This window comes from Phalangium opilio, unplaced genomic scaffold, assembly GCF_054372755.1.
Source record: "Phalangium opilio isolate 3A_F unplaced genomic scaffold, DU_Popi_V2 ptg000041l_1, whole genome shotgun sequence".
NCBI classification, from domain to species: Eukaryota; Metazoa; Arthropoda; class Arachnida; order Opiliones; family Phalangiidae; genus Phalangium; species Phalangium opilio.
The window spans coordinates 2,211,310-2,283,398 of record NW_028324165.1 but is presented as its reverse complement, the minus strand read 5'-3'; the positions used below and the strand labels follow the sequence as shown (position 1 = coordinate 2,283,398).

The following is a 72,089-nucleotide window of genomic DNA, read 5'->3' as shown; positions in this document are numbered from 1 at the left end:
TTTCATACTAAAAACGTTCTCCTCTCTCTCGGAAGGGAAATTTGAGAACTCTTCGTTCTGTCTCGACACCAGACTCCCGTAATATACCAGGGAAAGCACCGATGATTAGGCAAATAATTTACATACAATTGTTTCGGTCTCTCCCCCCCACCGTACTCAGAAATGTTGTAAGAATTCAATCCCCTCGTCGATTTGTGTACGGACCCTCCGTACTACCTTTGTCGGCCTGTACCGTACTATGAGGTTCACAACTTATTCATTTACCAATAAAGAATTGACATAATCTTGATGTTTATAAATCCACGTGGAGAATAGGATACATTTTTGAAGAGCACAAAAGTATTTCTTATTATTTAAACCGTTTCTATGCTTGGCTAAACAAGAAATTATTTGAAAACTGTACCTTAATAATACTATAATCCATATAATATGTATATACATGTATATACCTATGGTAATATTCCATAGGGTATATCCCTCATCCATGCCTCATGTTTCTTCTATCACCCTGTACGTATACCCAACTTTCCCCATCTCTTATATCCAACCGTACGCGATTTGTTCAAAGACCGTCAAAATTTAGCTTAATTTTCTTCTCTCCTATAATCCGATTTATCTAATTAAAAAAAAAACACCACCGCCGCAGACAACTGTCTCGCATGGGTGAAATGCACGCATAAACAATTTATGAAATTCCAAACCTCGAGTTCTCTCATCGTATAACGAAACTAGAGCTCGCTCTCTCCTTGCCTTCCAAGAGAGACGATTCAGACAAATCGAGACGAGATTATACACCCAACGTTATTATTAACCCGTCCCGCTCTGTTCTCATTTTACCGTAAAACTTACGTACTCTCCATGCCGTCCAAGGTGCACAAAAAAGCCGCTTCGGAAAAATTCGAGACCGTCGAATTTTCATACCCAATGTTAATTTTCCCATAGGGTATCATACCCCATGTTATCTCTATGGCAAATTCATACCCATCCCGTTCTCTTATTTATATACTACTGGCAATGAATGAAATATATCACAATGCACGGGCCTTGATAGATATAGGAGGCAATGAATGAAATATATCACAATGCACGGGCCTTGATAGATATAGGAGGCAATGAAGGAAATATATCGCATGCACGGGCCTTGGTAGATATAGGAGGCAATGATAATCTCTCTCTATGCACGAGAGGTTTATCTTTAATATTTAAATAAATATAATTATTTTTAATTATTTTAATCTTCAATAATTAACATTAATAATAGTTAAATCGTTTAAAATAAAGTTATACCTATTATCTTCTCAAACTTTGCTAATATTGACGTTTAAAGTGAAGGGTACCCTTCTTGCCCGCTTTCTTCAAATTTTGGGGTATATATACGATTCGTTTCCATTATAATAGTAAGGAAAAAGCGCAATTGCGAAAACCTTTGGTGGCGATCCCACCTTAGGGAGGCTAGACGTTTCTCGTAACCCTAGCTGATCGCCGCGTATATCCTAAAACCAAACGATGATAATGGAGTAGAAGCCAATGATACAGATTGGTGTCTATGTGGAATAGACGGAAGACCAGTGGATGGTGGTGTTAGAAGACAGTGTAAGTGCAGACTGGTGTCAATGTGGGATTGACAAAGAACAGAAGATGGTGGTGATTGGAAGCCAGTAGGTACAGACTGGTGTCCAAGTCGAATGGACGAAGACCAGAAGATGGTGGTGATTAGAAGCCAGTAAGAACAAACTGGTGTCCGTGTGGGATGGACAAAGACCACAAGATGGTGGTGTGAGAACTCAAGTAGAGGAGCCATTTCCGTGACTGTGAAAGCAGTTCGGAAATGGCGAACACGTTTGCTCCGATACGCAAACTGCGAACGCGGTCACGTGGGTGTAACAACGGACAGACAGACAGACACGGCCGTTACAGAACCTCTCCTGGACTACGTCACACGGAGAGGTAAAAAGCGCAATTGCGAAAACCTTCGGTGGTCGATCCCACCTTAGAGAGGCTAGACGTTTCTCGTAACCCTAGCTGATCGCCGCATATATCCTAAAACCAAACGATGATAATGGAGTAGAAGCCAATGATACAGATTGGTGTCTATGTGGAATAGACGGAAGACAAGTGGATGGTGGTGTTAGAAGCCAGTATGTACAGACTGGTGTCCATGTGGGATGGACGAAGATCAAAAGATGGTGGTGACTAGAAGCCAGTAAGTACAGACTGGTGTCCGTGTGGGACGGACAAAGACCAGAAGATGGTGGTGTGAGAACTCAAGTAGAGGAGCTATTTCCGTGACTGTGAAAGCAGTTCGGAAATGGCGAACACATTTGCTCCGATTTGGAAACTGCGAACGCGGTCACGTGGGTGTAACAACAGACACACAGACAGACAGACACAAACGATCGTTACAACACCTCTCCGTGACATACGTCACTCGGAGAGGTAAAAATAGCAAAATATAGGTTGCAAATGCTTTGAAAGTAATAAGACAAGATTTACAAAGGAGCTTTGGTTTAATTATAACCATATGTTCGTAAGATATGTTACATAAATTTGTCACTGGAAACTGAGAGCTGGTCTCGAAGTGACGTAAATGAAACGTCATAGATTCTCGTAAAGCGACACCTGATGAGGTCCTGTCAAAGGCTTAGTACAGACTAAATAGGAAGATGGAGTAGAAAATCGCGTGTAGTCAATTCTCGCGTCGTTCTCGAACTAGCATTTCGAAATATAGGAAGTGTCATACTTATGGAACGTAATCTTAGAAACATATGCTATAACTTTAAAACATCACAGACTTCCCTGACAAATATTTTTAGAGGCTTCCATAGCTTTGGTGATATATAACAAAACCAAAAGTGAGAGCGCACAAAATATCTACAATTTCAAAAAATAGAAAAATATAGGAAAATTATCGAAATTATAGGAACCATAAGTAACATAATAACCATAAGTATGACAATTAGTCAAAACTATCTATAAACCTATTTTCGGACCTTTTACGTCATCATAAGTTCGCGCCCAGCACAGAGACCCCTAGCGGTGGAAAAAGAAGCGACTTCCGCCCCATATGGGAAATCCGGTTCAGAGGTTTAAAGAGACGCCTTTGAGGTTTGAGTCAACGGTCCTAAGCCTTGGTTATATAGTTGATTTGTATTGACTTTTACCGACTTTAGCGCGACCACATTTCGAAATTGAAAATTACACTGGATAGATTAGTTACCGAATATTTAGACTTCAAAAGGCTTATCATTTTTGGTACTGAAATATCCGACTTATGGCAATCTCAAAGTCAAACATACAAACACCGCGAGCTCGTACAATAAATAGCAGACGAGCTATTTCCGACACAAATACGTTCAAGGAAATGGTTTATTGTGATTGGCTAAAATTGTAGAACTATGTCATTCGCCAAAGACTAGCATGAAATACTCGACGGGGTTGCAAGTCCTGGCCTGATGTAAGTGAGAGTGTCAGTGTTGATTATAGGTTTCATTTTGAAATTTGCATTATTACAATAGGAAGAGTCATACTTATGTTTATTATGTTACTTATGTAGGAACTAATAGGAAGACATCCGAAAATAGGAAAAATTATAAAATTTAGGAAATGTGGTCACCCAGCGCAGGTCTATGGAATATGTTTGTGCACAGGTGTATAGATTGTTTTTGTACACAGGTCTACGTAATAATTTTTTAGCCTAAGTCTAGGGAATCTATTTGTATTATTGCATCCACTGTGCTTTGCACGTGAAAACGACGGGAAGGCAATTTGAGTTGGACTGGGCGTTGAAGCAATCAAGATTAATACTTCTATAATAGATGGTTAGGGCCTTGTTAGTTCAAACGTGGAACTAATATACGCGCAACACCACAAGACTTAAATGGAGCGCCTGCTTTTCAGTATACGTTTTAAAATACTATTTCTAAACAGTTTTAATTCATATTAAGACTGAAGTGACAGATATTAATCAAAACTGTCTTTGTACGCAAAGACGCGAAAAAGTAAAAGATAAGTGTAGAAAATTAATTGTTTGAAGTAACAGATATTCAAATTTTCATTTTTGAAGACGTGATTATAAAACATCAATTGTTTGAAAAAATTTCTTATCTTAGTTTTTTTCACAAAAATTTCAGAGAAACTACCTTGATACTACTGTTTATTTTCGAGAAACATTTGCTTCGAGGAAGTTCAAATACTCGGATATCTGAAAAATAGAGCTAGAAGTATTTATTTTTATATTTCAAAATTGAAAATATTGCGAACCGAAAATTACATTCGCCCTTTGACTGTGATGTAGTTATTAGAGTGAAAAGGATCTGTAGCTTTGAGAGATATACAACACGTCAATTTTTGCAACCTTGAAAACTTTAAAATAAACGAACACGTTTTGTTTTCATGCTTGTTTTATTTTGTCTGCTATCAACAATTTTCTGCCCATTTTATTCTCCTTATAGGCCCGAATACTCAAACTAACTCTAAATTTTAAAAAGAAAATAAAATGCATACGTTTTCTATTTTTAAATGATGCACATGTTTAAGGATAAAATATTTTACTTAAGGAATTTTGGTGAAAAAAACTAAGATAAGAAATTTTTTCAAATAATTGATGTTTTATAATCACGTCTTCAAAAATGAAAATTTGAATATCTGTTACTTCAAACAATTAATTTTCTACACTTATCTTTTACTTTTTCGCGTCTTTGTGTACAAAGACAGTTTTGATTAATATATAACCTGTTCTCTTAGTTTCACGATGGTTAAAAAACAAGGCGAGTATTCTTTGTGTTGGAATAGGGAAAATTATTTTAAACCAAGGCCTAATAGTGCTCATGTAAGGTATTTTCCATTCCCGAGACCAAAAACTGATTTTGAGAGATGTTTAAAATGGATTTCTGCTTGCGGACGTTTTGATAATCGGATTACAATTGAAAAAATTAAAAAATCAACATTTTTTGAAGGTACATCTCGATTAAGTTTAATTTGAAGGTACATCTCGATTAAGTTTAATTTGAAGGTACATCTCGATTAAGTTTAATTTGAAGGTACATCTCGATTAAGTTTAATTTGAAGGTACATCTCGATTAAGTTTAATTTGAAGGTACATCTCGATTAAGTTTAATTTGAAGGTATATCTCGATAAAATTTACTTTCGTTTGTGTGCTTCAATTTATGGTTTTATGAAACTTATTGGCCGTTGCTCATTTATTTCTACTTTTACTTTAAAACAAATATTAGAAGTACCTATATAATTTCTAGCTTCCAGCAGTGACAGGGCTCGTACAAAATTTTCGGAAAACAATTCCCTGACTTTTCCAGGTTTTCCCTGACTAACGAGCTCACTAAATTCCACAAATTTCCCTGACCATTTGCAATAACGTACAGGGCGAACATATATGAAAATCACTCGAATCATTTTAGCACGAGTTCTTATTGTTATTAAAATAAGCCAAATAATTCGTTTAAATTTAACTTTAACTAAGTAAATCATAAATAACGGGAGCGAGTTTGGGGCTCTGGTAAAATCTCAGACAACACATTTTCTGGTCACCCTGACACTGTTATCCAGACTTTCCCTCTAATATTTTTTCCTGGCTTTTCCCTGACCTTTCAAGTCCATTTTCAATTTCCCTGACTTTTCCCTGACCTTTCAAGTCCATTTTCAATTTCCCTGACTTTTCCCTGACCTTTTAGACCCATTTCCAATTTCCCTGACTTTTCCAGGATTTCCAGGTCGTGTACGAACCCTGAGTGACACATTAACATCCTCGGGGGCACCTACCGTCCTTATTCGTGAACAGTATGACTATAAGAAGTTAGGAAATGATACAAATGATCTAAGTTGTTCTCAAAATTTCAAATATTTACTTTATAGGGTTGTGCGGGTATAGTGATTATTGGATTTTGAATCGGGTACGAGTAAACAAATATTGTTTGGCGGGTATCCGGGGGTAGGGGTGTGTCCAAACTGTTTCCGGGTATCCCGGTAAACGAACTTAGGCAAAAAATGGTTGTCGGGTACCAGTAGAGTATTATAAGTTAGAAACATCAGCTATCGGGTAAAATGATTATAATGGACATCTGTCAAGTATAGAGAAAGTTACACAAGGGCAAGTAAATAGTATTCACTGGATGTTTTTCGAATACTTTAAAGTTGTGCATGGTTTTTCCCGGTTTTTCTTGCTTTTTTAAAGTTTTGGCTTCTGTTTATTTTAGAAAGGTCCATCCTGCATCCACGGGAAAATACTTTGAGCGGGTACTATTGTTTAATCACGTTGGATTGAAGATTATGATTTCAACATTAAATTTGGTGTTGCAGGATGAAATAAGTGCGCAGACGGGTTCTGCAAAAACCGGCGATCAAAGGTTTGATCAAATAAAATTAACATTGACGCATGGAATCACAAGTATTATGTGTCTTAAGGGAAAATTTGTACTGGGAGGAGCAGGATCATGCCACGCCCACTTTGTCCTCCCTCCTTAACTGATTAAGCCAAGGAAATCACAAAATTTCGAGTTTTTAAATATTCAAGAAGAAATAATTTCGTCTTGGTGTTTATAGCTTAATATGAACTTAAAATTTCTTAATAATATGAATTTCAATTCCTAAATTGTTTCTTATTTTTCACACTTGGTGCTTAATTGTGGGAGAGCTATTTTGGTACGTTTCGTTAATATCAGTGTTCAGGACTGATAAAAAAAAATACTTTGATGACTTGAACGAACGACCTTAATTGAGTTTAATTCTGTTAATTTGGCTTTAACTTACACTGAGCCTTCATGATAACTGGAATAATTGAGTCAAATTTTAGTTTAAACTTAAAAGCAAAGTAACATAATTTAACAAAAACTCGCAGATAAGTATTGAGCTTTATTGAATATTGATTACATTGGTGGAGAAAATTGGAGATTGTGTTTTCAAAATTGAAAAAGTGACCTTTTATATTGAATTCAAGAGGGCGGGCACGCTCGATTTTTTTGTTAATTTCGGCCAATCATCGATGGACTTTCTTGGGTATTTGTGAAAGCATGGCGCTAGTCTCGGGCCTGCCTCTCCGTATTATTGCCTGAGAACTTAATAGAAGCATATGTTATTATGGTATTATCCCATTGGACCGAATCCCATTCGACCGAAACCGCTTTTTGGTTTTTTTATGGAGAATATATTTAAATTTCCAGCCCAATGGCGGGTTTCTGCTGAATGGGAATTTATTTGAAAGAATTAGTTAATTAAATGTCTGTGAGGATTTCGAATCACCGTAGCAGCATGGTAGAATATCAGGCTTTTAATTCAGAGGCTCGGGTTCAAACCTAGAGAAGGAAATCGTAAGTTAGGTTAGGCTAATATTTTATAAATCATTTAACTATTCTACGCCTTTTCTAAAATATTTATGTTTAGCTTCATTGACTTCTCAAATAATATGCCTTTTCCAAAACATTACTGTTATGTTTGGTTTGGTTAAGTTAGGTTAGTAATATTTTATAAATCATTTAACAATGTTACGCCTTTTCCAAAATATTGATGTTTTATACCTTCATTGACTTCGCAAATAATATGCCTTTTCAAAACTTTACTGTTATGTTAGGTTAGTAATATTTTACAAATCATTTTACTATGGTACGCCTTTTCCGAAATGTTCATGTTTAGCTTCATTGACTTCTCAAATAATATGCCTTTTCCAAAACATTACTGTTATGTTAGGTTTGGTTAGGTTAGGTTTAGGTTGGTTTGGTTTGGTTAGGTTATGTTAGGTTAGGTTAGGTTAGGGTAGGTTAGGTTAGGTTAGGTTAGGTTTGGTTTGGTTTGGTTAGGTTTGGTTTGGTCAGGTTAGGTTAGGTTAGGTTAGGTTTAGGTTTGGTTTGGTCAGGTTTGGTTAGGTTAGGTTAGGTTTGGTCAGGTTTGGTTAGGTTAGGTTAGGTTAAGTTTAGATTAGGTTAGGTTAGGTTTGGTTAGGTTAGGTTAGGTTTAGGTTAGGTTTGGTTTGGTCAGGTTTGGTTATGTTAGGTTAGGATAGGTTAGGTTAGGTTAGGTTAGGTTAGGTTAGGTTTGGTTTGGTTTGGTTTGGTTTGGTTTGGTTTGGTTAGGTTTAGGTTTGGTTTGGTCAAGTTAGGTTATGTTAGGTTAGGTTTGGTTTGGTCAGGTTTGGTTAGGTTAGGTTAGGTTTGGTTAGGTCAGGTTTGGTTAGGTTAGGTTAGGGTTAGGTTTAGGTTAGGTTTGGTTTGGTTTGGTTAGGTTAGGTTAGGTTAGGCTACTTCTATTATTCGAACCTTACAGGAGGGATTTCTACAATTATAGTAACTAGTTTTATCCTTTTTCTTATTCAATTGAAACAAGTAGCCATTATTAATGTAAAGAAAGCCGCCTTTATTAGCAATTCTCTCAGTTATCAATCACTCTTAAAGTTAAATTTTACATTTCAAACATCAATATATATATTCACGAAAACTGTAGGGAAAAAAAGCCTTAAAAAAGTGAAAACGTTTGCTTTTTAAATTTTGATATATATTTTCTCCAAACCGCACATTTGGGCTGTTTTCGGTTGAATGGGAAACGCGTTCGGTCGATTGGGATTCGGTCGAATGGGACACAAGCGTTATTATAGTATATATTTTTCTTTTCTTAATCATTATTTGGTTAAAGTTTAATTGTGTGTTTTTACGAACAATATGTTTTTTTCCAATTTTATACTTATATTCAAGGCCTATTTTTAACTAGAATTTTAAGGTAAGGTACTTTTAATTTTACTAGAAATATTAGAGTAATTCTAGTTATATTTTAGAATTTAAAGAACGCTTTGTGAACATATTTAAAAGTGGATTTACAATTTTGTTGTATTACACTATGTTCATTAAAGAGTTAGTGTCAAAAGATTTATAGTTCATAAGAAATATTTATGTTCCATAAAGGGGTAGTGTCAAAATAGTTATTGTGAAACGGTCGTAAGCTAATCATCATAAGTCTTCTAGCAGCATAGTGGTGGCCGGTTTTTTTCGTACAGAAAAACACGTGATCTAAATGCAGAAAGGTTTCCCTCCGAAACCTTGCACAATAGTGGGTTTATAGTCGAATCAATGGGGGAAATTTCTTGGTGTTGTATTGTTCTCTTCGTAAAAGTAACTTTTCATACAAATATATCACTCATACAAAATTAATAAAAGTTGCACTTTTATGCCAAAGCTTTGTGAAACTCGAATGAACAAGCCCTCATCAATTACTTTGAGTTTTGAAGCAATCTCCCACTGAAATTTTTACATTGTTTTTGTAATAACTTATAAAGCCTATAAATCAAACTTTATGCTTGAAGAGATATACCAGTTCATAAGTGAACCTAACCTATCGATTCAAATCGGAACTACATTTTCGCACACTTAGTACGGCTTGATTCTTCAAAATTATTCCAAGGGTTAATTAAACTATTCTGTTGGTTTTCTATATATTTATTATATTTATCTTCTGTAATGATTAAAAAGGTTTTAATTTCTAATTACCATCTGTTTAACGTTACAGACTTATGAAACAATCAACAGGTAAATTCATTTCAACTTAAGTCCAAACACAGACGCAATGTGCATTGTTTCCCACGATTTATTTTTTACAACGTGAAATTCATAAACCGGCACATTTGGATAGGAATGAGACTTGGACGTCAGTGCCGCCCAGTTGCCGCCTACCGCCAGGGTGCCAGATTCAAACTTGACGCCCAGTTGCCGCATATTCTGGTGGAAATTGGCGGGTAATTTCAAGATAACGCCACTGAATTCCCGTTGGCGTGCCTTATCATATTTTTCGAGTAAAATGTTAAATCTAGACTTCCACTGATAATAGATCCATTGATAATGATGTTTTCTTACTATTATAATATGAAATATGGCTATTGAAAGCCTCGCCACGTGTTTGAGAGATACATGTTAGGCTTAACACTAGGTGCCATATTGACTTTCGATGATGTGTTTCCGTCGTATAAAAGATGTGGTACCTATTATTATGATTATTATTACAAGGTAAGCTGGAAATATGAAAGTAGACGGTAAGAAGAGAGTAAGTTTTCGGTTACGACAATGTACCTGATTCCTCACGAGGACAGGTGAAACCATGAATTTCGGATAGAGTAAAAGTATCCAAGGCAGTGACGCCACGTTGATTTTGAAAACGCGGTCGGTAGAGAAAAATCCAGGGGAGTTCATCGACCCTTTGGCGCCATTTTGACTTTGTGACTGGCGGAGAGAAACTGTCCCTAAAATCTCATGATGGCGGGTGTGACGTGTTCTGGTGGAAATTGGCGTGTAATCTCATGATGGCGGGCAATTTCAAGATAACGCCACTGAATTCCAGTTGGCGTGCCTTATCAGATTTTCGAAGAAAATGTTAAATCTATAATTTCAATGATAAGAGATCCCCTGATAGGGATGCTATCTTGCTATTTTTACGCCAATTAATTTGGTTTAGAATGCAAATATGTGCTAGTATGAATTAGGAACTTGTTTGCTTTTTCATGGAGTAGGTGGGAAAATACGTCACAGGGTTAACATAAACCAAAACTAGGACTTCTACGCAGGCATAAGATAAGGGCGCCATGTCGACTTTGTCAACCTGGGGAAATATGGTTAAAAAAACCCACCTGTCAGATTAAAATTATCCTTCCATTTGATTAATAGGGCACTTCCGTTGTTGCGGGAATGATAAAATTTGGCATACAAGTAGGACTTAGCATACAAAGAAAGGAAAAAGTCCCGAATAGGGAGCTTTCCATTTTTAGCCCCTGAAATGGGGGTTTAGAATTAGAGTCATCATCTAAACCTCTAGGGCACTTCCGGTGTTGCGGGAATGATAAAATTTGGCATACAAGTACGACTTAGCATACAAAGAACGGAAAAAGTCCCAAAAGCGGGAATTTTCCCCTCTTAGCCCCTGAAATGGGGGTTTTATAATTTAGATCCCCTCGTAATAGGACATTATAATTTAATTTTTTCGTCTGTTAATATTAATATTTTTTACTAATATGATTCTTTCTTATCGTAAAATTTATGTTTTTTACTTAATGTTTTAGTAAATAAATTTTTTACTCATTTCCTTTTCATTTCGTCTGAAATGGTTCTAAGCGTGTTTTGATTCGTACAAATGTTTATTTCACTTCATAATCCTACTTCTATAAATCTACAAAAACATGCACGTACAAAAAGGAGTGAAATCCCAACAAAAACATCTCTGTAAAAATATGCCAAGTTGTTTGGCCGTAAAAAGAAGTGAGATCTAAAATACGGCCAAGTTATTATCTCCAGGTGAACCAACATTTTATTCGACTTAAAACTTCTCAAGAATGTTTTTCTGACTTGGCCATTAGCATTCCAAACTTGCATCCTTCTTCTTTGCACCCGTGAAGGTGAAGAACGGAAGTTACAAGTTTAACCACAAAGGCTATTCAAGAATATTTAACCAATTTGATTTAATATTTTAATTTCGATCCATATCTGGAATTAAACGAATCTTTGAAATGCTAATGGCCAAGACAGAAAAACATTCTTGAGAAGTTTTAAGTCGAATAAAATGTTGGTTCACCTGGAGATAATAACTTGGCCGTATTTTAGATCTCACTTTTTTTTACGGCCAAACAACTTGGCATATTTTTACAGAGATGTTTTGTTGGGATTAATTTCTCCTTCATCAGCTAAATTTTCAATTCATCCAGTTAATTTCTCGCTTATCTGCGAATGTTTTATTTCATATAGTTAATTTTTCCATCATATGCTAAATCTGTAATTCGTCTACTTAATTTTTCCTTCATCGGCTAAATTTTTCCATCATCTGCTTTGTTTTTGTTATTATTCTTAAACTTTTCTTATTAAGGTTCAAACTGTTGTAATTAGTGCTCAAAATTTTCTTATTTTTGTTCCGACTATTCTTATTATTCTTCAAAATTTTCTTATTTTTGTTCCGACTATTCTTATTATTCTTCAAAATTTTCTCATTTCCGTTCATACGTTCCTTATTTCTTATGTTCAAACGTTTCTTATTCCTGTTCCAACTTTTATATTATTATTCAAACATCTCTTATTTCTTTTTAACTTCTCTTATTAACGTTCAAATTTTCCTTATTTCCGATCAAGAATTTCTTATTTCCCTTCAAAATTTTCTTATTGCTATTGAAACTTTTGTTATTTCTGCCGAAACTTTTACTGTCTCTTCAAAATTTTCATATTACTGTTCCAACTTTTCTAGTTTTTGTTCCAAGTCTATTTATTTTTGTCCAAGCTTTTCATATTTCCGTTCAAACTCTTCTTGTTCCGGTTCAAACTTTTACTAATTCTGTTCAAGCATTTCTTACTTCTGTTCAAACATTTCTGATTTCTGTTCAAATATTTCTTATTTCTGTTCAAACATTTCTTATTTCAGATCAAACTTTTCCTATTTCTTTTCAAACTTTTCTTATTTCTGTTCAAATTTTTCTTATTTCTGTTCAAACGTTTCTTATTTCAGTTCAAACTTTTCTTATTTCTGTTCAAACGTTTCTTAATTCAGTTCAAACTTTTCTTATTTCTAACACGCGTGACCCTTACGAGGTGACCTCGGTTTTTAAAAAATCATATCACGCCCTCTCTTGAACAAAATGCTTGTCGTCTATGACTCCCCAATATTTTGCTTCAGCACAACCTTGGTTTAAATTTTATTTTCCTGATTTTGTAATAAATATACCCTCAATAAATTTTCTTTTTCGCCAATTTTTCTCCCGATACAAAATTTTCGGATATTTAAAATCCATTACGTGACCTTTCGACTCCCAAACATGCACCGCAATGCCGTTTTCTTTATAATAGTCTTTAATGCATTGCTTATGCCCTGAGAACCTATTTTTTAACGTTTGTTGTGTTTCACCAACATACGTTTCGCCGCATGTTTCACATTTTACTTGGTAAACGACACAGCGATTATCCAATAGGTTAATATCTCTTTTAGGCCTATTTTTAACTAAGTGATTGTTTAAATTTTGTCCACCTATATTTAATAATTTAACGTTAAATTTATTTTTTAATTGTCTACCTAATTTTTCACTAATTCCCCTAATGTACGGGAGCGCTAAGCATGGTTGAGAGTCTCTAGGTCTATTGTAATCGTTATTAACAATGTTATTTTTTTTTAAAAATCGAATCAATTAAACCATTTGGGTAATTACTATTAATTAACTGATTTTTAACGATGGCTTTATCAGTCTCAGGTTCGTCGGAAATATTTTCTATACGGTGTTTTAAGCTTTTTACTATACCTAATTTTACAATTTGGCTGTGGCAGGAATTATAATCTAGGAAATTTTTACAGTGAGTGGGTTTTTGAAAAAGAGTACATTTTAAACTATTGTCATTATCTAATCTTTTGGTCATTATGTCTAGATCAATTTTTTGTACAAACAAAGGGTTTAGCGATGGGTAATCCACTTTCGAGTGTCTTAGCTAATTTATATATGGAGTTTATTGAAGAAAAACTATTTAGTCACAAAAGAATGGCAAGAAATATAAAATTTTGGGTAAGGTTCGTCGATGACATTTTTGTCATTTTAAAAAATGTAAGAAACAATACAAATTTGTTATTGGATTTAGTGAATAGTTTAGATAATTCTATTAAATTTACAATTGAATTAGAAAATAATGGCAGTTTACCCTTTCTAGACATAATGACCAAAAGATTAGATAATGACAATAGTTTAAAATGTACACTTTTTCAAAAACCCACTCACTGTAAAAAATTCCTAGATTATAATTCCTGCCACAGCCAAATTGTAAAGTTAGGTATAGTAAAAAGCTTAAAACACCGTATAGAAAATATTTCCGACGATCCTGAGACTGATAAAGCCATCGTTAAAAATCAGTTAATTATTAGTAATTACCCAAATGGTTTAATTGATTCGATTTTTTTTAAAAAAAATAACATTGTTAATAACGATTACAATAGACCTAGAGACTCTCAACCATGCTTAGCGCTCCCGTACATTAGGGGAATTAGTGAAAAATTAGGTAGACAATTAAAAAATAAATTTAACGTTAAATTATTAAATATAGGTGGACAAAATTTAAACAATCACTTAGTTAAAAATAGGCCTAAAAGAGATATTAACCTATTGGATAATCGCTGTGTCGTTTACCAAGTAAAATGTGAAACATGCGACGAAACGTATGTTGGTGAAACACAACAAACGATAACAAATAGGTTCTCAGGGCATAAGCAATGCATTAAAAACTATAATAAAGAAAACGGCATTGCGGTGCATGTTTGGGAGTCGAAAGGTCACGTAATGGATTTTAAATATCCGAAAATTTTGTATCGGGAGAAAAATTGGCGAAATGGAAAATTTATTGAGGGTATATTTATTAAAAAATCAGGAAAATAAAATTTAAACCAAGGTTGTGCTGAAGCAAAATATTGGGGAGTCATAGACGACAAGCATTTTGTTCAAGAGAGGGCGTGATATGATTTTTTATAAACCGAGGTCACCTCGTAAGGGTCACGCGCGTTAGATTTTAGTATGACTGATGAAGGCTCGCGAGCCGAAAGCTCTTTTCTTATTTCTGTTCAAACTTTTCTTATTTCTGTTAAACTTTTATTATTTCTTTTCAAACTTTTCTTAATTCTGTTCAAACATTTCTTTCTTCTGTTCAAACGTTTCTTATTTCAGTTCAAACTTTTCTTACTTCAGTTCAAACTTTTCTTATTTCTGTTCAAACTTTTCTTATTTCTGTTCAAACTTTTCTTATTTCTGTTCAAACTTTTCTTATTTCTGTTAAACTTTTCTTATTTCTTTTCAAACTTTTCTTAATTAATTACTATAGCTGTAAAAATTGTATCCATAGTACAATTTTTAGCTGAGAAGTGATGGATAGTAAAAGTAAAGATGAAAAAATAGAACGGGCTATATTGATGAAATAGATCTCGACCGTCTATAGGAACAATTCTTTTGTTGGAATGGCATACTGTTTGAGCTAGCGTTATATCTATCATGAGTAACGTATCTCAACAAGAAGTAAATGAGATACGTTCTTTTTATGAGTACAACATCATTCCCGTCAAAGCGATGGTTTTTTGTTAAATATTGTCGAAGAAGCGACCAATGGTAAGGCAAAGGCAGTTGGTATAACACCAAGGAGTAATATGCTTCTAGAACCACCAGTAACTTCAACTTCCCGTTTCCACGTAGTTCCTCTTGAGAGAAACCTTACTCGGACATATAGCATTACGATAACGGCCATATTTATTCCGATTATGTTACTTATGATCTACGAAACTTTTCCTAACTCATGATCGTTGGATCAAAAGCGAACACATCAGAGGCTGAAAAAAAGGGTAGCAAAACCCAGTCTAGGCAATGAAGAATAGAAAATACTTTCGATATCCCTAATCCGACCGCTAGCCGAAACAAAAACATATACTAATATAGATTGGTAACAATGAGGACGAGATTGGTACGGCAGAATAAGCGGTTGATCGTCATCTTGAACATAACGGTGACAATAATAAGAATCAAATTGAAAAGCTACGATTACAGGGTTGAGACGGTGACCCTAGGTATTGTGAAACGTTTTTCGCACGTATATCTGATAGCTATGAACTGTGTAATAAATAGAGATGGGCCGATACCAGTTTAAACCGATACCGATATGATCCGATACTTGGGAAACCGATACGTACCGATACCGATATTTTACCCGATCCTTCGATTAAACCGATATCAAACCGATACCGATATGGTATCGGTATCGGCCCATCTCTATTGATGATTCTCGATCCAATTTCGGTACTTGAAACTATAAAACTGGCTTATCATACGAAAAACCCATTTTAGACACTAGTTACATTATCCAAAAATAGATGAAAAACTGTGCTGTCTCAGAGTTTAGGTCTTATGGCGCCATCTACTCTCAACATAAGTATTAATTTTCTTCAAAAAATATCGGGTAGAAATATCGGTTCATTTTTAACCGATACCGATATATCGGTTAAGGCCAAATATCGGTACCGATACCGATATGGCATCGGTATCGGCCCATCTCTAGTAATTAAATAAAGAACATGAGTTTGTCATACTTGATTGCCGAATTTCGAATGCGAATGTTATATTAATGTATGAATGAGGAATTCTTCATATATTTATGGATTTATCACCAGCGCTTTTCTATGCATATACCGAAACATTTGAAACAGAATTTCCGTGTTTTGCTACTGATAAATTTACTAACATATTTAAATGATAGATAATCACATTAAAAAAATGCAAAATTATCCACTATATGTTGGCGAGTGAATTTAAAATAACACGGTATGATGTCGTTTGTGTAATATAGTTCGAAGCAAAAATAAATTTGTGCCTCGTCGTGTAATTCCATTTCGTGATCTGAACTATTTAACATTCACCGTTTAACGGAGTTAGTTGAAAATTATTTCAGTAATGACAACGGCTACTGTTCCTGACAGCAGCATGAGAAGAAAGTAGAAAGGAACGCTGACGTTACTCAGGTCCAAGGCTACCTGGCTTTTTGATGGTCTCTTCCAAGTCAATTGTACAATAGTGTAATCTCTCGCTTGTTCCTGATACTTGAAAACTTGCTTCTCGAACATCGGTTCCACCCTGTAATAAAAAATGCTTTAGGACTGTTAATTAATTGTTTTACGATAAAATTGGTACTGACATTAGTTGGGCGTTCAATTGCGGTGTGCTTCTGGTCCAAGAGGTGTTGAAAATTAAGTGTTTGTATTCGAGTCTAAAAACTTGTTGCGAAAAGTATAAACCTCCTTTTCTCACGATGAACTCTTTTATCGTGGGAATATCCATGAATAATCCCAAGAATCCATTCATCATGTCTGCGTTTATGACAAGAGCTCTTTCCCCCGATAAAACACTATTAAGCGCATCAATTGGGGAACCATAATAGTGCTTTTGCAGTTTCTCCTCATCAAATGCGTCTAGCCATTCCTTAACAACTGGGTCTCGGGCCGCCTGATACAAACCAATGATATCAGAAGAATACAGGACTTAACACGAAGATGAATATTCACCAAATATTTAATATATTCGAAATCGTCTGGGTCTAAAAATGCAGGCGCAATTTCCGATTTCATCAAATCCGAGAGAGTGTCGATGCAGTTGTAGCTTTCCGTCGAGAAGTCCGTTCGCAAGTAATAACCCAAGAAGAACAGAGCGAAAGTCACTCCGATAAGCCACGATGAAGCGAGCAGACGACAAGTAATGTGAGGCAGAATGGCGGGAATCGCTACAAAACATAATTATTCTAATTTCTTTTATGTGTAACTAGCTCTTATCCGCGGCGTCGCTCGCGTGTAATAAGAACTTCCATCAAAATGACATATACAATGGGTAGATTTTACTGATGACTAATATTTTTGTAGTACCCTAGGAGCGAAGGCACTCGGAGTTGCCCGTCAGTCCGTCGGGACATTTTTTTATTACTTTTCACGTGGACATTATTCCATAAAGAAGGGTTTTTAAATTTCTGGCCGCCATTTAAAAAGATGGCAACAAATCGAACCCAAAAGACCATTCAGTCCGTCTATAGGTTAAAGGAAACCAGTGTACTAAATATTTGTGAAATCGGTTAAAACGCGCGGACTTGTTGCATAGAGAACAGTTTTTACATTTCTGGGCGCCATTTATTAAGATGGCGGCGGTTTGGAAAAATCTTTCTTAGTAATGCACGCTTACTGCGTACAAGTAACGTTCCTGCTAATTTTCAGCCTTCTATAGACAAGCGGTTTGGGCTGGGCGTTGCTTATCAGTCAGTCAATTAGTAGGAGATATAGATAGAATAATTTCTTACGTTCGGCGCACAAGAGCGACGCGTTCTCCCACACATTTTCCAGGGTTTCTCGGGCCATTTTCTTAGCAACTTTCTTGGCGGGCACCGATTTGTATTTGTTAGTCACGATAGAGTGAATGACGAGTAAAAGTGACAGCAGGACCAAGGTTAACACTAATAAAATCACCACCTGAATTAACCAACAATAAAACTGAATGAATTGGGTATGAAGTAGATTTTTATTGAGCAAAATTTACTTCGTTGTCCATATTTAAGAAGGACCAGGAAGTGGACGTGACTGTCACTTGGGGGCTGGACACAATAATCAGTTTGCTTGGTTGGACGGGCGGAGACGGATTGAAATGATCCAATCGAGCACGGAAAAATGAGCTTTTCACTTTGGCCGCGATAATCTGAGATTTCTAAAGCCAGCAAAAGGGTGAAGTACATTGTACTTTGGTTCTAAATCAGATTGTTCCAATAGTAGTGGTAAAATCGAATACCTCGAAAAAATTTGGCTTGTTAACAAAGTCATATGGATTAAAATGGTTATCTTCGAAATCCAGTCTAAAAGTCATGGTCGAAATTTAATGTTAATATTGGTTTATAACACTCCATGAGGTGAGATTCGACTGTGAGAGTTCATTAGCGTTGCTGTAGTGAACAGTCGAATACGCTATCCTGAACTTTTGTTCTAAGACAATTAGTTAGGCGAGGGTGGGCGAATTGTTAATTTTGACTTTTGTAGCATATTTCCGTTAGAAACAAAACTCAAATACTCGCTTCTATAAATCGATTTAAAATTTACTTTAACTTTACAACAATCAATAAAATTGAAAGGCAAGGACAAGAAATTACCAAAAAGTTTGTTTTGCTATGTTCCCGAGTTACTTTTTGTTCTTGAATATCATATATATCAAACCAACACCTTCCTTCACTATATACCATGATTGGGGGTTTTCCACAAAGGAAGGTATTGGTCTGATCTTTTCCACACTGTATACTAAATATAAACGAATTTTGCTTCGCAGTCTTCAATAAGGTGCATTTATTCACTATTGTGAGACAGGGTTTGAAATAGTTAATAATTGTAATAATTTTACTGAAAATAATTTAGTTTAATCTTTACGCAAGTTATTGCGCGACTATCTTCGACGGCTAGTGTACCCGAACTGCCTCTTTCTTGTTGTTTTTCTCTCTCTTCGTTCTTTCGGGGTCTTACCCTAGTAGTTTTCGAAGAGGACGACTGTGAAATGGGTACCTAGCCCATGATTCCTTTCATAAAGACATCGTTCCTAACATACTTTTAAAGGGGTGAATGTAAGAGAGGTGAATTGAGGGTGATACAGTATTGGTGAAACAAGGATTCTCTTTCGAACACAGCAATTGCCATCAATTATAATTTAATTAAAGTTATAGCCCATTCCATTAAATACTTGCGGAGAAACCAACGCGCTGGGGAAGGGCCGATATTAAGGAGAGTTCCCTAGAGCCAAAAGGCAACGACAGATGGAGCTCGTCTTCGCTACATGCGGGAGGCTAGTAGACGCACACTGCCGCTTGCGGTGCTTCTTGGCGCGAGGGAACTAACCTAATGTGGTGTCCCCGCCTCTTTTCTGTCTACTTTATATATTGCATTACAGAAATGGTCTATTGCAATTTGAAATTACATTTAATCGATATGAACAGATCAGAAGAACACTTATTTCGATTAAAATGTGGCTTCATTACTCTTGAAATGAGATCCGTCATTCTGATTACTAGCTTTAAAAGTAGTGTCATACGTCTCACATATATCATACATTCTTCTCTGTTTGTTGTTACACCCTCTATGATATTTTTACTTCAGTTTGAGCTCATAATTGCACTTGATTTAAATTTCATGTTTTTTCAAAATAGCGTATTTATAATATTTTTTTTGTAAAAATTCGAATCGTAACTAATTTTTAACTACGCAATTAAAACAAAATTTCTCATATCGATTAAACTTAATCTCTGGCTCTTTCTGGGTTTGAAAGAGAGCCCTTGTTTCACCAAATGAAATTTTTTAAGGACTGTGAAACAAAACTGGTTTTTGTATTGCATAAATATTAATCCCTTTTATCCAGGGAAAAAATGGTTTTGAGTTACCAAACTAAATCGTCCCCTTTTTTGTGAATATGGTATTTCACAAAATCATTACTTACAGTTGGAATGGTCTTGAAATAGAATGAATTGTATAAAGACACACTATGTTAGATATCTTTGAAACCGCGTGAAAGTAACTGATAATTACTAGATAATTATATAAACTCTCCAGGTATTTCAATGTGATCATTTAACCTTAGGATTAGCAAGAAAAAAGTAGGCCCAACTGGTTTTATAAAAAATCACGAGTCCTTAATTTGAGAACAAAAATGGTGAAATGGAGCCCGAAATTGATACTTTTAATGAAATTTAGCGCGTGGTTTAAACAAAGAGTTTTTTTAGACCTATACTAATTAGTCAAATTAACTTGGCACTTAAGGAATTGAAAAGTAAGGTTGCAAAAAAGTGTACCCCCTTGGTAGGAAGATTTTGGGTCTATGTCGCAAAACATTATTAGTTCATAAAGATTTTGATGGAATATGGGATTCTAAAATCAATAATGGCATTCATTTTTATTAATCTTTATAAAAAACTCGGATTATCGTCGGCACGATTATAATCGACTATATTTCGAGTTGATCTAATTTCGCACACCAATTGGCTCGAAGGAGACAGCGAGGGTTAGAACAATTCTGTCTCGTTCGGTCCAATAGTCGAATCGAATTCCAAGTGTGAAATTTACTTTATAAATATTATTATATATTATTATATTTACTTTTTAAATATTCTGCCATGAACTTGACCTTTTCCATTTCTTTGTCCCTAAAAATAAAGATCTGACAAGAAATGAAAGTTTAATTGTCATCAAGAAAGTAATCTTAATTCGGAGAAACGCCAGCGAATTTTGAAAAACTCACCTCGGGTATCGAACAAATAATTGTTTTCTCTTGGGTGTACCTTTAATAATAAATTAATTTTCAAATCCACGAAACATATAGGACTTGAAAATTCTAAAGTTCTACCTATATTTAAAATACCGATCATTTCCCACAAATTCAATTTCGTTCACTGCCATCTTTGGACAAGTAAAGAGTTGATGAGAGAAAATGGTTCTTCAGAAACAGAGTGAAACTAGACGATAGAGTTTGATTTGAAGCAAGATCAAATCTCTGACGTGAAACAAGACTTTCTAAACTGAAACATAATTAAAGCAAAAGTGTGTATTATGCATTCCTTTTATTCTTGGTAAGCTGTAAGTATTTTAAAAACATGGGTTTAAGCTAGTTTACCATAACTGGTAGCAATCGAAGCTTTTGATTTGATAGGTTGCACATAAATATTTGAAAGTTTCAGGGTTAATTCAATAAGATTAAATAAATTAACAGAAATATGAAAAACTTTGGTACTTGTCTTTTATTACAAATTTTTGATCGAGTATTTCTTAATCATTATTAACGCGCAATTACAAAGTACGGACATTGGGTAACGCGTCTCTACGCACCCCGTGATCTGCGCTTTCTTAATCTGCTTTCTAAAACTGCAGTGGATTGGGTCAATTTAAAGAAATCATCAAGCTTGGCGCAATAACGGAAGTTAAATGGAGTTCTTTACTTATTCTTTAGCGGCGACTTAAACCCGGAGAATCTGATCAATAATTTTGCTAAGCAACATTAGAAGAGTTGGACATGCGATAAATTAACACAGGAAAAAGTCGGTTTTCTACGAGAATATTTACCCTTTCTGAGGTTGCATTCCACTATAGTTAGCTTCGTATACCGTTTAAAAACCATTACGCCGTCGGTGTTTCAGTAAAACTTAATGCAATTATAGTTCATGGAAAATAATAATAATAATAATAATAATAATAATAATAATAGCTTTTATTTGAGATATTCTTTTCAGAGAGTTTCTGATTTACAAAAGAGTCTCATTAATTTAAAAAATTTAAATATTACATTAGTGTAGTTAAATACTGTGTTGTAAGTTTCTTGAATAGAGTGCTACTACTACATGTTTTAATATGACGAGGTAGGTCATTCCACAGTTTCGTAGCTCTCTGTTCCAGACTGGCATTGGTAAGTTTTCGGGTCTTTGATCGTGGTGCAGAACAGAAGTTAATGTCGCAGGTACGAGTGTTGTAGCTGTGAACATCTTTTGGCTTAACAAAAAGCGATATTATATAATCTGGTGCGTTTGAAGTATTGACGTTATACATGAGTACTGCCAGTGATCGGAGGTAAGTTTTTTCCAGCGTGGTCCAGTTCAGCTGTTCTCGTACCGCAGTGGCAGAAGAGCGCTTTGATACCTTGCTTACAAATCGAGCTCCATGGTTGTGCATGACTTGTAGCTTATCCAGCGTTTTTCTGTTGGCCGTGCTGTATAACATTATGCCGTAGGTTAAGATTGGGAAAATGAGAGCTTTATATAGCGTGTCCAGGGTTTTTATCGGAAGATGTTTTTGAAGTGGTCTTAGTAACCACATTCTCTGGCGAGCTTTCCTTATCCTGAGATCGACATGGTCATTCCAGGATAGGGTGTTTGTGATGAGGAATCCCAGGTATAGAAATGATGAGACCAGTTCAATATTGAGGGTGCCAAGTGTCGATATTGCGTAGTCCATAGTCTTTAGGCTGGGATTTAGAATCATCAATTTGGTCTTCTTTTCATTTAAGGTTAGGTTCCGCATGAGGAGCTTCGTCTTAATATTATTGACATCAGTCTCGAGTTTGTTTAGAAGACAGGCTAGGTTCGGTGACGAGTCGAGTAATGCGTTATCATCCGCATATTCGTGTGCCCTACTCGTTACGAGGCAGGTGTGTATATCCGAGGTGTATATATTAAAAAGTAGCGGCCCTAGCACACTACCCTGAGGAACGCCTCTCTTAACAGGAAGCATTGTCGAAGTATTACTTCCAATAGACACACATTGTTGTCTAGTGGAGAGGTAAGAGTGAAACCAATCTAGGCTATGACCTACAACGCCATAGGTTTTGAGTAATTTGAGTAAGAAGCCATGATCAACCTTGTCGAACGCCTTTGAGAGGTCTACAAACACTATGCCAACATAGTGTCCTTTGCGCAGTCTCTCAATAGTTGTCTCAATTAAGTCAATTGCACAGGTAGTTGTAGAGTAGCCAGTCCGGAAGCCAGATTGTCTTTCATAAATCAGGTTGTTCGTCTGGAGGTAAGTATAGAGTTGGTCATGAACAATTCGTTCTAGGATTTTTGAGAGACACGCCAGTATTGTAACTGGACGTAGATCATTTGCTTCCGAAGCTCCATTCACTTTGGGAATAGGCGTGACTTTTCCCAGCTTCCATTGTTGGGGAAATATTCCCGTGGTCAGTGAGCAATTTATGATTTTGGTAAGGAAAGGGCATATGATATGAGATAGAGTTTTGGCGAGAGCTGGTGAAAGATTATCTAGACCAGTAGCTTTATTTGAATCAAGATTTGTGAGAAGTTTAAGTACCGCCCCTTCGGTTACAATCTTAAATTGAAACGTTTCCTTGTGAGCATTAGATTTAGCATGTGGCTCTGTCGTGACAGGCACGCTGTCATGAATAGTGGTATAAAATTTGTTCAGTTCTTCTAGGATCTCAATTTCATTTGTGAAAGTTTCGCTGCTTATTGTAAGATGGCTAATTTTTGATTTGGACGGCTTCAGGTGTGGCTTCAATGCCTTCCACATATTTGTCGAATCAGAATTTGAGGATGAAATGTACGTTGTTAAGTATATCTTTTTGGACTTATTGAGTTTGGCTGTTACAAGATTCCTTAAACGTTGGTATTCATTGCGAAGTATTGGGTTTTTTCGACTTTTCCTGAGCAGCGAGTTCCGTAGGTGCATATGATGTTTTATGTCTTGAGTTAGCCACCTAGGCGTGTGTAAAGCAGTACGCTTTTCTCTCATTGGTGCTTGAGTGTCCAAATTATCCAGAATTGTACGGTAAAGAATGGCAAGTCCCGTATCCGCGGTTATAGTAGTATTCATTCTGCAGGCAAGACTACTTTGAACTGTTCGCACAAAAGTGTCTGAATTGAAATTTTTAAAGTCTCTTGATTTCCTAATAATCTTCGGTATAGCCGGTGACTTTTTACGTCTGATACTCAGAATTATATCGTGGTCCGAAAGTCCATACGGTATTACTATAGATTTTACCAGCCTCAGTGGATAGTTTGCGTAGATGTGGTCGATTAGGGTTCTAGAAGTAGTAGTTATTCTTGTGGGTTCACATATTTGCTGGGAAAACTTCAGCATTGTTTTTATTAACATTTTTGTTTTTGTTGATTTTTTATCGGCCAGCAGATCACAGTTGAAGTCTCCGATTACCATAACTTCTGCATTTATGTCCTCAGTTAGTCCCTCAATTTGGGATTTTAGGTCGTCGAAAGTAGCGTCCATGTTTGGTACATTCGGTGGTATGTAACAGGTACCAATGTGAAGAGGTTTTGTGTTTACTTCATGTAGTGAAATCCATAAGCTCTCAAGGGACGAGTTATTGCATTGACGTATGGTTGTCATAGGTGTTATGTGTAAGTGTTCCCGATAGTAGAAACCTACACCGCCATCTTTGTTATGTTCACGATCTTTCCGAAGAAATTTATATCCCAGAATATTTAGTGGGGCATCGGGAATATCATTGGATAACCAGGTCTCACAGATACCCAGTATGTCAATACCAAGTGTTTGTAGGAGGACTTCCACCTCCATAACTGACTGGAAGTGTCCTTTTTTCATACTTCTCACGTTTAGATTCGCAATTTTTAATCCTCTTGGAATCGAGCTAGGAATATTTGAGAGTTGGGGTTTACTTTTTGGGAAGAAGGGTGCAGCGGCGGCGTTGAGAGGTACTGTTAATTTGTCAGTTGGAAGTCAGCATTGACTTTGCTCCGGTTCTGTGTTTATGTGGCGTCGCCGCACTATGCGCAGTGTGCTGGGCCAGTTTTCCAGATTGGTAATAATTTTATCAAATTTCCCGCTGCATTTGATAGAAAATGAATTCTTCCAGTTTCTTCCTTGATTTGCTAGGGTTACTTCCACTTGGTCGACACCCAATTCTTCCAGATGAGTTTTGACATCTTCAGCCATGACTTCCATGTTGCAATTACTTAGCCAGTATTTTGACTCCGGTGCATTTGATAAGATTAGTACATTGCCTTCTTCGTTTGAACCCCATGTCTTTATTCCATCTACCTGCCCTAGTTGATGGCAGCTCACACCAACTGGCCAAATGGACGGGTCCAGCACATGTGAAGAATCGGAGGGAGTTCGAAGAATGAAACACTTATTCGGGCATTCCGGTTCTTGTGATTTAAACGTGGTGCGAATTCCACTTACTATGATATTTTGACTTTTTAGATGTTCTTTGATATCGTCCACTGTACATTTTCTGGAACAGTTCCCAATAAAGTATTCCCTATGGGTTGTATATGTCTTGATCTTGCATGACGACAGTTTCTCAGCAGGCATTGATCCATGATGTTTTAGAAGCGAGGTACTTTTGCTGGCCATTTTGTTGCGCGTATTAGATGTTGCTATCGTTCTTGGGATGTTGTTTATAATTTTTGTAAGACTGTTGCTTGGAAGAATAGGAAAATTTGTTGGGATTCCGTTCCTTGCCACAGGAAACCGTTTTCCCGGTACAGAAAGATGGCTCGGTACATTTGCAAACATAGAGCAACCTTCCGTAGGTAAGCCAGTTGTCTCCTTTATTTCTGATGGTATTACCACACTATTCCTAGTCTGTGTTGCCCACCTTTTTTGTTCACTAATCCCATCTCGGGATGTGTCGATGGTTCGGAGTTGCTCTGTTATATTTTTTAAGCTCTCCGTATACAGGTTTCCTTGCCGCGATGCTGACTCGGACAGCGAGTGTATGGTTTTTTCATGATCTTGGTTTGATTGATTTATTTGTAACAGTTCACGTTTTAATTCTTCTATGCCAAGGCTTAATGCCTCATTGCTTTTTTTAATGTTGTCTTGGAGATTTTCAATGGTTTTTTTTATCAAGTCAATTTCTTTCGCGAGTTTCTGTCCTGCGCGACCATTCTTTTTTACCGATAACACTGTAAGCCTACAGTCATTACAGAGGTAGAGGCGTTTTGCGTCCGCTGATTTTAGTCCAATGCAAGTAAGATGGTAGTATTGAAGGCATATGCCACAGCTTACCATGGTGACCTGACTACTCTGTGCATCCTTGCGTTTATATTTACATCCAGTTTCAAGACAGTACAACGGATCTTGTGAGCTGTCGCTATCGTCGGTGTCTCCCATCTTTTGCACTCAAATATTTGAGAATTGTTGAATTTGTCGTTGAATTGAATGTTTTTATGAACCATGTTAATGTTTTTCTAAATTTGGTTCTGAATTTTTTTAGGCAAATTTCCTTGAATTTTAGACTTTAGAATATTCAAGGCCTATTTTTAACTAGAACTATAAGGTAAGGTTACTTATAATTTTACTAGAAACATTAGAGTAATTCTAGTTAAATTTTAGATTTTTAAAAGTGGATTTACAATTTTGTTGTATTACATTATAAATATTTAGGTTCATTAAAAGTTTAGTGTCAAAATAGTTATAGTTCACTGTAAATATTTAAGTTCAACAAAGGGGTAGTGTCAAAGTAGTTATATTACAATATAAATATATATGTTCAACAAAGGGGTAGTGTCAAAATAGTTACAGTACACAATATATATGTTTCTTTTTGAACAATAAAGGGGTAGTGTCAATATAGTTATAGTACACAACGAATATTATGTTCATTAAAGGGACAACTTACGTTTAGAAACTGTTTTTACACTTAATCAAATTGAAAATACACATAGTACAATCTTCTTGAGCCGGGAAAATGCTACGTAAACTACAATTGTAACAATTTTATCCATAGTACAATTTTTAGTCCACATGAACATGCCAGAAATAACCGATAATTAACCATAAGTAAGATTTTGCAACAAAAAGTATGTCACTAAATGAGAAAGGTTAACGAAGGTCTGTTTCTGAGTACAACATGATTTCCGCCAAAGCGACGTGTTTTCTTGTCAAACACTGTCGTAGAAGTGATAACTGGTAAGGCAACACCAGTTGGAATAAACACCAAGGAGTATAATAAGGTTTTAGAGACACCTGGAACTTTCTTAAATTCTGTTTCCATGTAAATCCCCTTGGGATTAAGCATTGCAGTTATTTGAAGTGTTATATTTATTGTGATTATGTTACTTATTTTTTACGAAACTTCTCCTAACTTATGATCGTTGGATCAAACGCAACAGAGACTGAAGAAGGAAAGATAGCAAAAACCAAGTCTGGGCAATGAAAAATAGAAAATGCTGTGGATAACCCGACCTCAAGCCAAAACAAAAATGTGTGAATATAGAATTGTAACAATGATGACGAGATTGTAACAACAGAATGAGCGGTTCATCGTCACCATGAATATAACGTGGACAATAATAAGAAAGAAATTGAAAAGCTAAGATTACAGGGTTGAGACGGTGACCCTAGAAATTGTAACGTTCGTTCTTCGCACGTGTTACTGATAGCATTCATGGACTGTAAAATACACTAATCTCCATGTGTTTGTAACACTCGATTTATCACCACTGTTTTATCTATGCATATTCCTAAACATTCTACCTGAATATCCATGTTTTGTGACTGATAATTTTACCAAAATATTAATATGACTGTTTAGTGATAGTTAATCAAATTCATATCTTAATAGTTTAATTATCACGAATATCACCTATATGTTAAAATGTGGTTTCTAAATGACGTCCAACTCGGTGATTTCGATTGTTAAGTACAGTTCGAAGAAAAATAAATGTGTTTCTTGTTTAGGGAATTCCATTTCACGTTCCAATCTAATATATCAGCCCTTTAGGGAGTTAGTAGAAGAATATTTCAGTAAAGACAATAGTCCAGGGAATCTAGACATTAACCTTGAATAAATTAGGAGAAAGCTGAATTTTGGCACAATGCTAGTATATGATGACCTCATCAAAATACCAAAAGTCCCCAGTAATCCGAGTGGTGCTTCCCCCGTTTCATCCCCCCTTATGTGAAATTTGTCTTGTCAGGCTCTATTGACATATCTATTCACAAACGTTTCTCAGAATGCTGAAATATGGCTCATTCGTTAGAGAAAGAGCCATACTATATTTAATTATAGTACGCCAAACACCTATCTTTAATCACATTCAAATTAATTAAGTCAAAATAAAAAAACTTAAAAACTTAACCCTAACATTTACAGTTTAACTGAGTTTTCCAAATTAAAAATTTTAATTATACTTTTTTCTTATTATCATCGTTTAGAGCTGGTTGTAAGCTTTAAAATAGTATTATTGTACATTATAATAATAATAATAAATATAAAGTTTAATGTGTAAAATAATGATACATGTGTTGTATTGGCGGGATTTTACACAGTTTGTATTCACAAAATTTGTTTCGTCTTTTACCTATGTTACGTTAGTTTAATTTAATTTAAAACAAAGGATTATTATTTTTTTTTTATAAAAAAAGGAAAAAATTTCCTGGATCTATAATTTCAATTTTTCAACTTTAGTACGCCTTCTTTAAATATATCTAAACAACTAAAATGTTTATTAAAATTTTCAGTCATTCTATTTATCGGTGTATTTTTAATTATATTTTGTTGAAATAGTTTTCTAGACCTAATTCTTTGGTTAGGAACGTAAAAGTTTACTTTACCGAGAAGTTCGCTGCAGTCAATTTTGTTTGTTATTAATTTGTTAAGGAATATTGTGTCCATTTTCATAAGTATGGTTTCCATTGTTTGCAAATTTAGTTGATTTAGAACTGATTTATAGCTGTAGAAGCGTTCTTTGGAGAAATATATGTGGTAGAATTGTACGAATTTCCTTTGAATCCTTTCAATTTTTAATTTCTGCGAGGCACTACTACTATTGTAGATTACTGCTCCAAACAGTAATTTAAATACTTTAGCGAAAATTAGCTGAAAACTTAAATAAGGATTCCCTCTCCCTGAAAGGGGTGTTGCCAGTTGCCACGGTATCTGTCTGTATGGAACTCAAGGAAGAAGACAATTCTTTGGGTCCTTGCCCGTTTCGCCTTCTTTCAAAACCAAAAATTAAGAATTTAATACTATATGATTGAAATCATAATGATTTTTAACTAACTCAAGCAAGTGAATCAAGGTTTAGCATTTAAAGTTCTTTTATCAGTTTATTGAAACAATACGATAAAAGTTTCGTCAATTTACAACAAATCAGAATCTTCTTCTTCAGCAGCAAAACTTATTTCCGGTTTGTTTGTGCATGAAGTACCATTACATTTGCCACACATCGACGTACAAAGTAATCCACTCTTACGACATCCACAGGATGAACGACACCCTTTTTTGCAATTGCATGAAATCAAGTTAAGAAGTTCGTTAGGAGCTAATTGCTTTAGGCAAGTAACTGGCTGCAGAAAGCCGTTTTTTAGCCACATCGTATATATACGATGAGGCTATTAGTTTGTCCCGCGAGCCTGTGGGTGTGGGTGTGGTGGTCGTAGTAGTTTTTCGCGATTTGGAATGTGGTCAGAGTTACCCAAAGAAATAGTTAGTCAGAGCTAACCGAAGAAATGGTTATTTTATTGCTTTGGCAGTATAAAACGTTTCGTTCGACATTGAAGGGAGAGTGAATGTGAGAGAATTGTGGTGAGGTGATATTTTTCGTTCGTGTATTTTAAAAGGATGGGGATTATAATAGTAAGTGCAAGCATACATTTAATTGTACAGGTAAGGTTAAGCTTTGTGAAATGTGGTTTACGTTTGCTCCATATATTTAAAGCTAGAGAGAGAGAGAGAGGAATTTAGTATTGGCTTAATTTAAATGGAAGGTTTAATACTCCCTTTAAAATTCCTGTCACCCGTCAACAATAAGGGTTTCACGCTTTTCATCTCACCCCCCGATTTCAAAATTCAAAGAAATCGAGGGATTTTTAAAAAGCAAAAGGAACTATATACCGACGTTATATTTGGAAAGGTGGTGTTTATTACTAGAAGTTACGTCGTTTCTCCATAAATCGAGAAGAGTTTTAAAAGAAGGTACTAGCTTGGGGCAGCATTCCTTTCCATTCATTCTTGTAAAAGCTTCAAAACGAAGAGACGTTTATTTTTTTGGTGCTAAGATATTGCGGAATATTTTTTTAACTTCTTTTAACAATTATTTAGTAATTTCTTATTATAATTAATAATTTTTTGTTGTTGTTGACGTTCGTTTAAATTGTCGTGTGTGCGCAGTACATTTTTATCGTTTCCTAGTTCGAATTGAGGAGTAAAGGATTGAACAATCACAGTAGGTTAGGTAAGGTATAGAGGGGTTATCCACTCATTAGGGTAGGTGTAGAGGGGCTATTCACTCGTACGATGTGGCTACTATTACGAGCCCTTGGGTCGCCTTGTTAATTCAAAGCCCCATTCGGTTGGATTTAGCTTTCGACCATTCCAATTCTGAACTTGCAGATATGATCAACTTACAAAGATGCGCTAGAAATTACTCTTTTAATAAATATTTAGTTAGAGATCAGATTAGAACGGCCATGGCTGCCGTCTTGGTAGCAAAAGCCACAACTAAACGTTGTTTAAAGTAATGGATTGTAAGCACAGAAATTTATAAATTACCAAAAATTACCGACCGAACGATAATTTTTGTTTTCCCAAAATTTCAATCGGTAAATTACCGTTTTTAAAAATTACGGTAATTTCACATCTCTAGTTTGAACATATGCACTCGCGTTAAACCGTAATTTCGCACAGCACATTGATTAGTTGTTTCCCGAAATATTTGACCTTCAATTCAACTTTTTCAACCCTAAATAGATGTTCGAGTTGCGTTACGAGCTCGTGGGTCTGTAATTGGTGTCTTCACGACAATTTATGTACTCACAACGCCTCAACGTGTAGTCAAACAACCAATATGACGGACGTAAGTCTTATCATTACTATTAAGCCTTTATTTTTATTACTTTTAAGCCTTTATTTATTTGACTTTCTTTCCGTGTTTTATTGGGCGACGACCTGAGTTTTCTATTTTGTCTTCGAATTTATTTTCACTACTATTTTTAAGTAAAGTTTTATTGCTTTTTTTAGAGCGGTTTTTTTTGGGGGTTGAAGGGCTAAGAGTGGGCTAAGCCCCATCTTATATTGCGCCGGACATAAATATTATCTTTTCCGCTTTCTTTTGTCGTTTATGGCTCTTCAGGGCCTTTTTCTTATATTGTCGGAGTTTGGGGAGGTATTTTCTTCAAGCCTGACCTTTTTATACCAACAATGGGTGCTCTATTTACCGCACCACTCTTAAAAATAATACCGTGATTTATATTTCGTACATAATTGTACTTACTCCTGGGAGGATGTTAAGAAATAATCATTTTTTGGGGGTTGCTTTCGAAATTGGTGCATTCAACAAAAACGTTTTCTCTTGTATTGTGGAAACGTCGTCGGCGACTTGTGTCTATATTTCATCAGGGATAGATTTAATTTTAGAAGTAGGAATGGAGAACAGAGTAATCTGGGCGCGTGTCATAGTCCCGGACCCCCTTCCACGGGACGGGGGGAATGAAAGAAGAGGCGGGTCATAGCAACAGAGGTAAATAGGAATTGCGTATTTTTCGCCGTCCCCGTCAGCAACGTTATCAAAACGTAGTTTTAAGTGAGCCAATAATATAATTTAATCTTTTCGTTACGTGTTGGAGGGATGGGCTCTATACCGGGCTATGAGTCGGACTGAAGTAAATACTAACCGTTCTCTATTCCTACTTCTAAAATTAAATCTATCCCTGATTTAATCTAACGTCTTTGTGTTATGCAGGGAAATGTGAAAGGGATTTACAGGAGCTTATATATATTAATTAATTTAATAAAGAGTAGCAAATACCTCTTAATTGATATGCCAGGAATTAAATTTTTAATGTCAACAAAATGTGGAATATTAGTGATGGCTGGTTTCAATATTTCTATATTTAATACCAATACCAAAATGACTCGACCTTACAAAGGTGCGATAGAAATTTGTCTTTAAATTAATCTTTAGTTAGAGGTCAGATTAGCAAGGCCATGGCTGGCCGTCTTGGTAGCAAAAGCTGCAAAAAACTTTTCAAGCAGTCAAGCAATGTTTAAGTATTAAGTGCTCACAATTCAATGTTGTTTAAATTTAACGGACTATATGCACGTGGAAATAGAAATTGGCATATTATCGTTTTAGTTTTCCCAAAATTTTGATGGGTAATCTTTTAACTGTAATTTCACATTACTATTCACACATTATTTGGAAGTTTGGTGACCAGTGAATTGATTTCATTCGGTTACTTCAATTAAATCATAAGTTTATAAGATCTGTTTCATAAGTATTGCACTACCTATACTTCGTAATGCTAGAGACTTACAGCTCGAGCTAGTTCGAGAACGACAAGCGAGAATTGACTACACTCGGTTTTGCGGTCCATCTTCATATATAGTCTGCATTACTAAGCCTTTGACACCAGGCGTCGCTTTACGAGAATCTATGACGTTTCACCGACGTCACTTCATGACAAGCTCCAATTTGTAACCAGTGACAAACTCATGGAACATGTCTTATGAACTCATGATTAAATGTATCGCGACAATTCATTTTTCATCCGTGCACAACACCAAGTATCGAGAATTGTACTGACTACGATTTCCACCATATACAGGGTGTTTCTGATAAGTCTGCCATAAATCAAGGGGCGTGTTCTTTGGGTCAAACTGAGTGGAAAGTGTCAAAGAACATGGGGTGTACAAGAATTTGCAACGAAGATATGGCCCCCCAAACATTGGCCCCTAAAACAAGAAAATATTCGAAAATGTAGACTAAAACAAATTCAGCCTTATCAACTTGTTTAGAAATAATGAGACAATTTCAATAGTTTCCCTCTAACATCGTTATTGAACTTTCACCTGGCAGAAGTTATTAAATGAGTAGAAGTATGCCTACTCTAGTAAAGTAAATTCAAAGTATCATGGTACCTTTCGGTTGGTATTACTTTTATTCTTAACAAGTTAACATGGACGTTACAGGTATTGTTCAAAATGTCCACCAACGGCGTTAAGACAAACATGAACCCGTCTTTCGAAAGATTCTTGGACATGTTGGAAGATTCCTGGCATGTTCCTGATTGTTTGACAACCTTCAATAATTCGTCTTCGCAAGTCTTCCTCATCACGGACTTCATTCTTGTACACGATGTCTTTGAGATGACCCCAAAGATAGAAATCGCATGGATTTAAATCCGGAGATCTGGCTGGCCACGCAACTGGTCCTCCACGCCCAATCCACCTCAAATTAAACGTAGCATTAAGATGTTCTCTAACTGCACGGCTGAAATGTGGGGGTGCCCCGTCGTGCATAAACCACATGTCACGAAGTAATGCTAACGGTATGTCCTCGAGTAGTTCAGGTAAAGTGTCTCTTAAGAACGTGAGATATGCTTCACCATTTAGTCTGGGTGGAAGAAAATGCGGACCTAGTAAATGATTACCGACAATGCCGCACCATACGTTTAAAGAAAATTGCTGTTGGTGACTTCTAACACTAGTTGCGTGTGGGTTTAATTGGCGCCATTCGTGGTGGTTGTGATAGTTCAGAATTCCATCCCGGGAAAAATGTGCCTCGTCGGTTACTAAAAGGACCCGTGGAAATTGATTGTCCTCTACTCTGGCCAAAAACCACTCGCAAAAGTCGATGCGTCTTGGATAATCTGCCGGGTTAAGAGCTTGCACCTTTTGAATATGATACGGGTGAAACTGATGTCCGCGGAGAATTCGCCAGACCAAAACGTGATTAACATGTAATTGTCGTCCAACTTGTCTGGTACTTGTCGAGGGGTCCTCATCGAACATGGCAAGGACGTCTTCCTCGATTTCCTCCATGTCTTCTGGAATGTCTCGCTCTCGAACGTTGTTGGGTTGTACTTGTCCGATGTCCCTCAAGCGCCTGTCAACAGCCTCGAACGTACGACGATTTGGTATGCGTCGTTGCGGAAATTGTTCCTGGGATCGCCGCTGTGCTTCCACTGAATTGCCCTGCGCCAGTCCATACATGAGATGCATGTCTGCATATTCTGCATTGGTATACGCCATACTGTACTACCACACGTTCGTTCGAAGTGATACTGTGACGTTATCAACAACATCGCGTTACTTTATAGCAAACCACCGTTTAGTTTTTACGTTTGCGTCATGACTGTCAGCATTGTTTTTTATTCACGGACTTCATTCTTGTACACGATGTCAAAAAAATCTTTGAGATGACCCCAAAGACTTTTTAGCAAACCACCGTTTATTGTTTACGTTTGTGAATAAAAAAACAATGCTGACAGTCATGACGCAAACGTAAAAACTAAACGGTGGTTTGCTATAAAGTAACGCGATGTTGTTGATAACGTCACAGTATCACTTCGAACGAACGTGTGGTAGTACAGTATGGCGTATACCAATGCAGAATATGCAGACATGCATCTCATGTATGGACTGGCGCAGGGCAATTCAGTGGAAGCACAGCGGCGATCCCAGGAACAATTTCCGCAACGACGCATACCAAATCGTCGTACGTTCGAGGCTGTTGACAGGCGCTTGAGGGACATCGGACAAGTACAACCCAACAACGTTCGAGAGCGAGACATTCCAGAAGACATGGAGGAAATCGAGGAAGACGTCCTTGCCATGTTCGATGAGGACCCCTCGACAAGTACCAGACAAGTTGGACGACAATTACATGTTAATCACGTTTTGGTCTGGCGAATTCTCCGCGGACATCAGTTTCACCCGTATCATATTCAAAAGGTGCAAGCTCTTAACCCGGCAGATTATCCAAGACGCATCGACTTTTGCGAGTGGTTTTTGGCCAGAGTAGAGGACAATCAATTTCCATGGGTCCTTTTAGTAACCGACGAGGCACATTTTTCCCGGGATGGAATTCTGAACTATCACAACCACCACGAATGGCGCCAATTAAACCCACACGCAACTAGTGTTAGAAGTCACCAACAGCAATTTTCTTTAAACGTATGGTGCGGCATTGTCGGTAATCATTTACTAGGTCCGCATTTTCTTCCACCCAGACTAAATGGTGAAGCATATCTCACGTTCTTAAGAGACACTTTACCTGAACTACTCGAGGACATGCCGTTAGCATTACTTCGTGACATGTGGTTTATGCACGACGGGGCACCCCCACATTTCAGCCGTGCAGTTAGAGAACATCTTAATGCTACGTTTAATTTGAGGTGGATTGGGCGTGGAGGACCAGTTGCGTGGCCAGCCAGATCTCCGGATTTAAATCCATGCGATTTCTATCTTTGGGGTCATCTCAAAGACATCGTGTACAAGAATGAAGTCCGTGATGAGGAAGACTTGCGAAGACGAATTATTGAAGGTTGTCAAACAATCAGGAACATGCCAGGAATCTTCCAACATGTCCAAGAATCTTTCGAAAGACGGGTTCATGTTTGTCTTAACGCCGTTGGTGGACATTTTGAACAATACCTGTAACGTCCATGTTAACTTGTTAAGAATAAAAGTAATACCAACCGAAAGGTACTGTTGTGTACTTAATTATTGTCGATTAGACTTAGCTTAATCTATAATTAACAACTATTATTTCTTAACAAAAAAGGTTGATTTATTCATAAAAGGGTTAAAATGATAATACGATGGTTACAGCTTGAGATCAGGCTAAAAAGTGATTAGAGGGAGCTTTTCTCCTTGCTATCTAGCGTTAATATTGATTTTCTAGAATATTGACTAAGGAGGTGGCGACCTCTATCGGTTAGTGAATTGAGTATTGTTTGAGCGGGTAATTTGAATAGGTGTTGTGTTATGTGTATAACAATACCTCCTTTTTTTTGTTTTAGTTTCGATAGCGAGCAGGTAGTTTCTTTTCCCGGTCAGGTTGTTTTCTGGTTGGTTGTAAGGAGTGCTTGCTTGTTACGTGTTCATCTGTAGGTGCTGTGCTTGAAGCTGGTATACTTGGAGTAATTGAGGGAGGTAGTGTCGGTGTAGGAACAATGTTTGTGGGAATGACGTTGGATTCTGTAGGAACTTGATTTGTAGGAACGAAGGTTGGGTCTTCTGAGATCAAAAAGTCATTCGTCGGTGTGGATACGTTCTGTTCCGAATCATTGAGTGATACTGCTGTCGGTTCAGGTACGGTAGGCAACAGAGGCAAAGTGGTCGTTGTGGGAGGGTTCAATGCCGTCGGTGTGACGAACGGTTTTCGTGGTCTGAGTTGATTTCCGTGACGTCGAAGGATACCAAGTTTAGTTTGGACCTGGTACATGGTGTTGCCAAGTAGTGCAGTGATTGCGCCCTCTAGCCATTTTTCTCCTGTGCCAAAATTTCTAGCGTAGACTAAGTCTGATACTTGGTAGTCCGTGAGATTTGGTGGTTTGCAAAGACGTTTGTCGGGCTTGGAGAAGCTGACTGCTCCTTGTTTTGGGTTGAAAACGTCTAACCTTGTTCTTAGTGTGCGTCCTAGGATTAATTCAGCCGGTGATTTGCCAGTGTGATTGGGTGTTCTTCTGTAATTTAGCAAGATCCTTGCTAATCTGGTTTCTAAATGTCCCGTGGAGAAAGTGTGGAGGCCTTTATTGATGTTGTCAATGGCTTCGTTTGTGCCTCCCGAGATCTTCTTGAGCGTGGTTTTTACCGTGCGTACGGTTCTTTCTGCTTGGCCGTTGCTAGCTGGGTGATGTGGAGCTGTTCGTAGGTGATTTATACCGTTTAGTGTGACGAATTCTTGGAAACTGCCGCTCGTAAAACAGGTACCATTGTCCGTGACTAAGGTAGTCATTATACCGTATCGAGCGATGTTCTGACGTAAAACCCGTATGACAGCTTCTGTAGATGTGCTTGACGTTACTTCTAATTCGATCCATTTAGAAAACGCGTCCACTATTACCAAGATATATTTGTTTTCTATTGGGCCGGCAAAGTCTACGTGGACTCTGGTCCAGGGCTCAGTTGCGGTTGGCCATGCATGATATTGCGATTTGGGCATTGGTGCCGCTTCTTGACAGATAGCGCACGTTTTAGGCCAATGCTTCGATATCTGCGTTGATTCTTGGCCACCTAACTTTTGATCTGGCTGTGGCTTTCATGCCGTTTATACCCTGGTGAGAGCTATGTAGTTCTTCCAAAATAGCTCGTTGACATGCTTGCACTGTTAAAAATAAAGGTATTTTGAAGGTACTATAAAATACCTCCGCGACCTTTTTAGTACCCATGAACGTATTTTATTAGTTGTCTCACAGTGCGGGTATTAAATGATTTCGAAAAAGGTATTTTGGAAATATAAGGTATATAATGAAACCTTTTAGAGTTTCTGCGCTTCTGCTGGTATGTTATCGTACCCTGGAAGTAGAAAAGGACTTAACAGACTCCTTTAGAGGGAGTTTTTAGTTCCGGCGTGCTGATTATAATTAACACTACTAAAGTAAAATACATGATATAATACTTCAAGCCCAAATTCTCTAACACTAACTGTTTACTTCACCAGTAGCACTAGTAATGACAGCGTAGAAGAAATCTCTGTTGGAATATTATTAATAACCATAAAGAATAGGTTCGGTAGGGTAGAATAGGGTAGTGGTTTTCTACCCGAGATTTCAATTTCAATCTCAAGTTTCCTAGCTAGTGGTTTTTCTTAAATATATAATTACATATAATTAACATTAATTATTTTCTTTGACAGCTATGTACACTAGCATACGTTACATCATTTAAAGGCAATACAATTATGATATAAGGCTTACATAGTTAATATAAAGGTTTGAATCCGAGCTTACGCCTTCAGTCGCCATTCAGAAAATATCCATGTATATGTGACCCTGAATTACCTTTACACTATAACAGTATCACACCTTCCTTAACAAGGGGAAACTAAATATAGTATCGGGAAATGTAGAGTGGTTAATCCCTTGCTTACTAAGCGAACTCTCACGACCCCGCAAGCCTATGGCGCAGACACTTAAAGGCGAGATGGAAGGCAAAATTTTACCCTCATCCCGTAAGCCCACAACACAGACACTAAAAGTTGAGATGGAAGGAAAATATTACTCTCGTGTCTTTCAGTCTCATTTGCATCGAAGTGGTGTATTGCTTACCATGTCTGAAAATGATTCAAGCCCGCGGTAATAAAGGAAAGTTTACCAGTTTCAAATGTGGCGCAAATATTTTTGATGGCGCGAAAGTATAATTTAGACCTGTTTGTGGGTTTTATTTGACACCTAATTCGGTAGCACAAAATACCTTTAGAAGTATATTATCGAACCTTTTTGAGTGTTAACAGGTACCCTTTTCGGTAATAAGGAGTACCTTTCACAATTTGAAAGTTTTATTCCGACCTTTGTTGAGGTTTAAATGATACCCATTACGGGATCACAAAATACCTTGTAGTCCTCAAAAGTACCTTCTTCAAGAGGTATTTCATAGTACCCTTACACAACGGTATTTTGTAGTACCTATATAGGTACGTCTGGGGATGCATTGAAAAATACCTTTAAAGGTACTAGACAGTACGGTTATTTTTTACAGTGTAGGATATCGTCTTGGAATGGTGAGACGTTTTTGTGGTCATAGAGTATCATCTCGATATGGCGTTGAAAAATGGCGGAAGAAGAGGATATACCCTGAGGTAACCTCTTGTAACGAAACAATCCCTTGGTTGTGTTAATGACAGTGAACTTTTGCGATTCTTCATCTAACTCCAATTGATTATAGGCTTCCTTTAGATCTATGCGAGAAAAATACTTGCATCCGGCCAATTTGGAGAAAATATCCTCCGCTCTCGGAAGTGGATAAATTTCCGTGTCAAGGTTTGGATTGACCGTAGTTTTAAAATCGCCGCAAATTCTGATAGATTTCTTAACGTCAGTGCCAGGCTTCTGTACTGGTACAATGGGCGAGGCATAGTCCGAATAGGACGTTGGTTCCAAAATGCCCACGTCTACCATGCGTTGTAGTTCTTCTTCTACTTGATCTTTTACTGCGTAAGGAACAGTCCTTGCCTTGCAATATTTTGGGACAACGTTATTCTTCAAATAGAGGTGGACCTTGACCCCTTTAAGTTTGCCTAATCCCGGTGTAAAAAGTTCTTATTTTCCTCCAAAATGCTTTCCAATGATGGAGGGTTAGCAGATGCCGTATCAGTTAGTGTGTTGACTGTGGCGTTAGAGTAGATAGATGGTAGAATGTTTAAACTTGAGTATAGCCATTTCCTACCGCAGAGATTTGGTCCTGGTGTGTCGACTATCAAGACCGCTAAAAGCGCTGTTTTGCCTTGATACGTGACAGTCACTTTGGATTGACCCAAAATTGGTATATCATGACCCGTGTATGCTCGGAGTGAATTGCCTTGGAAAGGTTCTAATGCGGGCTTGGGTGTGAGACAGTTGAACCAATTTTCCGTAATTATAGAATGTCCTGAACCATTGTCCAAGTCGAAAGGAAGGATGGTGTTGTTCACTTTACAGTGAATGACCTCCGCCGGGGGTGTGTTGTCATCGTTGTCTTGAGATTCATGATTTATGCTACCCTGAAGGTTGTAAACAGGAAAATCATACTCTGTGTTGTTCTCGTTCTGTTCCAGGGGTACGTCTTCTTGAGTAACGTCAGTGATATGATGACTGGCAAAAGTCCTGTTATTTGTGTGACCTGTTTCTGTAGATTGTCGTCCATGATCTCGTAAACAAGCGGGTGCGATATGTCCCCTTTTCTGACATTTTCTGCATATATCGCGAATGTGTGGACAATCAGCGGCTTTGTGTCCCGGTTTAGTGCATCTAATACATTGATGCGGATTGGGAATAAATTTCCCTTGATTAAATTTGCCTGTCGGTGCAAAAGTGTTCGGTTTTGCCAACTGCGGAGGTTGGTGGTGATAGTGAGAGTGTGTCTCATTTCTTGTATGCTGTTGGGTCTTAGGTTGATTGTAGAACTTATTTGGCATTGTGGAAAGAGCATTCACCTTCTGGTGTGATTCATTATTATTTCCAAGCTGTGTTTTCGCAACGTAAACGTTCTTTGCCGCGTTTTCAATAGCTTGGATTGATGTAATCGCCTTGTCGAGGGTAATATTTTTGTCTGCTTCACATTCCGCGAACAGTCTCTGTTGCATCGCGTCATTTGCGATTCCACGAATTATTTGTTCCAATAGTCTTTCGTTCAACTGAGATCCTTGCAAATCACAGAATCGGGCCAATTTTCGGAGTTCAGAGACATAAGTTGCGACTGATTCTCCATTTTGGCGTATTCGATTTGTGAATTTAAAACGTTCAACGTATTTCGAAGGAGTAGGGTTGAAATAGGTCGTTAATTTGTCCATTAATACCGTAAAATCGACATCGGTGATTTCCGCGGGTATGACTAGAGACGTAAGAAGTGCCAGTTCCTCCGGTCCCAACACCGTAAATAGGAGAGAAGCCTTTTTCTTATCATCTGTTATATCATTCACGTGAAAATACGCATTAAGGCGTATAGAGTATTGTGACCACGTTTCCGCTTCACTGTTAAAAGAAACTAAACGTCCCATATCCATGGTGATTGGTTGACTTGTTGTTTTCGACTTAAGCCTTTGTAGATCCTTTGTGCGTAGCCTATGGGCTCTCCCCTAACTTACTAGGCTGGTTGGCTAGTTATCTGACAGGTCGCTCTCAAGCGGTGCGGGTGGGTAGCTCCTTAAGTAATTTCCTTCCGGTTACGAGTGGTGTCCCGCAGGGGAGTGTACTTGGTCCCCTGTTATTTGTTCTCTACATTAATGACTTGCCGAATTCGCTATCCTCCCCCCTTGTATTATATGCTGATGACCTTAAAATTTGGAGAGTTATCAACTCCTACGAGGATGTTTCTACCTTGCAGGGGGATCTCAAGAGTCTTGAGTCCTGGTCTCGTTCTAATGGCCTAACCTACAATTGTGATAAGTCTCTGGTCCTCACCTTGCAGCGTCGTCCATCTGATCTTAGTGCTCCCTCCCCCTATTACCTCAATGGCAATAATATAAAGCGGGTTAATGAATGTCGCGACCTAGGCCTGACAGTTAATCACAACCTTTCGTTCCACAATCACATTTTGCGTTCCTGTGGAAGAGCCAATGGGCTGCTGTCAGTGATCAAAGCTAACTTCCCTAAAATCTCTGAGACTCTCTTAACCAGGTTGTTTCAATGTTATGTACGCCCAGTTCTTGAGTTCGGAAGTCAGGTCTGGAACCCTAGCTCTAATCGGGATATTCAATTACTCGAGGACGTGCTTGGACGGGCTAGCCGTATTCCGCTCTCCCTGCGAGATAAACCTCGCCCTACCCGTTTAAATGCCCTTGGGTTGAAACCCCTTGAAACTCGCTGCAAATACCTCGACCTTATTAGCCTTTTCAAGGTTCTCAGTCAGCCTTCCCAGACTTTTTTCACTGTCCGTGCCAACACTATGGGTACCCGGGGACATAGTCGCAGGTTATTTATAAATCACTCGCGTACTAATCTCATGCATGACTCCTTCTTCCGTCGAACAGTTCCGCTCTGGAATGCCCTTCCTGAGGACTTGGTGTCAACTAGCTCGATAAATCATTTTAAGTTGAAACTTCGAGCCTTTCTTAACATTTAATTTAGACCTTTATGTTTCCACTAAATTGTTATAATTGTAAAACGTTATAATCCTACTAATATGTTACCCAGTTATATCTCAGTGAAACTATTAATCCTAGTACTAAAGTTCCTATTGAAAGTGCCTATTGATTATATATATATAAAAAAAAATTATTAATGTATATTTGTTATTCCACCACTACTTATTGTACCTTGATTAATGTTATTATTTGTATTTTGTTATTCTGCCACTATTTTTGTACCTTCCCTTTTGGAGCTGTATGGCTGGCCCCAGCCCTAGCTCGACAATAAACGGAGCAAAATAAAAAAAAAAAAAAAGTAGGTGTCCAACGTGTCCTGAGTGTTAAGGATGGGTCGAAATGCGGTTTCCACGAGTTGAGTTTGTATCTAGCGAAATCATCCCATCTCCGTCGCCATTTGTTGTGTACTTAATTATTGTCGATTAGACTTAGCTTAATCTATAATTAACAACTATTATTTCTTAACAAAAAAGGTTGATTTATTCATAAAAGGGTTAAAATGATAATACGATGGTTACAGCTTGAGATCAGGCTAACAAGTGATTAGAGGGAGCTTTTCTCCTTGCTATCTAGCGTTAATATTGATTTTCTAGAATATTGACTAAGGAGGTGGCGACCTCTATCGGTTAGTGAGTTGAGTATTGTTTGAGCGAGTAATTTGAATAGGTGTTGTGTTATGTGTATAACAGGTACCATGATACTTTGAATTTACTTTACTAGAGTAGGCATACTTCTACTCATTTAATACACTTCTGCCAGGTGAAAGTTCAATAACGATGTTAGAGGGAAACTATTGAAATTGTCTCATATTTCTAAACAAGTTGATAAGGCTGAATTTGTTTTAGTCTACATTTTCGAATATTTTCTTGTTTTAGGGGCCAATGTTTGGGGGGCCATATCTTCGTTGCAAATTCTTGTACACCCCATGTTCTTTGACACATTCCACTCAGTTTGACCCAAAGAACACGCCCCTTGATTTATGGCAGACTTATCAGAAACACCCTGTATAATTAAACTTGATAATTCTATGATAGTTTTGTGAATAAAATGGCTTCTATTGGGGTAAATAATTCCGAAAGTTTAGCGGCGACCAATCGCGTACCGCCCTGCGTTTCTGCTAACAATGAATTGCTGTAATTCACATTAATCTAAAATGTGGTTTTTTTGATGTTTTTTCTCGTTTCTAGCTCTCAAACCAACTTTTAATCAAAAGACGGCAACACTGCCCAAGTTTCAGTTTACGAGAGGAAATTTTGCTACCTCACGGAGTGCCCAAAGAGATTGTTATCGATGTTAAAAATTTGCCAAATCCGTCTGTAAGTTCAAATCAAATATTTCAATCAACAGCATTATTATGTCACTTAAACTAGACGGAAACACTGCCCAAGTTTCAGTTTACGAGAGGAAATTTTGCTACCTCACGGAGTGCCCAAAGAGATTGTTATCGATGTTAAAAATTTGCCAAATCCGTCTGTAAGTTCAAATCAAATATTTCAATCAACAGCATTATTATGTCACTTAAACTAGACACGTACAAGAAAATCTCTCAAAATATTTTTTATCCTATTAAAGGTTTTGATAAAGTTTTCAAATCACCAAAATGTTTTAGTTAATATTTTCAAAGTTGCCGATACTAGGCCTAGGCCTAATAGATCAGTAATGGATTCGGCCATTTTTGTTCTGTATTTAAATGAATTTTTCCGCGAGGCCCGATTGGCTCTCTCATTGTCCAATGTTTCAGCCAACCAAAGAAGGGAACGCGAAAAGTTCACGAACGAGATTTGCGTTCCTCTCGTTGATTAGCTTAGACTTTGTCCAATGAGACTTCTAGTCGAATTTCACGAGAAAATTCGGAAATTACATAATGTCGACAAGTTTGAAAATGAGTGCTGATGTTTTGGGTAGTTTTAATAGCGTTTTTTGAGCCTATTTTACTATTCTAAAACGACTAATATCAATGTGTTTCGAACCACTCGCGCTCCTTTTAAGCCTTGGCTAGATAAGCTAAAAACAATGTTTGTCACTACAGGATGATTTTCAATGCACCATCGAAATTGAAGGCGCCAAGGAAAGGGTTAGCACCCGTATAGAAGACAATAAAATTATTTGTGCCGAAACTGCTGTAAGTTTCCAACCTAAAAATTTTCTCTGAACACCTAGATTACACAGTAAACAATGCCTTTTTTTCGATGTATAGTATACGTACGAGAAAGACGTGGGAGAAGTTAAAGCTATTTTGACTGTTTTGTGGAGACTAGAAACTTTTATCGACAAGACTGACGGTAATTTAATAATTAGTACAAATATCAGATAAGAAGCCGGGCTTATTTTTAAAGGCTATACTAAGCCTCCCAGTGATCCTACTATTCCTGTATAATTCTGTTTTTCGAGATGATCCTATAATTCCTATAATATTCTGTTTTTCGAGATGATCCTATAATTCCTATAATATTCTGTTTTTCGAGATGATCCTATAATTCCTATAATATTCTGTTTTTCGAGATGATCCTATAATTCCTATAATATTCTGTTTTTCGAGATGATCCTATAATTCCTATAATATTCTGTTTTTCGAGATGATCCTATAATTCCTATAATATTCTGTTTTTCGAGATGATCCTATAATTCCTATAATATTCTATTTTTCGAAATGATCCTATAATTCCTCTAATCTGTTTTATCGAAATTATCTTATATTTCCTAAAATAGTTTATTTTATTTCTATTCTTTCGAGATGCGCCTATAATTCCTATAATATTTCATTGTCTGGCCTCTCCCTAGTCCTACGATTATTCATTCTTGCTTCTATAAAAATACATTCAAATGCAAAGTGCGTAGTTGTTAACCTTTTACTAATTATAATTTCAGCAACTTTATACAAGTGTAACTTATTGGGAAGCCACGCTGGTCGGGGTGATTGTTCCCTGTGCCTAACCAGGGATCCGAAATTTCAGTGTGCTTGGTGCGGAGGCTCATGCCAATTTGACGCTTTTTGCGATACTCCAAAAAGAAACAGCTGTCCACCGCCCAGAATTGACTATGTAAGTTTCTGTTCTTTTTTTATTCGTTAGATTTGTTTTCTTTTGCGAATCGGCTGTTTCTAAACTTGTTTTTAATCCTCAACTTGGAGTTGATAGCTCTAGAATAGGATAGCATTTCTAGTTGGCTATAGCCTTTGTATAATAACAAGAAGTGATATCTAGTTTACTAGGGAGAAGGTATAAGATGCCTAAGTATTCGCGAGCCATAGTCCCAGTCCCCACTTTTTAAAGTACAAGGGGGACGTAAAATGAGGCCGGGCTATTTCGCCTCTCCTCAGTCGGAAAATGCGCAATTTTCGTCATTCGCGGCGCGCTGACGTGAGTTTTCAAGAACCAAAGAGATGCTGGTTGTAATTTAGAGGCGGGGATTAACTCCGGTACTTACGTTTGGACTGGGGATAAAGCTAGAAATCTTGCGAATTTATACCTTCTCCCTAGTAAACTAGATATCACTTCTTGATAATAATGAATGGTAAATTCTGAGACCTTTCCGTTCGAGGTCTCATACATTTCACGAAAACTACTATGTTTCGCTCCTTGCGAAATATGTTACTTGAAATTCTAAATCAAGGCGGAAATTATAAAATATTTAGGAAGAGTTCGAAGTGTTTGAAGAAATAACTAAACCTCGAATGAAATCGCGAAATCGGTCGGGGGTGCAATCGCAAAATCGGTCGGGGGTGCAATCGCAAAATCGGTCGGGGGTGCAATCGCGAAATCGGTCGGGGGTGCAATCGCGAAATCGGTCGGGGGTGCAATCGCGAAATCGGTCGGGGGTGCAATCACGAAATCGGGGGTGCAATCGCGACATCGGGGGTACAATCACGAACTCTGGGTAGAAATCGCGACATCGGGGGTACAATCACGAACTCTGGGTAGAAATCGCGAAATCTGGGAAGCAACCGTAACCCAAACCCACTACAATTTTTTATAAATCTCGAACCTCGCTTTCACCCTTTACAAGTGCTAAGGTAAAACTGTAATACACATTTTACGGGCCAACAATGCAAAAACCTACAAAGAGAGAGACAGGTTACAACATTATTAAAACTTACAGGGACTTATAAACTTTTGCGAAAACTAATAGACCTTAGATGGTAAGGACTACTACTAATTTAGTGGCTACGTTATATAAAATAGTCAAAGAAAACTCTTACGAGATTTTAAAGCTTACAAACACACACTCATACCAACGTACGGTCTCCTCAACTCTTAGACGTTTTAAATTGGACAAACTCTCACACTTCATCCAAGCTCGGTATTTTAATTGCCACCGCTGTCAACTACTGTTGACTATAACTTGACTTTTAAATCGAGGCAAACTTTTCTTTTGGCTTCCAAAGTTTTAGGACTTAATTAATGAGATTTGATAGTACGGTTCAAAGAATTAACGTAGCGCGCTAGCTCGACTCTTGGCGCATCATCTTAGCAGCACCAGATTTCCGTTTTCCTGGAATTTATCCAGCCGTGATTCGAATTATTTAGTTGATTTTTCTAAAAGAGCTACCTTAGAGAATGTCAGTCTTGAATTATATCATTCTAACCTTTTATATCGAGTTTCCTTAGCCCAAGGCTTAGCTCACATAAACGGGCCTTGATAAAAGAACAACTGGTGGTGTGTTTCACACGAATTATTTGCTTCTTTGTATAGTAGAGTTCTTTCAGCTTTCCCAAGAACCAATTGCAACAATGTTAGTCCGTTTCGTACGTTTATCATGAAACTTATAAATACTCTATTAGATACTTGGGATAACGCTTTGTTCATACAAAAAACGCGGTATGAATGAGCAAGGAGATGTTTAGAATCCTACTATATATATATATATATATATATATATATATATATATATATATATATATATATATATATATATATATATATCAAACTCATTCGAAATTTAAAGCGTCTGTGAAGATGGCATCGATTGACGGTGTGTAAAAATTATTTAAAATACGGGATTTACGTGAGGTATTTCTGTGGGCGCTGCCATAACCTGTCCGCGGGCTTTTAGTTAGTGGCTGAAATTCCCTGTCGTCGAACGCGCTCCGTAGCCTTGGCAGAACAACTCTCCGAAAAGGGGGCGGTAACCTCGTAAGTCCCGTTTAGGGACTTGGCAATTCGTGCTTAACTCCGCCCCCAGCGCCATTATGGTATGTTTTTTTACAGAATGAATACTATATAAGCCCCTCCTCCTGGTATGTTTGTGAAAGGTAGCCTGACCTTTCATGACGTAGTAATGCCAAGTCCCTATACGTCGGGCACGTGGCTGAGGAAAGGCGTGGTTAAAAGAAGTTTAGTTCTTGTTATTTCGAAAACTACCACTTAAGGGAATTGTCGCTGCAATCTTGTGAAAACAAGGACTACGTGTCCTGTCCCACTCCATGTGGAGTCTTTGTGTCCTGGCGTCACGTGGTACCTGTGACGTATTTCAAATAATTTCTAGTCACCCGCCGATGCCTCCTTTACAGTCCCTTTAACTACTAGCTAGGCCCGTTCTGCAAATCTTTTAAATAAAATAAAATAAAAGCAAAATTTCATAGATTAAGACATAAAGTGTACTTCATTGACACTTACTCGCGACAAGTAATATGAGTAACCCCCCATTTACCTCTCAGAATAGTGTCGACCCCTTCTGTGTATGATTACCTTCACGACCGTAGCACAGGGAACATGAGTCAATCGGCTCAATACAGTAGCACTACAGTACTAATAGAGTACTATTTTCTATAACACTTTCACCTCAAAAAAGCTCTTCTCGCATTGGTTAATTGGTTCGTGTAGGGGTTGAGAGGAGGGTCGTTTGCTTCTAATTTTTTCATGGCGTCTACAGCCAAAGGCTGTGAACTTAGTAAATTTTTGGTTTTAATCTATTAACTTTTGTATAATTGCTCTTAACTTCTTAGATCCATCCTTTAACGGGACCTATGGAAGGTGGAACCTTGGTTACGATACGAGGCAGTAATCTGGGAACGAGCGAGAAAGAGATTCAAAATAAAATCACTATCGGTGGAGTTCCTTGCAAAATTATTGATTACAATGTATCAGTCAAGTAAGCGCGTAACTAATACATTTAACCATTTTTAACTTATGTAGCAATTATAATTAATTGTTTTATGAATTGTTTTAAAAAAGGGTTACTTGCCAAACTGGTTCCAGTCAAATGCCAACTGAGGCAGAAGTTATGGTGGCTAATAACGCTGGCGTGACAAAAGCCAGAGAAAAATTTAGTTACAAAGTAGGTTATCCATGAGTTCTAGGGATGGGCGATACTCGACTCCTGTATGTCGGCTCCTGTGGTTCCCCTTAAAGGAGAACCGTCACCAGAAAAAATTTGTTTAAAAACCATGAAAATATTTAGAGGACACCAAAAAATGGTTAATCTCCAATTTTCATCAGAATACGATAAAAATTTATTTAGGTAATTAACAACGAAAGATACAGTTTCACCCCCCCAAAAAAAGTTTAGTTAGACCGCCAGAAAGAACCTACGTGTAGCGCCATCTCTTTCGCGTCGAGTTTCATTCCCGGTTTTCCGCTGACAGCGATCTAATTTCTATCAACTATCATTCTATGGCGGCGGTCTTGTGGTATTAGGCCTCGGCTATTTTTTTAAATTATCCGTTATCGCTAGTTAATTACCATTTGATCGAGATTTATTTTGCGATGCCTTACAATAAACGATGCGCCCGATTCTTGGATGTTCAAGTTGTTTAACAGAAAAAACTAACATAATCCGAAAAATTTCCCTTGACAAATCCTGTAAGCCTTGGCTAGAGTCGCTAGACCCGACGGGCCGACGCGCACTCGCGGGAGCTACGGTCTACCTCCTAGAAATGAGCGGAAGTTACATGAGCGGCTAAATGTGCGCCTGTTTTTGTTATAATCAAGTTTTATCAACTGAATAAATTTCCCCTTTTCCAGAATTTTACTAAATAGAATATGTTTTTACCCCTAATTATTGGTGCCTTTCCAAATTATGGCTAATTAGCTTGTTTATTGCCACCTTTTCCAAAAAATTGTTATTTTTAGTTTCTTTCTACCCTAAAAAGAGGCGCACTTTTAGCCATTCGTGAAGTTACGATCAGCTGGCGTCGATAGTTACACTAAATTCCCTAGAGAGGCGCTGCACGGGGGTTAAACCTAGAATCTTTAAAATCTGAGCGGCTATCCTATACAATTTGAACTTTTTGTAATAACATTTTAAATAAATTTTTAATAATTAAATCCTTTAAGAGGGATAATATTTGATATAAAATCTATCACCCTGTACAGAAAACACGAAAATTTTGATTCTGTTGTCGGTGGTCCTTTAACTTTCTGGCTAATCCTCTATACACCAATTTTACCCTGCTAAAGGCGGGGGCCAATGAGAACGCATCCACAATTGCGCAACCCAACCAGTCAACTCCACCCACTAGATGCTCCCATAGCCTAGGCTCTAGACTATAGGAGCATCTAGTGGCATTTATTTAAACTAAACCAGAGCCTAGACTAGCTTTAAAGGAAAGCGCGGCTCCGTTGATGCCCCTTATAGATGGCTTTTCCGCTACACAGTGGCTAAGCTTGCTGAAGGCTAGTTAAGCCAAAGGCAGGAACCAATGGGAACTAGTGCATTAGGTCTGATTGGTTCCTGCCCTTAGCTAGGTAAAATTCGTGTGCAGAAGATTAGCCAGAATGCTAGGGGTGATCATGGAGCCGCGCTTTCCTTTAACCTTGGATCGATATCAATGTCAGGAAACCCGATACCAGCTCATCCCTAATGAATTCTGCTATAATTTATTTACATTAAATTTTAATCTCAAATGAACTTAATTTCAGCGCGTGGAGCTTATATCAGTTCACCCCAACATGGGTCCACAATCTGGAGGTACAAGATTATACATAACAGGCAATAATTTAAATATCGGAAGTTCCTTAGAAGTTTCTTTAGACGATCTACCATGCTTGGTTGATAAGTAAGTTTCAAAATTTAAACGTAAACTCCCGGTAATTATTGTTCTGGTATTGATAACTGTTGATTTTTATAGGACATTGGCTAGTAGCAGCCAAATTAGTTGTCGAACGAGCGCTGCAAATTCGACTACGTACAGCATTTCTAATTTGTATTTACGCATCGATAATTCCACCCTGAGTATTAAGCAACCGTTTACGTACACTGACGATCCCACGATACAAAAGATTGCACCATTAAAGAGTTTTTTAAGTGGAGGGAGGCTCATGACTGTCTCGGGAACCAACTTTTGTTCTGTCCAGCAACCGAGGATGGCTGTCTTTTATAACAACACGATACTTAACGAAAGTGTAAGTATATAAAAGTGAATGTTTTTATTTATGGGGGAGGGGGGAATTTGATTTGATCGAAGAGCGATGGTGGTTTTGACTTCCGCAAAATTGGGGACAGGGTGCGCAATAGTGGCTCAGTATAAAAACAGTAACCCGAGTGGCATGAATTAGCCAATTAAAACTCCGTTCAGTCCACTTTCTACCACTGTTGAAGCCTAGGTTCGCGGTGTAGAATGCCAGTTCACCAGTGGTGTGCGAGTACTCATTAAGTTCGAGTATCGAGCCGAGTACTCATTAAGTTAAGTTCGGAGTATCGAGCCGAGTACTCGTTAAGTTAAGTTCGGAGTATCGAGCCGAGTACTCGTTAAGTTAAGTTCGGAGTATCGAGCCGAGTACTCGTTAAGTTAAGTTCGGAGTATCGAGCCGAGTACTCGTTAAGTTAAGTTCGGAGTATCGAGCCGAGTACTCGTTAAGTTAAGTTCGGAGTATCGAGCCGAGTACTCGTTAAGTTAAGTTCGGAGTATCGAGCCGAGTACTTGTTAAGTTAAGTTCGGAGTATCGAGCCGAGTACTCGTTAAGTTAAGTTCGGAGTATCGAGCCGAGTACTCGTTAAGTTAAGTTCGGAGTATCGAGCCGAGTACTCGTTAAGTTCGGAGTATCGAGCCGAGTACTCGTTAAGTTCGGAGTATCGAGCCGAGTACTCGTTAAGTTCGGAGTATCGAGCCGAGTACTCGTTAAGTTCGGAGTATCGAGCCGAGTACTCGTTAAGTTCGGAGTATCGAGCCGAGTACTCGTTAAGTTCGGAGTATCGAGCCGAGTACTCGTTAAGTTAAGTTCGGAGTATCGAGCCGAGTACTCGTTAAGTTAAGTTCGGAGTATCGAGCCGAGTACTCGTTAAGTTAAGTTCGGAGTATCGAGCCGAGTACTCGTTAAGTTAAGTTCGGAGTATCGAGCCGAGTACTTGTTAAGTTAAGTTCGGAGTATCGAGCCGAGTACTCGTTAAGTTAAGTTCGGAGTATCGAGCCGAGTACTCGTTAAGTTAAGTTCGGAGTATCGAGCCGAGTACTCGTTAAGTTCGGAGTATCGAGCCGAGTACTCGTTAAGTTCGGAGTATCGAGCCGAGTACTCGTTAAGTTCGGAGTATCGAGCCGAGTACTCGTTAAGTTCGGAGTATCGAGCCGAGTACTCGTTAAGTTCGGAGTATCGAGCCGAGTACTCGCTAAGTTCGGAGTATCGAGCCGAGTACTCGTTAAGTTCGGAGTATCGAGCCGAGTACTCGTTAAGTTCGGAGTATCGAGCCGAGTACTCGTTAAGTTCGGAGTATCGAGCCGAGTACTCGTTAAGTTCGGAGTATCGAGCCGAGTACTCGATAAGTTCGGAGTATCGAGCCGAGTACTCGTTAAGTTCGGAGTATCGAGCCGAGTACTCGTTAAGTTCGGAGTATCGAGCCGAGTACTCGTTAAGTTCGGAGTATCGAGCCGAGTACTCGTTAAGTTCGGAGTATCGAGCCGAGTACTCGTTAAGTTCGGAGTATCGAGCCGAGTACTCGTTAAGTTCGGAGTATCGAGCCGAGTACTCGATAAGAACGTATTGAAATACTGGAGAAAGGTTCGAGTAGCTTTTCAACTTCTTAAATACTCCACAAATACTCGAATCCAAGGCTTATAACCTAATCTAAATACTCGATACTCGAATTTTTAATACTCGGCTCCAAACTCGATACGAAATGTTTCTGATAATGTGACTCGGCTCGAAACCGAAAAAACGGGACTCTCACACCACTGTAGTTCACCGTACAATAAGGCACCATTTATACTATTCCCTGCTTTAATTGACAGTAGGAAAACTGTCATCAAACCTTTCATCCAGGAATCATTTTGCTTTCTTTTTAAAGGGGCTTAATTTCATTTAAATCATTGAAAACTTATATTTAGTTTCGACTCTTATGTTATACCCCTTGTCTAAACAGATTTGCCACGTCCAAAGCTCGAGTACCATGACTTGCCCGGCACCTTCGATAAGTTTCAAAAGCTTAAATAACTTATTGCACATGGGTAACCCATCGGACGCCGCCAATCGGTGGAAATTTTAAATCGGTTTCATTATGGATGAAGTTCACACTGTTAAGGAACTGCGGGACAGTTTCCCATCGGTTCATTCGGAACTTATCTACGTTCAAGACCCTCGTTTCTTCGAATTTGATAGCGATAATATTAAACTTTACAAAGGAGAGTCTCTGGTGATTGAGGGAGAAAAATTGTTGCTGGCTAGCACCGAACACGAAGTAAACGTGACAATCGGAACCCGTCCTTGCAATTTAACGTCTTTGGCTATGACGCAGCTTGTTTGTTTGCCACCTGAAGTTCAACCTAAAGGAACTGACGAGCTTGGAAGACGTACTGAGAATGGATTGCCACTTGTTACGGTAAGTGTTTTGCCACACTCTTATGGTGGAGGGCTGGCGAAGTATTTTTAAAATATGTGACAGGACATGTTATGCCAAGATCCAAATACTCTGTACAGAATGGGACTGCAAATCTCGGCTCTTGGGGTACCTCTAACTTTCTGGCTGATCTTCTACACATAAAATTTACCGAGCCAAAGGCAGAAGCATATCACAACTCGTCCTTGAGGGTGGAGCTCAAATTGGCCTTTGCTAAACTTAAAGGGGCTAGCCGGAGCTGTTGGGGTGAAGGGGGGGTCAAACTGTTTGTTAGCATATTGCTTACCCGCCCACCACGACGGTGGCGCCATTCCTTATGGCCAAAGAGTTTGGTGTTTTCCCCCTGAACTTAGGGCGGTCTCCCCTTAACAGCGCCGGTGAGCCCCCTTTAAGGGCCACTAGATGCTCACATAATCAAAGGTGGAGTTGACTTGACTTGCCCTTTTACCAGAGGCTAGTTTCAACTCCGCCTTCGACAATAACGAGTTCTGATTGGCTTCTGCCTTTAGCAAGCTAAAATTTGTGTGTAGAAGATTAGCTGGAAGGTTATGGGTGCCATAGGAGCCGACACTTGCTTTAAAGTCATCTTTTAAAGGGAGCCACCGGAGGGTATGCTAGCCAGTCTGCCTGTTCGTTTCAAATTTCGACGCTGCACTTTTGTGGCGCTGAATCTGCACGTCCAACTTTGTTTCAGTTTTCTGTGGGAGAAGCCTGGTTCTAGGTGGCCATGGGGGGATACTTTCTATTCACTCCCCTCGTAGCTAGAAGAGGGCTCGGAAATCCGCGGGAGGGAAATGCAAACCCTCCGATGGCTCCCTTTAAAATAGATATTTCTCAAAACCGGACATTTTACATTTCTTATATTTTATCAATTTAATGAATTAAACTTCTTGGCCACGTTCCTGTGACGTATTACAGATAAAATTTCAAAAATTGCCGCCACCTTCTATCCACTCCTTCTAATTTTTGACCTTCCTTAATTTTCATTTGTATGGTATTATTTTAGATTCGTATTGGCAGTAATATGCGTTTTGAAATTGGTTACCTTCAGTATGAAGTGGTTAAAACATTAGAGTTTCCTCCATCGGCGATCGCTGGTATCGCGGTGGCTGGTTCATTGCTTATACTCGTGACGCTCGTCATTCTGGCTTTTTTGAGGCAAAAGAGTTCGCAAGCCGAAAGAGAATATAAGAGAATCCAACTTCAAATGGACACGCTGGAAAATAGCGTACGCTCGGAATGCAAGCAAGGTGAGTGCTTATAAATGTTTTTTGTAATACCACAATCCTGTCATCCTCTTTATAAGTATGGATATTGTCTTCGGGACTGCACTTTCGACCGCGCTTGCATTTTAATATTACCATAAGTTCATAAGATATGTTCCATAAGTTTGTCACTGGTTACAAACTGGAGCTTGTAATTTTGAAGTGAGTGAGGTAGGTCATAGATTCTCGTAAAGCGACGCCTGGTGAGGTGCTGTACAAACTAAATATGGAGCGAACAACTGGCTACGGGGAAATGATAGTTTGACGTCACGCTGCCCCCCCCCTCTCAGGCCCTCTGGTTGGCATTTTTGCGCGTAGAATACTGTTTCCAACCTTTAGGGGGATGAAACTCCAGTAAGACATGGGGTGTGACGTTTCAGGGTCAGAACTGTTAGCTCCCTATAGAAATATGGACTGCAAAACCGAGTGTAGTACTTATATTCTCGCTTGTAGTTCTCAAACTATCTCTAAATTAATTAAGTCTCTAGCATTACGAAGTATAGGTAGTGTCATACTTATTTAAAGAACATATCTTATAAGCTTATGGTAGTTGCGACTATATTCTAAAAAAATAAACCAAACCATTTTAGCTTTTGCTGAACTTCAAACTGACATGACTGACTTAACGAACGACATTGAAACAACTGGCATTCCTACGCTTGACCATAGAACTTACGTTATGAAAGTTTTTTTCCCTGGAGTCTATGATCATCCTCTATTGCAAGATTCCAAAGTAATTAATCAAGAAAATTAAATCAATTTTAATGGCTCTTTAATTAATTTAACCGGGATTTTTGCAATTTAGATTCGAACCAATGGAATGTACAGCAACTACGAAATCGCCATGAATCACTTTGAGCAGCTTTTACACAATAAAGGCTTTCTATTAACATTCATTGATGTTTTAGAGAACCAGAAATCGTTTAATATGAGAGACAAAGTCAATGTCGCTTCACTACTTATGATCGTTTTTACCGAAAGGATGGAATACGCCACGGAGTAAGTTTGATGACTTTATTATCTTTAGTTTAATTAAAATATACCTTAGTCTAAATTGATAATTGTTTTTCAGTGTTCTTAAAACGTTGTTACTTCAGTTAGTTGAAAAGTCCGTGTGCACTAAACATCCTCAACTTATGTTACGAAGGTAATTACATTTTTAATGAATTTTGAAGTGATAGTAGCGTACGTGTAAGTCGATTAAAATCTAAAATGCGTTACGCCACCTAAGAGGTGTAATGTGAACTACAGGTGAATTTGGAGTCGAAAATTCGCGGGAAATTTGAAATTCAAAAAGTTTATAACGAAAATCATCAGGTCACACCAAAATCCAGCCAGCCGACCAGCCAATAGAGGTCGGAACAATACTTTCGCTGCTCTAAAGAGCGCAAAAGTAAAAAGCGTATAGTTTTGAGAAAGTTCTGATGCGCTTTAAAAGGCACCTTGGCAAAATGTTCATAAACATACCCTCCGTAGGTTTAACATTACACTATACTTTGGAGGCTCATAACTCTGGTTCTACTAGAGATACGGGGATGTCCTTGGAGTATGTTATAGTCCAATTTGCCCCATCCCCCACCCTCCTTCGTTAACATTTGCTCCATATACGGGAAAAACCTGGGAATCTCAGGGAAATTTGTTTTCCAAAAGTTGTATGAACCTGGTCCCTGAGTATAGCAAGTTCGCCGTTTGTGGGTTTAGGCACAAACGGCACCTTCAAGCCTCTGTTGGCGCCCTTTAAAGCGGCTGTCATTGTCAGACCCCTCTTTTATTTACACACCCGCTATGTTAAACTCTATGAGGAAGATCGTCGTTTGTCCCACGGTCCGAACAGTCCCATTAAATAATGTTTGGTGACTCCTTAAAGCAAAGCGCGGGTCCAGTGGATCCCCTCTAAGTTGACTTTCCTCGCGAACTCCAGTTTTGGCTTGCCGAAGGCAGGAGGCATTTGTGGGCGGGATTTATAAGTGCCCACTAGCTAAACCCGGAGTTCAGGAGGAAAGTCAACTTGAAGGGGATCCGCTGCCACTGGACCTTACACGATCTATGGAGCAGAAAAGTCACCACCTACAAATCGTTTTGTGAAACATCATCAGGGAGTCAAATGGCGGCCTGTGCCTATTTTCTTTGAAACCGAAACCCAATTTTTGCATTCCAAACTGATATGTTAAAGCAAATGTCGGCTTCTGTGGTACCCCTAACATTCTGGCTAATCTTTTACCCAGAAATTTACCTTGCCAAAAGCACAGGGTTCGTACGGAACCTGGATATCCTGGATAACCTGGATAAGTCAGGGATATGGAAAATAGGGGAAAAAGTCATGGATAAGTCAGGGATTTAAAACATTTTCCTAAAAAGTCAGGGATATGTCAGGGATTTTGTTTGACATATCAAATCATTCTTCATGCAATGCTAAATATGAGGCAGGTGTCATTATGAAGTTGGCTCTGGTAAACACCTTAAAATGGTCAGGGATATAGGCAACATTTGGTCAGGGATAACCTGGAAAAGTCAGGGATTTTGAATGTAAAAATTTCGTACGAACCCTGAAGCAGGAACCAATCAGAACTCGTCCATGAGGGCGGAGCTAAAAACTAGCCCTTGCTAAGCTTAGTCAACTCCTACCCCTCGATTATGGGAGCGTCTGGTGGTATTTGTTTAAACTAGAGATGGCCGATACCAGGCTTAACCCAATACCGATCGATACCGGTACAAACATGAACCGATACCGATCGGTACCGATATGGTATCGGTTCAACCCTACAGGCGCGTACTAAGAAAGATTTTCGCCTATTAGTTGTTAGATAAACTGAATTCAGGCACTTTTTATATAAATGAGAACTCGTCACGATTGTAATTCATAGAAATGAGATATCATCACCATCATTACGTTACGAAAAGACCTAAAAATGTCATGTAGCGTCATATAACGCATTTTGAACGAGTATCGGTTTAGTATCGGAATCGAACCAACCGATCCAATACTATCGGGAAACCCTGAGTATCGGTGCCGATACCGATATGGTATCGGTACCGGTTCATCCCTAGTTTAAACTAAACCACAACCAAGACTTCCTTTAACCCTTACGAAGTTACGAATAATAAATAGTCCAATTAAAACGCTACTACAACTTTTTAAAGTTAATTAATTTCAATTAATACGCATTGCATTTGTTTAATGGATCATATTTAATTAGAGCCGAATCTGTTGTGGAGAAGATGTTATCCAATTGGATGGCCCTTTGTATGTACGATTACTTAAAAGTAAGTGTATACGAGTTAAATTAGAAGTTGACAAATTCGATACTAATGATTACATGAACTTGTTTTAACGTAGGAACACGCTGGTAGTTCCCTGTTCCTGTTATTTAGTGCCATTAAACATCAAGTTGAGAAAGGGCCCGTTGACGCTGTTACTCACTACGCCAAATATTCCTTAGCTGAAAATCACCTTTTGCGAGAACAAATTGATTATTCCATTGTTGTAAGTTCAATATTCCATTTATTAAAGGGGAATGCGAATTTAACAATTACATATCATATTTTATCACGAAAGTGGTATTACGTACGTTACACTTTCAAGTCTCTACTTTCAAAATACAAGTTTTTAATATATATAATTGAACCAAAGTTTCTATTTTTAAAATCCATTGAAAAATCACGAAAACTCGATCAGTTTCGATATATCAATAATTTAGTCTTGTCGAGCTTGTTCGCCCGTTTTTTTTTTTGACATCACTATGACGTGAGGGGGAAAAAAGCGCGGGAATCATATACGCGTCTCGAGCTTCTCGCCAGTCTAAACTCTGGGTCTGATAGCGGAGAGAGTGGCATTGGAAAATCACGAAAACTCAGTTTCGATATATCAATAATTTTGTCTTGTCGAGCTTGTTCGCCCGTTTTGTGACGTCACTATGACGTGAGGAAAAAAAGCTCGGGAATCCTATACGCGGCGTCTCGAGCTTCTCGCCAGTCTAATCTCTGGGTCTGATAGCGGAGAGAGTGGCATTGAAAAATCACGATAACTTATGCAGTTTCGATATATCAATAATTTAGTCTTGTCGAGCTTGTTCGCCCGTTTTATGACATCACTATGACGTGAGGAAAAAAAGCGCGGGAATCATATACGCGTCTCGAGCTTCTCGCCAGTCTAAACTCTGGGTCTGATAGCAGAGAGAGTGGCACCATCTGACGTGAAAAAATATATCTGTGACGTCAGCCTACGGGAAACATTTTAGCCTTTCATAAAAAGTGGATTTCAAATCATTTCATATGAAGCATTTTCAAATGCATATTGCGGCCAAATAACCTGCAGAAATCGGAGGGAGAATTAAAAGCTTGATATTTTTGAATTCACCAAAATTAATTCTATCTTTTGTTATATAAATCAGAGGTTTTTCAAACGAAGCTTCTCATTCCCTTTAAACATGTTATTTTGGTTTGTAAAGTTTCTAAGTTAAATCTTGGCAATTAATTGTAGACGGTGCAAGTGGTCCAAGATGATCTCGATGAGAAAGTACTTTGCAAAATGAACGACTGTGATACGATCACGCAAGTGAAAAGCAAAATTTTAGATGCCTTATACAAAAACACTCCGTTCTCCTTACGTCCCTCCGTTCACGATGTTGATTTAGGTAAGTCTTGTTTATTTTTTCGTATCAAGTATAAACGCGGGCTTGGCCGCTTCTACATGTTGTTTAATGTCGCCCCATACTGTCAAATAAGTCTGTTGAGGTTTAAGCATAAGGAGATCATCTCTCTAAGGGCCCAAGCGCATCTATTAGCAAAAACATCTAGTTCTGCTAGATGTGACGTAGATTTTGTATAGGGGCTCCTTCCGAATTTTTCGTCAAATTCGCGGGAGAGAAAAATAATTTTCAAAATCAGCCACGACCGATATCCTAAGCCGGTCGTGGTCTAGAGGCGAGCTCTGAGATAACGCTCCCAAGCGGTTGGGAATCAAACTAAAACAGGCGGGTAGGCGAGAGAGGAAGGACTGAGGGGAAAAAATAAGTAAGAGAATTTCCAGAACCCCCCAGCTCTCTCAGACACAAGAGGTAAATTCGCGCTTAGTAAAAATCACGAAGAGCTGTCGTGAGAAATCTTTGAAGGAGGGGAAAATGTTCAATGCCGGGTTACTCTGCAGCGAATGCGCTCGGCCTCTGTTTAGGCTATACAATTATTATACCACTTGAGATGAGACGGATGGCTGACCAAATCGGACATACATACATTTCAACCGTAACATAGAATCTTGGGCCCTTAGAGAGATGATCTCCTTATGGTTTAAGGGTAAAGCCAGTGTTCCAAATATTCCGCTGTTTTCGAATGTTGTATAAATCAGGGTTCGAACTAAAAAAACCCACGGGTCTTTCTATGTTTTACCCACAAAAAAAACACACTTAATAAAACCCATCACTAAGATCTTCAATTTTTATAAATTCGAATGCTAGAGTAATTTAATTTTGAAGACAGTTTAAGATATTTATAGTTTCAATTTCAAAAGCATTTTTCAATAATATTTATTATTTTTTATGAAACATTTTAAAACATTTTTTAATTTTTTTATGAAGCAGTGACTTTTGAGTGAAAATTTCTATAATGCACGGAACTGCTAAATATATAAAAAAATCCAATAAAACCCAGTGATCAGGGGTTTTTTTTTTAAGAAAACGCGGTGGGCTGGTTCGTTTTTATTTGTTAATAAAACCCAGTGGGCTCAATTTTTTTTAATAAAAACGGTTTTTTTTCGAACTTTGTGATAAATAATATTAAAATTGGTGCTAAATATAAAAAACCCAATAAAACCCGGTGATCAGGGGTTTTTCTTTTTTAAGAAAACCCGGTGGGCTGGTTTTTTTACAATTAAACACGGTGGGCTGGTTTTTTTACAATTAAACACGGTGGGCTGGTTTTTTAAAATAAACCCGGTGGGCTGGCTTTTTTTTTAAAATAAAACCCGGTGGGCTGATTTTTTTTTAAAATAAAACCCGATGGGCTGATTTTTTTTTAAATTAAATCCGGTGGGCTGGTTTTTGTTCAATAAAATCCGGTGGGCTGGTTTTTTTTAAATAAAACGCGGTGGGCTTGTTTTTTTAAATAAAACCCGGTGGGCTGGTATTTTTAAAAATAAAACCCGGTGGGCTGGTATTTTTAAAAATAAAACCCGGTGGGCTGGTATTTTTAAAAAATAAAACCCGTTGGGCTGGTATTTTTAAAAAATAAAACCCGGTGGGCTGTTTTTTTTAAAATAAAACCCGGTGGGCTGGTTTTTTTTAAATAAAACCCGGTGGGCTGTTTTTTTTTTAAATAAAACCCGGTGGGCTGTTTTTTTTTTTAAATAAAACCCGGTGGGCTGTTTTTTTTTAAATAAAACCCTTTCGCTGGTTTTTTTTAAATAAAACCCTTGGGCTGGTTTTTTTTAAATAAAACCCTTGGGCTGGTTTTTTTTTAATAAAACCCTTGGGCTGGTTTGTTTTAAATAAAATCTAATGAGCCCGGGGTTTTTTTTCTAATAAAACCCAGTTTTTTCGAACCCTATGGTAAAATAACGGTAAAAAGTGGAAAATATAACTTTTGATTTTTGAAACACTGGATAAACCTGCAAATAACTCATCACAAATTCAGCTTATACAAAGTTAATTACAAATATGTCGCTAATAAAATTTTTAGTTGAATTAAAACACGTACGATTGAGTGTAAATTATAAACTCGCTTTTGCAAAAAAACCTGTTACCTTAATTCGAGTAGTTCTGTCTGTACCTTCAGAATGGCGGCATGGCCGAGGTGGCCACTTAACTTTAGCGGATGAAGACTTAACGACAAAAGTCCAAAACGGTTGGAGACGTATAAACACTCTGAAACATTACGGAGTGAAAGATACGGCCATTATGGGCTTGGTGACTAAACAGAATGACAGCTTTAGTTCAAATTGTAAGTCGACGAGGTTTTCTTTATTTGCCACCACGGATCGTGTTGTTTTTTTGAGTAAGGGCTGGATCTCCGTATCTCTTATAGGCTCTTTGTTACACTGCCCACCAGGTACGGGAAACACCTCCCTGAACTCGGCTAGCCCAATTGTTAGTGCCTACGAGATGGAACAAGGAATTCGATATTGGCATCTAGTCAAAAGCCTCGACGATCAGTTCAGCAAAGACAATAATCACAAGTCAATTCCCGAAATTTTCCTAACTCGTCTACTATCAACAAAGGTATGAATATTTAATTAATTCTGATCACACGAAAGTACTTTATTGTACCAGGGATATTAGATGTTTCAAGGGTGAGGGAAATTGCGGAAGCGTTATCGATAGCGCTGGGGATGCGAAATCTGAGAGAAATAGGCGAGCTAACTGTGGAATGGCTTAGGTCTAGTGGGACGCGTAAAATGGGGGAGCAATACTCGGAATACAAGCTCAATTTGTCCTTGAAAGGGGGAAAACAAGACGCCCGTTTCAAGGGAGAGGGAAATTGCGGAAAGCGTTATCGGTAGCGCTGGGGATGCGAAATCTGAGAGAAATAGGCGAGCTAACTGTGGAATGGCTTAGATCCGGTGGGACGCGTAAAATAGGGGAGCAATACTCGGAATACAACCTCAATTTGTCCTTGAAAGGGGGAAAACATAACGCCCGTGTTTTAGACTCCTGTTAAAATAACCAGAGCCTCCGATATGATCTAGGCCCGTGCCTATCGCGAAGCGAGAATATTTTTATAACTCATTTAGTTCGCCGTGTTTTCTCACTTGGGGGCGCTTTTAGTATCGTAAAATAAAAATAAGTTCAGCCTCGTGACCCCGTCGACTGCTACAATATTAGGGCAAGGCATAGACGTAGAGCGGTGAAGCCGAGGTCGCGGTTAGTAAAAAAATGTTTTAGAAAATTTTCGAAGACCTTTATTAAACAATCGTGCCAGAGAAGTAAGGGATAAAAAAGTTAATGTTAAAAAAATGAAAGGTTATGAAGGGGTCAAAAAATTCCTCTTATGGTATAATAAAACAGTGAATAAGCAACTTCAAGGAGTTTTGTTTTACTAAAAAAACAACTTTAAAATCTCATAATTAATTTTGTTGTCCACACTATCTAACCAAAAGATTGAATAAAAAATAAATAGCCCCTAAAACAATTACGTTAATTTAAGGGTGAAACCTTTCTCTTTCATAAATTTTTTATAATTATCCCCTAAAATATCAAGGACAATTTATGGAAGACCCCCTTCCAGGGTTCGTTCGGAAAACCTGGATAAGTCAGGGATATGGAAAATAGGGGAAAAAGTCAGGGATAAGTCAGGGATTTGAAAATATTTCCTAAAAGGTCAGGGATATGTCAGGGATTTCGTTTGTTATATCAAACCATGCTTCGAGCAATGCTAAATATGAGACAGGTGTCATTATGAAGTGGGCTCTGATAAACACCTTAAAATGGTCAGGGATATTGACAAAATTTGGTCAGGGATAACCTGTAAAAGTCAGGGATTTTCAATGTAAAAATTTCGTACGAACCCTGCGCTTCGCAACGGTAATAAAAGCTCCATCTGGTACACATATAGGGTGAAATATTTCCTCTATGAAAATGGATATTTCCCTACATAAAAATCGACACGCTCGGGCCTAAATCATCTCGGAGGCTCCGAAATAACCTTCTGCCGCAGGCGTGTCGGAATGTACGTCAAAAGGCTCGAGCTCTTTAAACGTCTTATATCCCTTATAGTTATTTTAAAAGGTTTTTTTTTAATTATTTATGAAATATCTGAGAAATGGACGCGATTTATTTAATGCAGGGAACAGTCCAGAAATTCGTAGATGATTTCCTGCAGACAATCTTAACAGCCAATGAAATGCTCCCTCCTGCCATCAAATGGGTTTTTGATTTGCTTGATGACGCTGCTTTAAAACATAACATAACAGACCCCGAAGTCGTTCACGCCTGGAAAAGCAACAGCCTTGCATTACGTTTTTGGGTTAATTTCATCAAAAACCCAGATTTCATTTTGGACATTCAAAAGACACCCATCGTTGATTCGTGCTTGTCTGTCGTGGCCCAAACTTTGATGGACGCCTGTTCAATGACGGAACACCGACTCGGAAAAGTAAGTCTTCTAAAAAAGAGATACCTAATTTCTGCAAAAACAATTAAGTCATTTATATTCGTTCTGTTTTAAGATTCTCCATCCAATAAATTATTGTTTGCTAAAGACATTCCCTCTTATCGAAAAGCTGTTTTACAATTTTATCATGATATCACGAATTTACCACCCGTCACGGACCAAGAAATGAGCGCTACTATGCAAGCTTTGTCACTGGTAAATTTGCTTTCATTTTTCTAAGTTTAGAGCTCGCGGCACTATCTATTCATTGATTCAAGGAAAAGTTAACGTAACACGACATTATGCCTTAAAAGAAGAATGAGTTTTTAAAATGAGGACTACTACCAGGGTTCATACAAACCTGGAAAACAGGGAAAACCTGGAATAATCAGGGAAATTAATAGTTGACAAAAACCTCAGGGAAAACTCAGGGAAATTTATAATTTTTGGTAAAATTCAGGGAAAACCTGGAATAATCAGGGAAATTAATAGTTGACAAAAACCTCAGGGAAAACTCAGGCAAATTTATAATTTTTAGTAAAATTCAGGGAAAACCTGGAATAATCAGGGAAATAAATAGTTGACAAAAACCTCAGGGAAAACTCAGGGAAATTTAGAATTTTTAGTAAAATTCAGGGAAATCAGGGAAATTTGCGTCAAACAGGGGCAGAGTAATTTAGCAAAATGTTTGAGAACACTCCCTCCATAGGATTAACATTACACTATACTTTGGAGGCTCATAACTCTGGTTATATTAGAGATACGGGGATGTCCTTTGATTATGTAATAGTCCTATTAACCCCCCCCCCTCCTTCGTTAACATTTGCTCCATAGGATACTCCATATACGGGAAAAACCTGGAAATCTCAGGGAAATTTGTTTTCCAAAAGTTGTATGAACCCTCTTACTACGCCGCCTTTGGTTTCGTGTCGTCTGCTAAACCCCTCTCTCTTACCCTTTACCTCCCTCAGCCTGTTAGAATTCAACCAATCGCGTAGGGGTAAGAGGTTCTGGCTAGCAGACTACGCTAAAGCAATGGCGGATGGCACAGTAGTCCTTGATGGTTTTTAAGACTAATTAAATGCTAATTATTTTGTAATAGAGAGATCGTTTATTTTTATTTTAATTTTAATATTTTTACTTTTATATTTTGAAAAAAGGCTCTTCTTTTCAGATATGGTGTTGTGTTAGCTAACTTTTCCTTTGAACATAAATGTGCACGTGTTGCGATAGTTAATAACACTAATATGTCTGTCTGTTAGCAACACTGACACCTAACTTTGCAAAACGATTAGTAACTGTTAAACATAGCATCGTTGTGGTCGGGGCTTTAACCTGGGAAAAGCAAAGGCCCGGGCACGTGGTTCCCCTACAAGTTGACGTTCCTTACAAACGAAAGTCAACTTTTAGGGGAACCACATAACCGGCCCTCTGCTTTAAAGTATTTGTCTAAAAAACAAGGCACTTTGATAAATAATACCATAAATAACATAACTACTCAAAATTAAATTTTCCTTTAACTTAAAATTATTTCTTTCATTTCATATAGATCAATTATTTTTTGAAATATTAAATGTGTATAATTGTAGGCGCATAGTGGAGAATTTGATTCTCTCAGTGCACTCTAGGAACTGTATGTTTATGCTGCGAAATATAACGACGAAGTAAGGAAATTTTCATTCAAATTTTTTTTTAATGTATTAACAGTCCAGTGGTGTGCGAGTACTCGTTAAGTTCGAGTACTCGGTTCAATACTCGGTATTTTAACATACTCTAGAAAGGTTAGAGTAGTTTAACTTTTTAAATACTCAAAACCAAGGCTTAATTGTAACTTTAACAGACTATGAGCATTTATTTTGAAATATTTACTCGACAAATAAATTATTGGGACTCGATTAATGCTCGAGGCGTAAATATTTGGGACTCGATTAATGTTGGACGCGTTAATGTTTGGGACTCGATTTATGCTCGACAAGTGAATATTTGGGACTCGATTAATGCTCGACAAGTGAATATTTGGGACTCGATTAATGCTCGACAAGTTAATATTTGGGACTCGATTAATGCTCGAGGCGTAAATATTTGGGACTCGATTAATGCTCGAGGCGTAAATATTTGGGACTCGATTAATGCTCGAGGCGTAAATATTTGGGACTCGATTAATGCTCGAGGCGTAAATATTTGGGACTCGATTAATGCTCGAGGCGTAAATATTCGGGACTCGATTAATGCTCGACAAGTAAATGTTTGGGACTCGATAAATAGTCAATTAAAAAATTACCTAATCTAAATATTCGAAAAAGAATTCTCGATATGAAATTTCTTTTATGATCGGACTCGCACACCACTGATTAACTCACGATCTTGATTTCTGATTTTGTCCGTAATTTCTTTGTCAGTTACTGGAAGCGCTGGAACAAGACCCCTATTGCGTCAAAATGCACTTATCGGCCAAATTAGAATCGGTAGCATCTACCCTGGAAGGCGAAGAGACTTCGCTTTGCTGATATACGATGAACATTTTATAGAAATTAACAACCGGTTTTTAAAGAAGATAATTTTAATTTTAAAAGTGCCAAACATTATTCGAAATGCGTGCATGGCAACTTTTGAATTTTATTAAAGTAATAAACTATAAAAGGAGCAAAAAGGGTTTTAAAAAAATGTGCCTATGCATAAAAGAAATCCGAATATAGAAATCACTCTACCGGTAACAAAAAGTATGCAAATTTTATTTCTTGACCACCTTGTTTTTTTTAAGTAATTAATTAATTTTAGAGTTTGAAGAGTGTTAAATAAATGATCATTCCTTTCGTGGGTCATGAACAAATACAAATAGGTTCAATTCTTAATAACTCTCCGTAACATTTTTCAAAGCAGTTTTTAATTTTTTTTTTTTTTGAAACGTGAACCGAAAGTTTAATTGATATGAAATATAAAACCAAAGAATTTACTGTATCGCTTTTTATGTAATATTTAAACTTATTTTCTCTCTTTTTTTTAAACTAACTCTATAAGGAAATTTTAAGTGTAAAATGTACTTAAAACGTTTTTAACTTGATTATTAATTAATCTGATATTTTTTCCCCAAGCGTACGAGAGAATTTGTTAAAATTTAATTTAACAAAAGTATTTTAACAGCTATTTTTTTTTTTTTTTTCGGGCACGAATAACTGTGATACACGACTTCCTACGAATTTGAGAGATATGAACATTTTTTCAGAGACAAACCTAAAGTGTTTTTATATTAATTTATGCAAAAATTTGGCTAGTTTCGAAAAAAGCGCGAGTGAAAGTGCGGTCGCGCGTTAATATGTAAATAGTGAATATTCGTTAACGTTACAAGATACTGTTCGCGTTCAGGTTTTTTTTTCTTTTCAAAACGAGGGAAAAAATTAACATTTAGATACTCGAGGTGTTCAAAGTCATAATGTCGCCTCTTTGTGACTAGCGTATTTTTTTATAAATAAAAGTTTTCAAATAATTTTATCAAATTTCTGAAATTTTTCCTAAATCAGTTTCCCCCTCCGCTTAAGACTTGCAAGATTTCCAAAATCAATCCGTTTCCGCCACTGAATAACTAAAGAAAAGCGCCGGTCACGTGGTTCCCCTACAAATTGATTTTCCTTGTCCTAGACATTTTATGATTTGAACGTGTATTAAGAATCCTAGGCAAACTATTTCAAGGCGGATCTCGCGCCTTTTTGTGGCGGAAATTTCAACTCCCCAAAAATAGTGTGGCGTTGCGTCTTGCAAGTGTTTTAATTCTCTGTTAATTGACCTCTCTGCATCCTACAAACACTTTTTCTTCCATTAAATAATACGGAAAAAAATAAAATTTAATCTATCTAACTATATCTATATAAATCAAAGTCATGACTGGCTGACTGATAATTAACACGCAGCCCAAACCGATTGCCCTAGAAGGCTGAAAATTTGCAAGAACCTTACTCATAAATAGTAGGCGCGTACTAAGAAAGAATCAGATTTTTCAATCCGCCACTATCTTAATAAATGGCGCCCAGAAAATCCGCAGAAATATAAAAAAATCTTCTCTATATGCAACAAAGTCCGCGCCTCGGTACCGATACTCAGGGTTTCCCGATAGTATCGGATCGGTTGGTTCGATACCGATACTAAACCGATACTCGTTTAAAATGCGTTATATGACGCTACATGACATTTTTAGGTCTTTTAGTAACGTAATGATGGTGATAATATCTCATTTCTATGAATTTCAATCGTGACGAGTTCTCATTTATATAAAAAGTACCTGAATTCAGCTTATCTAACAACTAATAAGCGAAAATCTTTCTTAGTACGCGCCTACTACTCTAGGGATGAACCGATACCATATCGGTATCGGTTGAAGTATCGGGTTTTCGATCATAGTGAGTAAATATCGGTATCGATCGGTATCGGTTCATGTTTGTACCGGTATCGATCGGTATCGGGTTAAGCCTGGTATCGGCCATATCTATAAACGGGCTGAATGGTCTTTTGGGTTCGATTTGTTGCCATCTTTTTAAATGGCGGCCAGAAATTTAAAAATCCTTCTTCATGGAATAATGTCCGCATGAAAGTAATATAAAATGTCCTGACGGGCTGACGGGCAACAACGAGTGCCTTCGCTTCTAGGGTGCTACAAAAATTTTAAACATAGTAAAATCTACCCATTCTCTATTCTAAGGGAGCGGTAGCTCCCTTAGATAAGGCCTGATGACGGCTTTAATGTATAAGGAAGGTTTTTGGATTGGTTTTAACTTTTTTCGTATTAAGTTTATTGTTTCGAAATTTTTCTACTGAACTAAAAACCGGGCCCTTAATATGTGGTAAAAATTTCAAGATGATCCACCTAATAGTTTATTTTATAAAGCATAAAGTTGCTAAGGGTGGTTTTCATTTCCATAAAATTAATCACAGATTTTGGCGAAAAACTAGAGAATCTCCATAAAAATAACATGGGAAATTTTCCAAACTTACCCATTTTGTAACTACCCTTACAAAAATAACTATACGTTTGATAGATTTGAAAACGGACTTAAATGAAAGCCCCATTTTTAAAGTGGGCGCCAATTTTTGTTTCATTAAGAAAAACAAAGTTTAAGTATTGTTTTTAATAGTTTTAAGTACCTGCTCCGAATTACGTGGTTTACCTTTAAACTGTGGAACTTAAGACTTTTTTGCTTGGGTTAAGTAATAAGGAAAGTCATTCTAGGACTTACGTCGTTTTACTGCGGATAATCAAATTTGTAGGGCAATTAGCTAGCTTAATTGTCATTATAACTATTGCGCGTCCAACTAATTTAGTTGCGAAGTACAGATTAAACTTAATTAAACAAAATAAGCAATTAAAGATAATTACCAATTATAGGTAATTAAATTTTTACACGAGTCTAAACTATAACATCTGTTTGTGTACAAGTCTACGGAATCTGTTTAAGCGCAGACCTACAGAATATTTTTGTGCAAAGGAGTATAAATTCTCTTTGTGCAGAGGCCTATGCAATCATTTCGTGCACAGGCCTATGGAATATTGTTTTACACAGCCTCTGGAATATTGTTTTACACAGGTCTACGGAATGTTTTTGTGCAAATCTGCATGGAATCCTTTTGAGTATAGGAGTATGGAATCTTCTGTGCACAGGTCTATGGAATTTTTTGTTCATGGGTCTATGGTATATTTATGTGTACAAGTTTGAAGAATCTTTATGTGCACACAAGTCTGAAGAATCATTATGTGCACACAAGTCTGAAGAATCATTATGTGCACACAAGTCTGAAAAATCTTTATGTGCACACAAGTCTGAAGAATCATTTAGTGCACACAAGTCTGAAGAATCTATATGTGCACACAAGTCTGAAGAATCTATATGTGCACACAAGTCTGAAGAATCTTTATGTGCACACAAGTCTGAAGAATCTTTATGTGCACACAAGTCTGAAGAATCTTTATGTGCACACAAGTCTGAAGAATCTTTATGTGCACACAAGTCTGAAGAATCTTTATATGCACACAAGTCTGAAGAATCTTTATGTGCACACAAGTCTGAAGAATCATTAAGTGCACACAAGTCTGAAGAATCTATATGTGCACACAAGTCTGAAGAATCTTTATGTGCACACAAGTCTGAAGAATCATTATGTGCACACACAAGTCTGAAGAATCTTTGTGTCCAAGTGAAAAATCTTTATTTGCACAGGTCTACGACTTCTGTTTGTGCACAGGTCTACGACATCTGTTTGTTCACAGGTCTACGACCTCTGTTTGTGCACAGGTCTATGGAATCTGATTTGCTCATTTCTATGACATCTCTTTTTGCGCAAGTCAATAACATTTGTTTATGCTCAAGTCTAAAACATCTCTTTTTGCGCAAGTCAATAACATTTGTTTATGCTCAAGTCTAAAACATCTGTTTGTACACAAGCCTAAAACATCTGTTTGTGCACAAGTCTAAAACATCTGTTTGTACACAAGACTAAAACATCTGTTTGTGCACAAGTCTATTCCATCTGTTTGTGCACAAGTCTAAAGCATCTGTTTGTGCACAAGTCTAAAGCATCTGTTTGTGCACAAGTCTAAAGCATCTGTTTGTGCACAAGTCTAAATCATCTGTTTGTGAACAAGTCTATAACACCTGTTTGTGATCAATTCTATAACACCTGCTTGTGAACAAGTCTATAACACCTGTGTGTGAACAAGTCTATAACATCTCTTTGTGCACAAGTCTATAACATCTGTTTATTCACAAGTCTATAACATCTGTTTATTCACAAGTCTATGACATCTGTTTGTGCACACGCGAGTGACTTCTGTCTGAGCAAAGGTCTACGGAATATTTTTGAGCACGGGTCTACGTATTATTTTTGTGCAAATGGGTATGGAATCTTTTTGAGCATAAGGGTTTGAAATCTGTTTGAGCATAGGGGCATTGAAAATGTTTGTGCCTAACTCTATGGAATCTGATGTGCACATGTCTATAACATCTCTTTTTGCGCAAGTCTGCGACATTTCTTTGTACACAAGTCTGTGATTCTATTTGTGCACAAGTGTACAAAATATTTTTATGCATTGGTGTACGGAATATTTTTATGCACAATTGTACGGAAATTTTTGTGCATAGGTGTACGAACTGTTTTTGTTCACAGGTGTGCGGAATATTTTTGTGCATAGGTGTATGGAATATTCTGGTGAAAATGGATTTGGAGTATTTTTGTGCACAGGTGTACGGAATATTTTTGTGAAAATGGATACCGAATAATTTTGTGAAAATGGATACCGAATAATTTTGTGCACAGGTGTACGTGATAGTTTTGTGCACAGGTGAACGTGACATTTTTGTGCAAATGGGTAAGGAACATTTTTGAGCATAGGTATATGGAATGTTTTTGTGCAGAGGTCCATGGATTATTTTTGTGTACAGGTATATGGAATGTTTTTGTGCAGAAGTCCGTGGAATATTTTTGTGTACAGGTATATGACTCATGTTTGTGCACAAATCTATAGAATGTTTTGTACACCGGTCTAGGACATATGATTGTGCACAAGTCTATGGCATCAGTTTGTGCAAAAGTCTAAGGTATGTGTTTTTGCACAAATATTTGACATCTATTTTTGCACAAGTCTATGGTATCTGTGTGTACAGGTCTACAAAATATGTTTGTGCACAAGTCTGAAGAATCTTTATGTGTTCAAGTCTACGGAATCTCTTGTGCAAATGTCGATGACATCTCTTTTTGAGGAAGTATGAAATCAGTTTTTTACACAAGCATCTGTTGTGCACAAGTCTATAACATCGGATTGTGCAAAACCGTGTGACTTCTGTTTGTGTACAAGTCTGTGGAATCTATTTGTGCACGAGTCTACGTAATATATTTGTGTACAAGTCTGTGGAATCTATTTGTGCACGAGTCTACGTAATATATTTGTGCGCAAATCTATGGAAACTGTTTATGCGCTAGTCTACGGCATCTGTTTGTGCACGGGTCTACGGAAAATGTTTGTGCAAATGGGTGTGGAATATTTTTGAGCATATATGGGTATGGAATGTTTCTGAACAGGTCCAAGGCATGTTTTTGTGCACAGGTCCATGGAATATTTTTGTACACAGGTCTATGTCACATGTTTATACAAAAGCCAATAGAATATTTTGTGCATAGGTCAATGGAATCGTTTTGTGCACAGCACAGTTTTATGAAATATTTTGTGCGCAGGTCTAGGGAATAATTCTGTGCAAATGGTTATGGAATAGTTTTGTGCTATGGGTATGAAATCTTTATGTACACAGGTCTATGGAATCTTTATGAACACAGGCATATATAATGTTTTGTGCACAGTTCCATGAAATATTTTGTGCACATCTCCATGAAATCTTTTGTGCACAGGTCTATGGAAACTTGATGTGCACAAGTATAGAATGTTTTTGTGCACATGTCTATGACTTCTGTTTGTGCACAAAACTATGGAATCTGGTTTGAACATGTCTATGACATCTGTTGTGCACAAGCCTGTGACTTCCACTTGTGTACAAGTCTACGCAATTTGTTTGTGCACATGGCTACGGAATCTGTGCACAGATCTCCGGAATCTGTTTGTACACAGGCCTACGGCATCTGTTTGTGCACAGGTTTACGGAATCTGTTTCTTTACAGGTGTACGGCATCTGTTTGTGCACAGGCCTACGGCATATTTTTTTGAGCACAGGTCTAGGGAATCTTTTGTGCACTGTTTTATGGAATCTCTTTGGGCACAGGTCTATGGAATCGTTTTGTTCAAATGGGTATGGAATCGTTTCGTGCAAATGGGTATGAAATTGTTTTGTGCAAATGGGTATGGAATCTTTATGGAAACAGGTCTATGACTTCTGTTTGTAAGCAAGTCTAAGACTTCTGTTTTTGCACTAGTCCGTGGATTCTGATGTGCACATATCCTTGACATCTCTTATTGCGCAAGTCTATGATGTATTTTTTTGTGCAAGTCTATGACATCTGTTTGTGCACAACCCTGTGACTTCCGTTTGTGTCCAAGTATCCGGAATGTTTGTGCACATGTCTACGGTATCTGTTTGTACACAGGTCTACGGAATATTTTTGTGCACAGGTCTACGGAATATTTTTGTGCACAAGCCTACTGAATCGGTTTGTGCAGAGGGCCAAGGAATCTGTCTTTGCAAAGGCCACTGCATCTGTTTGTGCACAGGTCTAAAGAACATTTTTCTGCAAATGGATACGGGATATTTTTGTGCAAATGGATATGCAGTACTTTTGTGCACTGGTGTACGAGATATTCTTGAGCATATTTTTGAGCATAGGGGTATGGAATGTTTTTGTGCAGAGGTCCATGGAATCGTTTTGTGTACAGGTATATAACATCTCTTTTTGCACAAGTTTATGACATCTGTTTGTGCGTAAGTCTATGACATAATTTTGTGCGCAAGTCTATG

The 72,089-nt window shown here is 37.6% G+C and overlaps 2 protein-coding genes and 1 pseudogene across 3 annotated transcripts; 1 reads left to right on the top strand and 2 right to left on the bottom strand.

Moving 5' to 3' along the window:
* Nucleotides 1-16,356: 16,356 nt before the first annotated feature.
* On the bottom strand, nucleotides 16,357-20,932 carry LOC149679296 (uncharacterized). The gene is made up of 8 exons (XM_089835820.1): nucleotides 20,895-20,932; nucleotides 20,775-20,814; nucleotides 20,633-20,679; nucleotides 18,294-18,357; nucleotides 18,048-18,212; nucleotides 17,812-17,980; nucleotides 16,666-17,247; nucleotides 16,357-16,604 (listed from the first exon to the last, which is right to left on the bottom strand). Exons 1-7 carry the CDS (start codon nucleotides 20,930-20,932, stop codon nucleotides 16,940-16,942), a joined length of 831 nt encoding a protein of 276 aa, XP_089691946.1. The 3' UTR covers nucleotides 16,357-16,604; nucleotides 16,666-16,939.
* An 876-nt stretch (nucleotides 20,933-21,808) lies between these two features.
* On the bottom strand, nucleotides 21,809-24,571 carry LOC149679295 (uncharacterized). Its single transcript, XM_089835819.1, has one exon. It carries the CDS (start codon nucleotides 24,569-24,571, stop codon nucleotides 21,809-21,811), a length of 2,763 nt encoding a protein of 920 aa, XP_089691945.1.
* Nucleotides 24,572-29,846: 5,275 nt separating this feature from the next.
* On the top strand, nucleotides 29,847-66,140 carry LOC149679294 (plexin-B-like; annotated as a pseudogene). Its single transcript, XR_016365947.1, has 26 exons — nucleotides 29,847-30,201; nucleotides 30,717-30,822; nucleotides 42,720-42,848; nucleotides 42,903-43,005; nucleotides 43,562-43,654; nucleotides 43,730-43,814; nucleotides 44,401-44,573; nucleotides 47,478-47,623; nucleotides 47,707-47,809; nucleotides 49,393-49,529; nucleotides 49,602-49,875; nucleotides 51,827-51,878; nucleotides 51,948-52,282; nucleotides 53,307-53,550; nucleotides 54,156-54,298; nucleotides 54,371-54,564; nucleotides 54,638-54,712; nucleotides 56,763-56,829; nucleotides 56,903-57,049; nucleotides 58,046-58,199; nucleotides 60,334-60,498; nucleotides 60,583-60,776; nucleotides 62,341-62,653; nucleotides 62,723-62,862; nucleotides 64,236-64,310; nucleotides 65,046-66,140. The product of XR_016365947.1 is annotated as a plexin-B-like (transcript).
* The last annotated feature ends 5,949 nt before the right edge of the window (nucleotides 66,141-72,089 follow it).

Excerpts from the sequence above, each read along its gene's own strand:
- LOC149679295 (XM_089835819.1), bottom strand. The coding sequence starts at position 24,571 with ATGGAGGTGGAAGTCCTCCTACAAACACTTGGTATTGACATACTGGGT.
- LOC149679296 (XM_089835820.1), bottom strand. The coding sequence starts at position 20,932 with ATGGCAGTGAACGAAATTGAATTTGTGGGAAATGATCG. Across the intron at positions 20,680-20,774 it reads TTATTTGTTCGATACCCGAG|GGACAAAGAAATGGAAAAGG; the intron begins GTGAGTTTTTCA and ends CTTTATTTTTAG. Across the intron at positions 17,981-18,047 it reads TCTTAAATATGGACAACGAA|GTGGTGATTTTATTAGTGTT; the intron begins GTAAATTTTGCT and ends TGGTTAATTCAG.